Genomic DNA, 72,089 nt, shown 5'->3' on the forward strand with positions numbered 1-72,089 from the left:
TTCAGGTCATTTGGAGCTTTGTAGAATAGGTATCTCCAATGTAGCTCTTTTAGGTCCAGAATTTCAGCTATCTGTAATCTCCCTCTCCATGTAAATTGATACGTCTCCAACGTATCTATAATTTTTTATTGTTCCATGCTATATTATATTCTGTTTTGGATGATTAATGGGCTTTATTATACACTTATATATTATTTTTGGGACTAACCTATTAACCGGAGGCCCAGCCCAAATTGTTTTTTTGCCTATTTCAGTGTTTCGCAGAAAAAGAATATCAAACGGAGTCCAAACGGAATGAAACCTTCGGGAACGTGATTTTCAGAAAAAACATGATCCAGAGGACTTGGAGTGGACGTCAAGCAATAGACGAGGAAGCCACGAGGTAGGGGGGTGCGCCTACCCCCTGGGCGCGCCCTCCACCCTCGTGGGCCCCTCATGGCTCCACCTATATATACCTACGTACCCCAAACCATCAGAAGCGACCATGAAAACCTAATTCCACGGCCGCAACCTTCTGTACCCGTGAGATCCCATCTTGGGGCCTTTTCCGGCGTCCTGCCGGAAGGGGCATTGATCACGGAGGGCTTCTACATCAACACCATAGCCTCTCCAATGATGTGTGAGTAGTTTACCTGAGACCTTCGGGTCCATAGTTATTATCTAGATGGCTTCTTCTCTCTCTTTGGATCTCAATACAAAGTTCTCCTCGATTCTCTTGGAGATCTATTTTAAGTAACTCTTCTTTTTGCGGCGTGTTTGTCGAGATCCGATGAATTGTGGGTTTATGATCAAGATTTTCTATGAACAATATTTGAATCTCCTCTGAATTCTTTTATGTATGATTGGTTATCTTTGCAAGTCTCTTCGAATTATCAGTTTGATTTGTCCTACTAGATTAATCTTTCTTGCAATGGGAGAAGTGCTTAGCTTTGGGTTCAATCATGCGGTGTCCTTTCCTAGTGACAGCAGGGGCAGCAAGGCACGTATTGTATTGTTGCCATCGAGGATAAAAAGATGGGGTTTATATCATATTGCATGAGTTTATCCCTCTACATCATGTCACCTTGCTTAAAGTGTTACTCAGTTCTTATGAACTTAATACTCTAGATGCATGCTGGATAGCGGTCGATGTGTGGAGTAATAGTAGTAGATGCAGAATCGTTTCGGTCTACTTGTCACAGACATGATGCCTATATACATGATCATACCTAGATATTCTCATAACAATGCTCAATTCTATCAATTGCTCGACAGTAATTCGTTTACCCACCGTAATACTTATGCTATCTTGAGAGAAGCCACTAGTGAAACCTATGGCCCCCGGGTCTATTTTCCATCATATTAATCTCCCGTCAACAAGCTATTTCTATTACCGTTTATTTTGCTTTCTTTACTTTTAGTCTTTATCATAAAAATACCAATAATATTATCTTGTCATCTCTATCAGATCTCACTCTCGTAAGTGACCGTGAAGGGATTGACGACCCCTTTATCGCGTTGGTTGCGAGGTTCTTATTTGTTTGTGTAGGTGTGTGGGACTTGAGTGTGGCCTCCTACTGGATTGATACCTTGGTTCTCAAAAACTAAGGGAAATACTTACGCTACTTTACTGCATCACCCTTTCCTCTTCAAGGGAAAACCAACGCCGTGCTCAAGAGGTAGCAAGAAGGATTTCTGGCGCCGTTGCCGGGGAGTCTACGCACAAGTCAAGACATACCAAGTACCCATCACAAACTCTTATCCCTCGCATTACATTATTTGCCATTTGCCTCTCGTTTTCCTCTCCCCCACTTCACCCTTGCCATTTATTCGCCCTCCCTTTCCCTTCGCCTCTTTTTCGCTTGCCTCTTGTTTGCTCGTGCGTTGGATTGCTTGCTTGTCACGATGGCTCTACCTAGATTTGGTGATCTTCACCTTAAAAGGTTAGAAGAGATTGAAAGCAACGTCAGAAGTTTCATGACTTTACAATTGAGCATAACAATTTCTTTAGAAACGAGCTTAAGGAACAAAAAAGCTTTATGGGTTACATGAATAAAGAGCTCGACGATATGTCTAAGGAATTTTATGGTCTGAAATCTCAGATTGCTCATCTCGAAAAATTAACTTCTGAAATTTCGGATAAGCAAGCCACCTTAGTTAATAAGATGGCCGCTAAACCGGAATTTTTTTATGAGAATAAAAGATGAAGATCTAAAAGTTATTGATGTGTCCCCTATTAAATCTTTGTTTTGCAATATGAATCTTGATAGTGATGGGACTGGAGATGAGTCAACTTTAGTTAGAAGGCGTCCCAAAAATTTGGAGTTTTTAGATCTTGGTGCAAAAGTTGGTAAAAGTGGGATTGAAGAGGTCAAAACTTTAGATATCAATGAAACCACTATCTTTTATTTCAAGGAATTTAATTATGATAATTTCTCTTTGATAGATTGTATTTCCTTGTTGCAATCCGTGCTAAATTCTCCTCATGCTTATAGTCAAAATAAAGCTTTTACTAAACATATCGTTGATGCTTTGATGCAATCTTATGAAGAAAAACTTGAGTTGGAAGTTTCTATCCCTAGAAAACTTTATGATGAGTGGGAACCTACTATTAAAATTAAAATTAAAGATCATGAATGCTATGCTTTGTGTGATTTGGGTGCTAGTGTTTCCACGATTCCAAAAACTTTATGTGATTTGTTAGGTTTCCGTGAATTTGATGATTGTTCTCTAAACTTGCACCTTGCGGATTCCACTATCAAGAAACCTATGGGAAGAATCAATGATGTTCTTATTGTTGCAAATAGGAACTATGTGCCCGTAGATTTCATTGTTCTTGGTATAGATTGCAATCCTTCATGTCCTATTATTCTTGGTAGACCTTTCCTTAGAACGATTGGTGCAATTATTGATATGAAGGAAGGGAATATTAGATTCCAATTTCCGTTAAGGAAAGGCATGGAACACTTCCCTAGAAAGAAAGTTAAATTACCATATGAATCTATTATGAGAGCCACTTATGGATTGCCTACCAAAGATGGCAATACGTAGATCTATCCTTGCTTTTATGCCTAGCTAGGGGCGTTAAACGATAGCGCTTGTTGGAAGGCAACCCAATTTTATTTTTAGTTTTTTTGCTTTTTGCTTCTGCTTAGGAATAAATCTTTGATCTAGCCTCTAGTTAGATTTGTTTTTATGTTTTAATTAGTGTTTGTGCCAAGTTAAACCTATAGGATCTTCTCGAATGATAGTTATTTGATCTTGCTGAAAATTCCAGAAACTTTCTGTTCACGAAAACAATTGTTAAAAATCACCAGAACGTCATAAAATACTGATTCCAATTGCAGTAGATCAATAAACAAATTATCTAGGTCGTCCTATTTTGGTAGATTTTTCTGAGTTCCAGAGGCTTGCGTTAGTTACAGATTACTACAGACTGTTCTGTTTTTGACAGATTCTGTTTTTCGTGTGTTGTTTGCTTATTTTGATGAATCTATGGCTAGTAAAATAATTTATAAACCATAGAGAAGTTGGAATACAGTAGGTTTAATAGCAATATAAATAATAAAATGAGTTCAATACAGTACCTTGAAGTGGTGTTTTGTCTTCTTTCGCTAACGGAGCTCACGAGATTTTCTCTTAAGTTTTGTGTTGTGAAGTTTTCAAGTTTTGGGTAAATATTTGATGGATTATGGAACAAGGAGTGGAAAGAGCCTCAGCTTGGGGATGCCCAAGGCACCCCAAGGTAAATCTAAGGACACCAAAGAGCCAAAGCTTGGGGATGCCCCGGAAGGCATCCCCTCTTTCGTCTTCGTCCATCGGTAACTTTACTTGGAGCTATATTTTTATTCACCACACGATAAGTGTTTTGCTTGGAGTGTCATGTATGATTTGAGTCTTTGATTTTTAGTTTACCACAATCATCCTTGCTGTACACACATTTTGAGAGAGACACACATGATTCGGAATTTATTAGAATACTCTATGTGCTTCACTTATATCTTTTGAGCTATATAGTTTTTGCTCTAGTGCTTCACTTATATCTTTTAGAGCACGGTGGTGGTTTTGTTTTATAGAAACTATTGTTCTCTCATGCTTCACTTATATCATTTTGAGAGCACTACAAAACAGCATGGTAATTTGCTTAAATTGAGAAATTAGTCCTTATATGATAGGCATCCAAGATTAGTAAAAACTTTCTTATAAGTGCGTTGAATACTAAGAAAAGTTTGATGCTTGATGATTGTTTTGAGATATGGAGGTAATGATATTAAAGTTGTGCTAGTTGAGTAGTTGTGAATTTGAGAAATACTTGTGTTGAAGTTTGCAAGTCCCGTAGCATGCACGTATGGTAAACATTGTGTAACAAATTTGAAACATGAGGTGTTCTTTGATTGTCCTCCTTATGAGTGGCGGTCGGGGACGAGCGATGATCTTTTCCTACCAATCTATCCCCCTAGGAGCATGCGCGTAGTGCTTGGTTTTTGATGACTTGTAGATTTTTGCAATAAGTATGTGAGTACTTTATGACTAATGTTGAGTCCATGGATTATACGCACTCTCACCCTTCCATCATTGCTAGCCTCTTCGGTACCGTGCATTGCCCTTTCTCACCTTGAGAGTTGGTGCAAACTTCGCTGGTGCATCCAAACCCCGTGATACGATACGCTCTATCACACATAAACCTCCTTATATCTTCCTCAAAACAGCCACCATACCTACCTATTATGGCATTTCCATAGCCATTCCGAGATATATTGCCATGCAACTTTCCACCGTTCCGTTTATCATGACATGTTTCATCATTGTCATATTGCCTTGCATGCTCATGTAGTTGACATCGTATTTGTGGCAAAGCCACCATGCATATTTTTCATACGTGTCACTCTTGATTCATTGCCCATCCCGGTACACCACCGGAGGCATTCATTTAGAGTCATACTTTGTTCTAGTATCGAGTTGTAATCATTGAGTTGTAAATAAATAGAATTGTGATGATCATCATTCATAGAGCATTGTCCCAAAAAAAAGAGAAAGGCCAAATAAAAAAAGAAAGGCCACAAAAAAAAGAATAAAAAGGGGCAATGTTACTATCCTTTTTCCATACTTGTGCTTCAAAGTAGCACCATGATCCTTATGATAGAAAGTCTCTTGTTTTGTCACTATCATATACTAGTGGGAATTTTTCATTATAGAACTTGGCTTGTATATTCCAACAATGGGCTTCCTCAAATGCCCTAGATCTTCGTGAGCAAGCAAGTTGGATGCACACCCACTTAGTTTCTTTTGTTGAGCTTTCATGCATTTATAGCTCTAGTGCATCCGTTGCATGGCAATCCCGACTCCTTGCATTAACATCAATCGATGGGCATCTCCCTAGCTCGTTGATTAGCCGCGTCAATGTGAGACTTTCTCCTTTTTTGTCTTCTCCACATAACCCCCATCATCATATTCTATTCCACCCATAGTGCTATATCCATGGCTCACACTCATATATTGCGTGAAAGTTGAATAAAGTTTGAGATTACTAAAGTATGAAACAATTGCTTGGCTTGTCATCGGGGTTGTGCATGATGAGAACATTCTTGTGTGACGAAAATGGAGCATGACCAAACTATATGATTTTGTAGGGATGAACTTTCTTTGGCCATGTTATTTTGAGAAGACATAATTGCTTAGTTAGTATGCTTGAAGTATTATTACTTTTATGTCAATATTAAACTTTTATCTTGAATCTTTCGGATCTGAATATTCATACCACAAATAAGAGAATTACACTGAAAATTATGCTAAATAGCATTCCACATCAAAAATTCTGTTTTTATCATTTACCTACTCGAGGACGAGCAGGAATTAAGCTTGGGGATGCTTGATACGTCTCCAACGTATCTATAATTTTTTATTGTTCCATGCTATATTATATTCTGTTTTGGATGATTAATGGGCTTTATTATACATTTTTATATTATTTTTGTGACTAACCTATTAACCGGAGGCCCAGCCCAAATTGCTGTTTTTTTGCCTATTTTAGTGTTTCACAGAAAAAGAATATCAAACGGAGTCCAAACGGAATGAAACCTTCGGGAACGTGATTTTCGGAACAAACGTGATCCAGAGGACTTGGAGTGGACATCAAGCAACAGACGAGGAAGCCACGAGGTAGGAGGCGCGCCTACCCCCCTGAGCGCGCCCTCCACCCTCGTGGCTCCACCAACCTACTTCTTCCTCCTATATATACCTACGTACCCCCAAACCATCAGAAGCGACCACGAAAACCTAATTCCACCGCGCAACCTTCTGTACCTGTGAGATCCCATCTTGGGGCCTTTTTCGGCGTCCTGCCGGAGGGGGCATTGATCATGGAGGGCTTCTACATCAACACCATAGCCTCTCCGATGATGTGTGAGTAGTTTACCTCAGACCTTCGGGTCCATAGTTATTAGCTAGATGGCTTCTTCTCTCTCTTTGGATCTCAATACAAAGTTCTCCTCGATTCTCTTGGAGATCTATTTGATGTAACTCTTCTTTTTGCGGTGTGTTTGTCGAGATCCGATGAATTGTGAGTTTATGATCAAGATTATCTATGAACAATATTTGAATCTCCTCTGCATTCTTTTATGTATGATTGGTTATCTTTGCAAGTCTCTTCGAATTATCAGTTTGGTTTGGCCTGCTAGATTGATCTTTCTTGCAATGGGAGAAGTGCTTAGCTTTGGGTTCAATCTTGCGGTGTCCTTTCCCAGTGACAGCAGGGGCAGCAAGGCACATATTGTATTGTTGCCATCGAGGATAAAAAGATGGGGTTTATATCATATTGCATGAGTTTATCCCTCTACATCATGTCATCTTGCTTAAAGCATTACTCTGTTCTTATGAACTTAATACTCTAGATGCATGCTGGATAGCGGTCGATGTGTGGAGTAATAGTAGTAGATGCAGAATCGTTTTGGTCTACTTGTCACGGACGTGATGCCTATATACATGATCATACCTAGATATTCTCATAACTATGCTCAATTCTATCAATTGCTCGATAGTAATTCGTTTACCCACCGTAATACTTATGCTATCTTGAGAGAAGCCACTAGTGAAACCTATGGCCCCCGGGTCTATTTTCCATCATATTAATCTCCTGTCAATAAGCCATTTCTATTACCATTTATTTTGCTGTCTTTACTTTTAGTCTTTATCATAAAAATAACAAAAATATTATCTTATCATCTCTATCAGATCTCACTCTCGTAAGTGACCGTGAAGGGATTGACAACCCCTTTATCGCGTTGGTTGTGAGGTTCTTATTTGTTTGTGTAGGTGCGTGGAACTTGAGTGTGGCCTCCTACTGGATTGATACCTTGGTTCTCAAAAACCGAGGGAAATACTTACGCTACTTTACTGCATCACCCTTTCCTCTTCAAGGGAAAACCAACGCAGTGCTCAAGAGGTAGCATAAATCTTGCAAACTAAGAGAGAAAAGGCATTAGAATTGCATCATACAGTGGAATAATGACCAAAACCAAAATATATAACAGTAGGAAAACATGATGCAAAATGGACATGTCAGGGGAATAGGATCGATGTCCCGCCTCCGTCCAGAGGTATGAAACATGACTTGGCAGTTCAGAGAGTGTCGACCGCTCTAGATGTACCGCGAGCGTGTCGACTGCTTGGACGAACACCTGCACGAGTTCAGGCAGAGCCAAGAGCTACCGTAGGCAAGGGCTGCTGGTCATGGTCTCATGGACGCGTTTTATTTTGTTGAGTCGTTTTGACGTGGATAGCTATGTATTCACAGCAATCATAGTATTGCTCCGTTTATTGGTCTGTTTCAATGTGTGTACTCTGTTTTCCGTTCTTATATGTTCTGTTTCAATGTGTGTATATACACTTTCCATTCTGTATATGTGGATGATAACAGCTAGATTCAAATTAGTATACAAAAATACATAGAAAATGGAATTCATAATATATATGTATATATATATATATTAATTGTTCGTTAGTTCATCACAGAATATATATAATATCATCACATATACGTAATGATACTTAACTACTAGGTACAATGCGTAAAATTGAAAACGAACAATACTAAAACTAATAATCCCTTCTGGGGTTGATGTCGATGAGAATGCAGGTGGGACGACGTGAGCAAGATAGTATTTTTTGGCGGCCTGGATCTAGATTGACGGGAACAGTACACACGCCGGTCGCCGGAATTTACGAGTACTGTAGTTTGAATTACACACGATTCCCGCTGCAAAATCCGTGTGTGAACTTAATAACTGACGGTTTCCGATACAGAACCGTGACTGGTTAATAACCCCCGCCACTCACTTACCAAACCTCGAGCCGTGAAATAGAGTGCCAATCGTGTGGGGGCCGGTTGTCTTGACAGATCTTTACATTTTCTTTTTTAACACGAGATATTTACATCGTCTGATGATTTTTTTAACTCGCACACAAGTACACAAAAATATGATTTTCCAAACTGTTATGGTTAGCCGTTGCATGTAGATGTAGTTCAAATTTGAATTACGGTCATTAAATGGCTAGAAAATCACTTAAATGTCATTAAAAGGTCAAATGACCCCTAGAATTTTCCAACTTTTCACATAACAGTTGTAGTAGTGCACGTTAAAGGTAGAAAAATTTTAAAAACCATAAGAGGAAGCTATCTCCCGTTCTTCATCGAACATGCATTGTTCCCTCACGGAACCACGAGCCTTCTAGTGAGTTGCTCCGGTTAGTGAGGGGTGTGTGTCCAAACTTTCGTCAAACAGGCCAATTTTTTTACCACATCATCTTGGTGGCATGACATTACATCAAGCAAGGTTTTATGTTTTTCTGATCATTTTTTAATTTTTTGGAATTAAAATGCCATGGCACTCCATGCATGTGTCCATGCCGTGAGACCAATATGTTTGAAAATTACTTCTAATTTACTGCACATTGAATTAACTCGCACGCAAGCACATGAATATGATTTTTCAAACCGTTATGGTTAGCTGTTGCATGTAGATGTAGTTCAAATATGAATTATGGTCATTCAATGGCTAGAAAATCACTTAAATGTCTTTAAAAGGTCAAATGACCCCTGAAAATTTCCAAATTTTCACATGAAAATTGTATTAGTGCACGTTAAACGTAGAAAAACATTTGAAGGCCGTAAGAGGAAGCTATCTCCCGTTTGTTAAGAGGAAGCTATCTCCCCTTCGTATTAGGAAAATTGTATTACTGCACATTGGATGCAATTAATAATGGGATCACATCATTAGGAGAATGATGTGATGGACAAGACCCAATCCTAAGCATAGCACAAGATTGTGTAGTTCGTTTGCTAGAGCTTTTCCAAATGTCAAGTATCATTTCCTTAGACCATGAGATTGTGCAACTCCCGGATACCATAGGAGTGCTTTGGGTGTGCCAAATGTCACAACGTAACTGGGTGGCTATAAAGGTGCACTACGGGTATCTCCGAAAGTGTCTGTTGGGTTGGCACGAATCGAGACTGGGATTTGTCACTCCGTATGACGGAGAGGTATCTTTGGGCCCACTCGGTAATGCATCATCATAATGAGCTCAATGTGACCAAGTGTTTGGTCACGGGATCATGCATTACGGTACGAGTAAAGTGACTTGCCGGTAACGAGATTGAACAAGGTATTGGGATACCGACGATCGAATCTCGGGCAAGTAACGTACCGATTGACAAAGGGAATTGTATACGGGATTGATTGAATCCTCGACATCGTGGTTCATCCGATGAAATCATCGTGGAACATGTGGGAGCCAACATGGGTATCCAGATCCCGCTCTTGGTTATTGACCGGAGAGTCATCTCGGTCATGTCTGCATGTCTCCCGAACCCGTAGGGTCTACACACTTAAGGTTCGGTGATGCTAGGGTTGTAGAGATACTAGTATGCGGTATCCCGAAAGTTGTTCGGAGTCCCGGATGAGACCCCGGACGTCACGAGGAGTTCCGGAATGGTCTGGAGGTGAAGAATTATAAATAGGAAGTCCAGTTTCGGCCACCGGGAAAGTTTCGGGGGTCACCGGTATTGTACTGGGACCACCGGAAGGCTCCCGGGGGTCCATCGGGTGGGGCCACCTATCCCGGAGGGCCCCATGGGCTGAAGTGGGGAAGGGAACCAGCCCCTGGTGAGCTGGTGCGCCCCCCTTCGGCCTCCCCTGCGCCTAGGGTTGGAAACCCTAGGGGTGGGGGGGCGCCCCACTTGACTTGGGGGGCAAGTCCCCCCTTTGGCCGCCGCCCCCCTTGAGATGGGATCTCTGGGGGCCAGCGCCCCCCTGGACCCCTATATAAAGAGGGGGGAGGGAGGGCAGCCGCACCCAAGCCCCTGGCGCCTCCCTCTCCCTCCCGTGACACCTCTCCCTCTCGCTGAGCTTGGCGAAGCCCTGCCGAGATCCCCGTTACTTCCACCACCACGCCGTCGTGCTGCTGGATCTCCATCAACCTCTCCCTCCCCCTTGCTGGATCAAGAAGGAGGAGACGTCTTCCCAACCGTACGTGTGTTGAACGCGGAGGTGCCGTCCGTTCGGCGCTCGGTCATCGGTGATTTGGATCACGACGAGTACGACTCCATCAACCCCGTTCACTTGAACGCTTCCGCTCGCGATCTACAAGGGTATGTAGATGCACTCCTCTCTCTCGTTGCTAGATGACTCCATAGATTGATCTTGGTGATGCGTAGAAAAATTTTAATTTCTGCTACGATCCCCAACAGTGGCATCATGAGCTAGGTCTACGCGTAGTTTCTATGCACGAGTAGAACACAAACTTGTTGTGGGCGTAGATGTTGTCAATTTTCTTGCCACTACTAGTCTTATCTTCTTTCGGCAGCATCGTGGGATGAAGCGGCCCGGACCGACCTTACACGTACGCTTACGTGAGACAGGTTCCACCGACTGACATGCACTAGTTGCATAAGGTGGCTAGCGGGTGTCTGTCTCTCCCACTTTAGTCGAATCGGATTCGATGAAAAGGGTCCTTATGAAGGGTAAATAGAAGTTGGCATATCACGTTATGGTTTTATGTAGGTAAGAAACGTTCTTGCTAGAAACCTATAGAAGCCACGTAAAAACATGCAACAACAATTAGAGGATGTCTAACTTGTTTTTGCAGCATATGCCTTGTGATGTGATATGGCCAAAAGGATGTGATGAATGAAATATATGTGATGTATGAGATTGATCATGTTCTTGTAATAGGAATCACGACTTGCATGTCGATGAGTATGACAACCGGCAGGAGCTATAGGAGTTGTCTTTATTTTTTGTATGACCTGCGTGTCATTGAATAACGCCATGTAAATTACTTTACTTTATTGCTAAACACGTTAGCCATAGAAGTAGAAGTAATCGTTGGCGTGACAACTTCATGAAGACACGATGATGGAGATCATGGTGTCATGCCGGTGACGAAGATGATCATGGCGCCCTGAAGATGGAGATCAAAAGGAGCAAAATGATATTGGCCATATCATGTCACTATTTGATTGCATGTGATGTTTATCATGTTTTACATCTTATTTGCTTAGAACGACGGTAGCTTAAATAAGATGATCCCTCGCAATAATTTCAAGAAAGTGTTCCCCCTAACTGTGCACCGTTGTGAAGGTTCGTTGTTTCGAAGCACCACGTGATGATCGGGTGTGATAGATTCTAACGTTCGAATACAACGGGTGTAAGCCAGATTTACACACGCAATACACTTAGGTTGACTTGACGAGCCTAGCATGTACAGACATGGCTTCGGAACACGGAAGACCGAAAGGTCGAGCATGAGTCGTATAGAAGATACGATCAACATGAAGATGTTCACCGATGTTGACTAGTCTGTCTCACGTGATGATCGGACACGGCCTAGTTGACTCGGATCATGTTTCACTTAGATAACTAGAGGGATGCCTATCTGAGTGGGAGTTCATTGAATAATTTGATTAGATGAACTTAATTATCATGAACTTAGTCTAAAATCTTTACAATATGTCTTGTAGATCAAATGGCCCACGCTAATGTTGCCCTCAACTTCAACGCGTTCCTAGAGAAAACCAAGCTGAAAGATGATGGCACCAACTATACGGACTGGGTCCGGAACCTGAGGATCATCCTCATAGCTGCCAAGAAAGATTATGTCCTAGAAGCACCGCTAGGTGACGCACCCATCCCAGAGAACCAAGACGTTATGAACGCTTGGCAGCAGCATGCTGATGATTACTTCCTCGTTCAGTGCGGCATGCATTACAGCTTAGAACCGGGGCTCCAAAAGCGTTTTGAGCAACACGGAGCATATGAGATGTTCAAAGAGCTGAAAATGGTTTTCCAAGCTCATGCCCGGGTCGAGAGATATGAAGTCTCCGACACGTTCTTCAGTTGTAAGATGGAGGAAAATAGTTCTGTCAGTGAGCACATACTCAAAATGTCTGGGTTACACAACCGCTTGGCTCAGCTGGTAGTTAATCTCCCGGATGACGCGGTCATTGACAGAATCCTTCAGTCGCTTCCACCGAGCTACAAGAGCTTTGTGATGAACTTCAATATGCAGGGGATGGAAAAGACCATTCTTGAGGTATATTCAATGCTGAAATCAGCGGCGGTGGAGATCAAAAAGGGACATCAAGTGTTGATGGTGAATAAAACCACTAAGTTCAAGAAAGGCAAGGGTAAGAAGAACTTCAAGAAGGACGGCAAGGGAGTTGCCGCGCCCGGTAAGCCAGTTGCCGGGAAGAAGCCAAAGAATGGACCCAAGCCTGAGACTGAGTGCTTTTATTGCAAGGGAAGTGGTCACTGGAAGCGGAACTGCCCCAAGTACTTAGCGGACAAGAAGGCCGGCAACACCAAAGGTATATGTGATATACATGTTATTGATGTGTACCTTACCAGCACTCGTAGTAGCTCCTGGGTATTTGATACCGGTGCGGTTGCTCATATTTGTAAGTCAAAGCAGGAGCTGCGGAATAAACGGAGACTGGCAAAGGACGAGGTGACGATGCGCGTCGGGAATGGTTCCAAGGTCAATGTGATCGCCGTCGGCACGCTACCTCTACATTTACCTACGGGATTAGTTTTAAACCTCAATAATTGTTATTTAGTGCCAGCTTTGAGCATGAACATTGTATCTGGATCTCGTTTAATGCGAGATGGCTACTCATTTAAATCTGAGAATAATGGTTGTTCTATTTATATGAGAGATATGTTTTATGGTCATGCCCCGCTGGTCAATGGTTTATTCTTAATGAATCTCGAACGTGATGTTACACATATTCATTGTGTGAATACCAAAAGATGTAAAGTTGATAACGATAGTCCCACATACTTGTGGCACTGCCGCCTTGGTCACATTGGTGTCAAACGCATGAAGAAGCTCCATGCAGATGGACTTTTGGAGTCTCTTGATTACGAATCATTTGACATGTGCGAACCATGCCTCATGGGTAAGATGACCAAGACTCCGTTCTCCGGAACAATGGAGCGAGCAACCAACTTATTGGAAATCATACATACTGATGTGTGCGGTCCAATGAGTGTTGAGGCTCGCGGTGGCTATCGTTATGTTCTCACTCTCACTGATGACTTGAGTAGATATGGGTATGTCTACCTAATGAAACACAAGTCTGAGACCTTTGAAAAGTTCAAGGAATTTCAGAGTGAGGTTGAGAATCAACGTGACAGGAAAATAAAATTCTTACGATCAGATCGTGGAGGGGAATATTTGAGTCACGAATTTGGCACACACTTAAGGAAATGTGGAATAGTTTCACAACTCACGCCGCCTGGAACACCTCAGCCAAATGGTGTGTCCGAACGTCGTAATCGCACTCTATTGGATATGGTGCGATCTATGATGTCTCTTACCGATCTACCGCTCTCATTTTGGGGCTATGCTTTAGAGACTGCCGCATTCACTTTAAATAGGGCTCCGTCGAAATCCGTTGAGATGACACCGTATGAATTATGGTTTGGGAAGAAACCTAAGCTGTCGTTTCTGAAAGTTTGGGGATGCGATGCTTATGTCAAGAAACTTCAACCTGAAAAGCTCGAACCCAAGTCGGAAAAATGCGTCTTCATAGGATACCCTAAGGAAACCATTGGGTATACCTTCTACCTCAGATCCGAAGGCAAGATCTTTGTTGCCAAGAACGGGTCCTTTCTGGAGAAAGAGGTTCTCTCGAAAGAAGTAAGTGGGAGGAAAGTGGAACTTGATGAAGTACTACCTCTTGAACCAGAAAGTAGCGCAGCTCAGGAAGATGTTCCTGTGGTGCCTGCACTAACTAGAGAGGAAGCTAATGATGATGATCAAGGTACTTCGGATCAAGTTACTACTGAACTTCGTAGGTCCACGAGGACACATTCCACACCAGAGTGGTATGGCAACCCTGTCCTGGAAATCATGTTGTTAGACAACGGTGAACCTTCGAACTATGAAGAAGCAATGGCGGGCCCAGATTCCGACAAATGGCTAGAAGCCATGAAATCCGAGATAGGATCCATGCATGAAAACGAAGTATGGACTTTGACTGACTTGCCCGATGATCGGCGAGCCATAGAAAATAAATGGATCTTTAAGAAGAAGACAGACGCGGATGGTAATGTGACCATCTATAAGGCTTGACTTGTCGCTAAGGGTTATCGACAAGTTCAAGGGGTTGACTACGATGAGACTTTCTCACCCGTAGCGAAGCTGAAGTCCGTCCGAATCATGTTAGCAATTGCCGCATTCTATGATTATGAGATATGGCAAATGGACGTCAAAACGGCATTCCTTAACGGCTTTCTTAAGGAAGAATTGTATATGATGCAGCCGGAAGGTTTTGTCGATCCTAAGAATGCTAACAAGGTATGCAAGCTCCAGCGCTCCATCTATGGGCTGGTGCAAGCATCTCGGAGTTGGAACATTCGATTTGATGAGATGATCAAAGCGTTTGGGTTTACACAGACTTATGGAGAAGCCTGTGTTTACAAGAAAGTGAGTGGGAGCTCTGTAGCATTTCTCATATTATATGTGGATGACATACTGTTGATGGGAAATGATATAGAATTCTTGGGAAGCATAAAGGCCTACTTGAACAAGTGTTTTTCAATGAAGGACCTTGGAGAAGCTGCTTATATATTAGGCATCAAGATCTATAGAGATAGATCAAGACACTTCATTGGTCTTTCACAAAGTACGTACCTTGACAAGATATTGAAGAAGTTCAATATGGATCAGTCCAAGAAGGGGTTCTTGCCTGTATTGCAAGGTGTGCAATTGAGCATGGCTCAATGCCCGACCACGGCAGAAGATAGAGAAAAGATGAGTGTCGTCCCCTATGCCTCGGCCATAGGGTCTATTATGTATGCCATGTTGTGTACCAGACTTGATGTAAACCTTACCGTAAGTTTGGTAGGAAGGTACCAAAGTAATCCCGGCATGGAACACTGGACAGCGGTCAAGAATATCCTGAAGTACCTGAAGAGGACTAAGTATATGTTTCTCGTTTATGGAGGTGACGAAGAGCTCATCGTAAAGGGTTACGTCGATGCTAGCTTCGACACAGATCTGGATGACTCTAAGTCACAAACCGGATACGTGTATATTTTGAATGGTGGGCAGTAAGCTGGTGCTGTTGCAAGCAAAGTGTTGTGGCGGGATCTACATGTGAAGCAGAATACATGGCGGCCTCAGAGGCAGCACAAGAAGCAATCTGGGTGAAGGAGTTCATTACCGACCTAGGAGTTATTCCCAATGCGTCGGGCCCGATGACACTCTTCTGTGACAACACTGGAGCTATTGCCCTTGCCAAGGAGCCTAGGTTTCACAGGAAGACCAGGCATATCAAGCGTCGCTTCAACTCCATTCGTGAAAATGTTCAAAATGGAGACATAGATATTTGTAAAGTACATACGGACCTGAATGTAGCAGATCCGTTGACTAAACCTCTCCCTAGAGCAAAACATGATCAACACCAGAACTCTATGGGTGTTCGATTCATCACAATGTCACTAGATTATTGACTCTAGTGCAAGTGGGAGACTGTTGGAAATATGCCCTAGAGGCAATAATAAAATGGTTATTGTTATATTTCCTTGTTCATGATAATTGTCTATTGTTCATGCTATAATTGTGTTATCCGGAAATTGTAATACATGTGTGAATTCATAGACCACAACATGTCCCTAGTGAGCCTCTAGTTGACTAGCTCGTTGATCAACAGATAGTCATGGTTTCCTGACTATGGACATTGGATGTCATTGATAACGGGATCACATCATTAGGAGAATGATGTGATGGACAAGACCCAATCCTAAGCATAGCACAAGATCGTGTAGTTCGTTTGCTAGAGCTTTTCCAAATGTCAAGTATCATTTCCTTAGACCATGAGATTGTGCAACTCCTAGATACCATAGGAGTGCTTTGGGTGTGCCAAACGTCACAACGTAACTGGGTGGCTATAAAGGTGCACTACGGGTATCTCCGAAAGTGTCTGTTGGGTTGGCACGAATCGAGACTGGGATTTGTCACTCCGTATGACGGAGAGGTATCTCTGGGCCCACTCGGTAATGCATCATCATAATGAGCTCAATGTGACCAAGTGTTTGGTCACGGGATCATGCATTACGGTACGAGTAAAGTGACTTGCCGGTAACAAGATTGAATAAGGTATTGGGATACCGACGATCGAATCTCGGGCAAGTAACGTGCCGATTGACAAAGGGAATTGTATACGGGATTGATTGAATCCTCGACATCGTGGTTCATCCGATGAGATCATCGTGGAACATGTGGGAGCCAACATGGGTATCCAGATCCCGCTGTTGGTTATTGACCGGAGAGTCGTCTCGGTCATGTCTGCATGCCTCCCGAACCCGTAGGGTCTACACACTTAAGGTTCGGTGACGCTAGGGTTGTAGAGATACTAGTATGCGGTAACCCAAAAGTTGTTCGGAGTCCCGGATGAGATCCCGGACGTCATGAGGAGTTCCAGAATGGTCCGGAGGTGAAGAATTATATATAGGAAGTCCAGTTTCGGCCACCGGGAAAGTTTCGGGGGTCACCGGTATTGTACCGGGACCACCGAAAGGGTCCCGGGGGTCCACCGGGTGGGGCCACCTATCCCAGAGGGCCCCTTCGGCTGAAGTGGGGAAGGGAACCAGCTCCTGGTGGGCTGGTGCGCCAGCCTTGGGCCTCCCCTGCGCCTAGGGTTGGAAACCCTAGGGGTGGGGGCGCCCCACTTGACTTGGGGGGCAAGTCCCCCCTTTGGCCGCCGTCCCCCCCTTGAGATGGGATCTCTGGGGGCCGGCGCCCCCCTGGACTCCTATATAAAGAGGGAGGAGGGAGGGCAGCCGCACCCAAGCCCCTGGCGCCTCCCTCTCCCTCCCGTGACACCTCTCCCTCTCGCTGAGCTTGGCGAAGCCCTGCCGAGATCCCCGCTACTTCCACCACCACGCCGTCGTGCTGCTGGATCTCCATCAACCTCTCCCTCCCCCTTGCTGGATCAAGAAGGAGGAGACGTCTTCCCAACCGTACGTGTGTTGAACGCGGAGGTGCCGTCCGTTCGGCGCTCGGTCATCGGTGATTTGGATCACGACGAGTACGACTCCATCAACCCCGTTCACTTGAATGCTTCCGCTCGCGATCTACAAGGGTATGTAGATGCACTCCTCTCTCTCGTTGCTAGATGACTCCATAGATTGATCTTGGTGATGCGTAGAAATTTTTTAATTTCTGCTACGATCCCCAAAAAAAAGCTCATAGGCATTGGATCAGTGATGGATAATTATGTCGGATGCGATTCCTCATGCAACAGTTATAACATAGGGTGACCCAAAATTAGCTCCAGTTCATCAATGTAATGTAGGCATGTATTCCGAATATAGTCATAGGTGCTTATGGAAAAGAACTTGCATTACATCTTTTGTCCTACCCTCCCGTGGCAGCGGGGTCTTATTGGAAACTAAGGGATATTAAGGCCTCCTTTTAATAGAGTACCGGACCAAAGCATTAGCACTTAGTGAATACATGAACTCCTTAAACTACGGCCATCACCGGGAGTGGTCCCGATTATTGTCACTTCGGGGTTACCGGATTATAACACATAGTAGGTGACTATTGACTTGCAAGATAGGATCAAGAACTCACATATATTCATGAAAACATAATAGGTTCAGATCTGAAATCATGGCACTCAGGCCCTTGTGACAAAAATTAAACATAGCAAAGTCATAGCAACATCAATCTCAGAACATAATGGATACTAGGGATCAAACCCTAACAAAACTAACTCGAGTACATCATAAATCTCATCCAACCCATCACCGTCTAGCAAGCCTACAATGAGATTACTCACGCACGGCGGTGAGCATCATGAAATTGGTGATTGAGGAAGGTTGATGATGACGATGGTGACGGATTCCCCTCTCCGGAGCCCCGAACGGACTCCAGATCAGCCCTCCCGAGAGAGATTAGGGCTTGGCGGCGGCTCCGTATCGTAAAACGCGATGAATCCTTCTCTTTGATTTTTTTCTCCCCGAACGTGAATATATAGAGTTGGAGTTGACGTAGGTGGAGCCTCAGGGGGCCCACGAGGCAGGGGGCGCGCCCAGGGGGGTGGGCGCACCCTCCACCCTCGTGGACAGGGTGTGGGCCCCTTGGTGTTGATTCTTTCGCCATTATTTTTTATTTATTCCAAAAATATTCTCTGTGAAGTTTCACGTCATTCTGAGAACTCTTATTTCTACACAAAAATAACACCATGGTAATTCTGCTGAAAACAGCATCAGTCCGGGTTAGTTTAATTCAAATCATGCAAGTTAGAGTCAAAACAAGGGCAAAAGTGTTTGGAAAAGTAGATACGTTGGAGACGTATCACACATCATCTTGGTGGCATGACATTACATCAAGCAATTTCATGTTTTTCTGATCATTTTTTAATTTTTTGGAATTAAAATGCCATGGCACTCCATGCATGTGTCCATGCCGTGAGACCAATATGTTTGAAAATTCCTTCTAATTTACTGCACATGGAATTAACCCGCACACAACTACACAAATATGATTTTTCAAACCGTTACGGTTAGCTGTTGCATGTACATTTAGTTCAAATTTGAATTACGGTCATTAAATGGCAATAAAATCACTTAAATGTCTTTAAAATGTAAAATGACCCCTGAGATTTTCCAATTTTTCACATGAAAGTTGTATTAGTGCACGTTAAATGTTGAAAAAAATTGAAGGCCATAAGGGGAAGCTATCTCCCGTTCGTCATCAAACATGCATTGTTCCCTCTCGGAACCACGAGCCTTCTAGTGAGTTGTTTCTTCGGTTTTTGAGGGGTGTGTGTCCAAACTTTCGTTAACCATGCCAAAAAATTTACAACATCATCTTGGTGGCATGACGTTACATCAAGCAAGGTTTCATGTGTTTCTGATCTTTTTTTAATTTTTTGGAATTTAAATGCCATGGCACTCCATGCTTAATTGTGGCATAGCCGTTAGACCTATATGTTTGAAAATTCCTTCCAATTTATTGCACATGGAATTAAATCACACACAAGTACACAAAATATTACTTTTCAAACCGTTATGGTTAGCTGTTGCATGTACATGTAGTTGAAATTTGAATTACGGTCATTAAATGGCTACAAAATCACTTAAATGTCTTAAAAGGTCAAATGACCCTTGAAATTTTCCAAAATTTGACATGACAGTTCTATTAGTACTAAAACAATTCTCGTGCATTTAAAATACCATCCGTTGCCACTTTACTCCAAATTCGTCTTTCGCAGCTAATAAATATCCACAACATCACACACAGTTTTTTTGTAGGAACCGTTTGCTATGTTCTGGGTGTATTTAAGTCTTCCTCCTTAAGCTTCGCCGGCTCGTCTGCTCCAGTGCCGGCAAACCCCGAATCCATGAATCCCGATCCCCATTCCCGCACCCCCTTCTTGCAAAGTTGATGTCGTGGAAACGCTTCGTGAAGGCCCGTACGATGGTCGTGTCCTCCCCAAGCGCCGCCACCCGCGCCGAGAGCGCGGCCGCCTACGCCGAGAGTGCCGCCGCATCCGCATTGAGCGTGGTCGCATCCGCCGAGAGGGCGTCTACGGCCGCCAACAGGGCAAGTTGTTGTAGCCGAGACGGCTGCAGCTGCTGCTGCGACGGCGGCTGCAAACGCCGAGAGCGCTCGAGCTGCAGTCCGTGCAGCCGGTGTCGCCCTGGCCCGGGTCGAGGCCATCCATGCCAAGATCGAGGACGCACACGCCAAGATATTCCAGGCCACCTCGGAATCCAGCATGCAAGCCACGTCCGAAAAGGCGGCGGTGGCCATGGAGCACCTGCTTCCTCATGAGATCACCAAGTGGGGGCTGGAGATGCAGGAGGCAGCGGAGACCGGGGAGCGCCGGGAGGAGGAGTTGCGCGTGGCCGAGGTCGAGGTAGAGAAGAGTCTGTCTGTCGAGGAATCGGCGGTGGAGTACCAACACGAGCTCTGGCGCAGCCACTACTATGAGTACTACAACCGTGAGGGCGGCGCCAAGGACGGCGCCGAGGACGAGGAAGAGGACGCGGTCGACTTCAGCAGGGGGGACGTGGAGTCCACCAACGGCGACATTTTGCCAGGACAAGTCATCGACGTCTCATCTCACATCGGCGATGCATAGGCCGGCGCGGCGGCGGAATTGTTAACATTATGCGTACTTAGGCTTTGCTTTTAATGTTGGTCTTTTGTTAGAGCAATGTTTAGGTCAACTGGCTCTGTTTAATTACTAAAATTGCTCGATTCAGTAAGTGTGGTATGTGTGTTGTACGCTCTTTTGTGTGCCCAAATTAGCGAGCGATGTTAAATTATGCAATGACGTACCCGGGGAAATTTCCACCAAAATTTGAATTATCAAACTCATCCCATGCGCGTAAAGCAGAAGAATAGTTTGCGATGCACACAATCGTTCAAAGTGAATGGTGTCCAGTGGCACCGCGCGCAAAGTTTCCCTCCACATTTCAAAATTTTGGCCTACCGCCGAAATATCTACCCCCGCCCCCCTCCCCCCTTCCCCACCCCCTTTTCTCCCCGACCACAAGTCACATTTCCCCTATTTCCTCCTTCTTTCCTTCCTTCCGTCCTAAGCTATAGCCGCTTCCTCTCTTGCTTCCTCGCTCTTGCCGTGTCGCATCCTACCGCCGGGGTCGCCATGGTCTTCTTCTGTGACCTCTCCAGCGGTTCCTCCGACGATGACGACTCCTTCACCCGGGTATGCCTCTCTTCTCTCTCTCGGGCTATGACTTGGAATGAAGGATTTTAACTCGGCGGTCTACTTGAGTCATGTCTTCCTCTTGTAGCTCCCTAGGACCATCAGTTGCAACGAATGGAGCGGGGTGGCTGAAGATCTGTCTGCTCATTGTCACCATCAACACTACAAAAAAAGACACATCCGTGACATTTTGGGCTGAATGAATTTTTTTCTGTCATGCTTATGACACTTCTATGACGATAATTGTGACAAAACCCGGTATCATCATAGATGTGGTGGGCTCCTACTTCTATGACAAAAAATCATGATAGAAAATGGGCTTTTCGTCCTGGGCGGGCCGGAGATGTAGCTGCATGACATTCTTTGGGCCGTCCATGACAAAAAAACCGTGGTAGAAGAAAGGGCGAGGAAAATATCGGGGAGTTCCCGGTTACGGTGGGTGGTCGGGGGCCGAGCGATGCGCGTTTCTCTCGTACACGTACGCGCGTGTGCGAGGCATTGCGCTCTAACTGAACCCGAGCGAGGTGTTGGGCTCTAACCGAACCCGAGGGATCGATCGATGGCTGTTAACTGAACCCGATCAAGCGATTCCTTCGCTACTGCTGCTAACTGAAGTCGATCGAACCTGCTGCCTCTTGATGAACAGTGAGCGTTGTTGGGGGGATGGTTGGATGAACAGTTCCCGGTGGGGGGTTGGATGAACAGGAACCCGTGGTAGTAGAGGCCGTTGCCGCTGGATGAACAGGACCCCGATGGATCGAGCCGGTGGAGGGCTGGATGAATAGGACCCCGTGGAGGGATGGATGAACAGGACGACCCCGTGGAGGGCTGGTTGAACAGTAGCCGGTGGAGGGCTGGATGAACAGTAGCCCGTGGAGGGGTGGTTGAACAGGACCGCGTGGAGAGGGCTGGTTGAACAGTAGCTGGTGGAGGAGTGTGCGGTGGAGGCTAGATGAACAGGAGCCCGTGGATGAACAGTCACAGGTGGAGGCTGGAGGAGGTCGACGGTGGAGATGAACAATATCCCGTGGAGTCCCGTTTTGCGGTACGCCACACCCCTCCCGATGAACAGGACCCCCTTTTCGACCGTAGCGCTCCAACACAAGTCCGTTTCCTCCGTTTTGCGGTACGCCACACCCCTCCCGATCAACAGGACCCCTTTTCGACCGTAGGAGGTCCAAGAAAAGTCCGTTTCCTCCGTTTTGCAGTACGCCAGACCCCTCCCGATGAACAGGATCCCGTTTCGACCGTGGCCGGTCGAACACAAGGCCGTTTCCTCCGTTTTGCGGTACGCCAGGCCTCGTTTCCATCGGCTGTTCCATCCAGGCCTGTTGGCTCCCGATGAACACGACGACGCATTCCGTTCCGACCCAGCCGGTTTCCTACCCATGAACACGACGACGACGCAGTTTCTCCGTTCTGACCCAGCCATGTACACGAGCCCTGGACGTACGTATGCGCGACTAGGCGTTCGAGACCCCGCCCATATGTACGTATGTGGCCGTATTTACTTTCTTGCACCCTGGTTGTACGTACGTGTACATGCTACGTGCGCGCCTCTACTACGACACGTGCGCGCCTCTACTACGACACGTGCGCCCCTCTACATCGACCAGTATGTACGTACACGTTCGCGACCAAAATGACAACGCTACGTACGCTTCGACCAGGTGGGTCCCGACTATCAGGCACTTCCTTGCGTGCGAAGATGTAGCTGGTGGGTCCCATCAGTCAGGAGGGCGAATCATTTTTTTGCCCGTAATATGGACGCAGTTCCTTGCGTGCGAAGATGTAGCTGGTGGGTCCCAGCAGTTAGGGGGGAATCATTTTTTTGCCCTTAATATGGACGCACTTCCTTGCGTGCAAAGATGTAGCTGGTGGGTCCCAGCAGTGGGGGGGGGGACTTTTTTTCGCGAAATACGGTGGCCCGTCCGATGGGTCCCTGCTGTCAGGTGGAGGAATCATTATTTTCTGCGTAATAAGGAGGCACTTCCTTGTTGCGGCCGTGGACCCAGCTGTCAGCCTCTCCACGTACAGTACTCTTCCGATGGAAGTCGTTCCTTGACCACGTTGACCATGCCGCGGCGAGAGCAATAGGGCGGTGGACGACGGCGAGGCCTAGGAAGGGGACGACGCGGAGCCGGGGAAGACGCGGCAGTGGAAGCCCACGCGGATACGAGGGTTCACTGGTTCGGCTACGGTGTGAGCCTACCGTCGCCGCAGGGCCTGGCCAGCGGTGGGAGTAGTAGGGGGCGGTGAGGCCTCAACGGCAGCATAGCCGGCCACTGGAGGCAGGAGCAGGCGGTCTCGCCAGCGCTGGTTTGGGCGGCTGGTGCAAGAAGAGCAACTGTTGAAGAAGCAGCAGGACCGTTCGATTCAAATCCAACGGTCACTGCTGCTAGAATCGTTTGTTGACTAAGATGACAAAGCCCTGCGTACGCGCCAACTTAGTAGGCCCACAGGTCAGCCTCCGAACTGGTGCGCCCCAGATGTCAGTGGTAGGAATCATTTCTTCGCGTAATAAGGAGGCAGTTGATTGCGTGCGGCCAGGCCAGCGAGGGAGTAGAGTGGGCCGGTGAAGCCTGCGCGGCATGACACCGGGCCACAAGAGGAGGGAGCAGGCAGTCGCGCCGGTGCTGGTTTAGGCGGCTGGAGCAGGAAGATCAGAGATTAAAGAAGCACGTCGGCCGTTGGATGGACATCCAACAGTCACTGCTGCTAGAATCGTGTGTTGACTGATAAAGCCTTGCGTAAACAAGTCAGCCTCGGAATCTGTGGCGTGTACAACCCATTTGCTATTATTTCTATAATTTTTACTCATTTTCTAATTCATATGGAATTTATTGCAGCCATTTTTAGAATTTCTGCCCATTTTCTCGTCAGTACCAGGGTTAAAAAATTGAACTAAAAATGTGCGAAATTTTGAAAATTCACAAATTTTTGCTGGGGAACAAAATATTCTTAATCCAAAAATTAGTACATACTAAAACAAATTTAAAAATAAATTAGTACTATGTCATGTTAAAATCCAATGAAATATAAAATATTAGTGAAGCACAAAAACAAAAAGATAAACTAATTTTCCCATTTACTTTTAACAGATACTGACCATACTCTTCAGCCAGGCCGGAATGCATCCCTCCTCGCTTGAAAGATTTGCAGCCCAGTAAGTCAGAGAAAACAAATAGGCCTAGCTTGGGTATTCTTGAAAAAGAAATAGTGGCCTACCTATTTTCCCAAAGAAAAAACTGCTGGGCTGGTCATGTTGTTAGACGGGCCACAGAGACCGCACAACCCAGTTTATAGCCTGCTCCTCCGAACAAATCCTCAAAAAAAAAGTTGTGCAATTCTGTCGTTAATTGACTATACGTTGAAAATAATGTGGGTCCCAGATATCAGCAGGGTGGATTAGAGTAAAAAACGAGGGGTGCATCTGAGTAGTAAAAGAGGCGCTTGCTTGTGTTCGGGAGTGGACCTAGTGGGTCCGTACTGTCATACTCACAACTACAGTCCTGTCCCGATTCACTATGTTGACAGGGCCAGACGGCGGCGCCGCGGCGAGCGCACCAAGGCGGAGGATAAAGTGTTGTCGTCAATTTGCTGGGCTGGGTTGGACATTCTTATTGAAAAATAAAAATGGACCGGAACTATTTACGATGTTGACTACGATTTGCATGGGTCCGCTGGTTGCAGGAAGAAAATGGTGGGAGAAAGAAGACTGGTCGCTATCTTTGCCTAAGAAATATATCGACTGAATGTAACGACACTATCATAGGAAATAATATCCTCCTGTTCAATCGTGAATTTAAAGAACTGGTGCATGAGCATTTACTTTTATTTATTTATTTACGTATTTATGTTTAGGGGACCATGAGCATGTATCTCGGCCAGATTCATGTGAGAGCCTCCCTTCCAGTTAATTATGGGCTCCTCTATTGGGCCTTCATCAGTGGGCTGCATGTTATCAATAAGTGGAAAATGTGTTCCATATAAAAATAGTATGCTACGTACGGTACGGAGCACTAAAGGATCGGACCGTGCAACGACTTCCAAAACATTGTGTTTGTCGTTCTAACAACACATTTATTCAACCAACAGACGAAATATACTACTGATTGTACATTGAAAACAGCAGCAGCAGCAACTAGGGCTGGGGGTCACTAGTACGCATGGGTCCTAAACAAACGGTTTTTAACCCCTTTTCGCAACGGCATTTGGAACCGTCGCCAAGTGAGTGTGGGCGATAGGGGGGTCCTTCCCACACGACCCAGAAACCGTCGGGGATAGGGCCCCTACAGTACTCCTACTCGTTTCTGCTCGCATTGCCATCGCAGTCGGTATTCTGTGGTGCTACGTTTACGATGCGGGGCCCATCACAAATGGTTCACTATTATAGAACGTGTATGATGCACGGCCCATCACAAACGGTTCACCATTAAGAAGATTAGCTAATCATCGTACGAGTGTCGGACAGGATTACGAAACGTCGGACCGTCGTAACATCGTCGTACATGACAACTATCGCACACGCTATTCTGTGGTGCAACGTTTACGATGCATACTTCATCATAAACAGTTTATGGTTGCGAATCGTGTACGATAAGGCAACTAACGCAAACATTTAGTTTGCCCGCACCGTTTGTGATATTGTCTGACATCGCACACGCTTTGCAAACGGCAACTGTGTGCATGCTTGCACACGTTTCCTCTCTGTGAACCATCTCGGATTATGGTGCATATCGCAAATGTTTGTGTTTTACCAACTGTGTGTGCTGTAACAACCCCGAGAGCGTAATTTCACCGTAATTTAATTGCTGCTTTTCCAAATTTTACCGGATTTGGATTTGAATTTGAAGTTGAATCTATGCTACAGCTTTATTCATATCCATCAGGTTCAAACAACCAATGCATTATTTGATTCATAGGTACATATGTTCAAGAATTACATAAGAACCAAATAAAGAATGATGAACCACAGTTGTATACTTGTACTACTAAAGACGGTAAAGAAAGAGGCGAAATATATTCTGGTTGCTGAACAAGGTGAAGCGGAATGCCCATATTGTGCCCTCCTCCATGCAGAAGGCACGCACGACTCTAGTCCAACCCCTTGTGATGGCCGACCGCCCATCCTTCACGATCTTCATGAAAACATCTAGATAATCATCGTGTTTTGGTAGAAATACTTTAACCTTTGCATGCCCACCAATCATGTAGTCTGAGAGGTAATCTTGAGTAAACGCTTTGGCAACCACTCCAAAGGAAAAAGATTCAGACATTGTCATCTAACACAACTCATTATGGGCAGTAAAAAGAAGGCTGCAGAGTTCTTACTTACCGTCCTGCAGTTTGCTATTGTCTTGGATAAAGTGTAAACAAATAGTTTAATTGCCATCTTTGGACTCGTTTTACTAACAATCTTTATCAGCTTCCTCACTTGATGCTGGTTCATCGATATCTCATTGCCCCATACGCAGAAAGGGTCGAAACGCATATCTTTACCAATGACATATGTACCTAAAAGCACCAAGTTAATATTAGAAGCTAAACAGCAATTGCACAATGATATAGTAAAACACTCTTTTATAATATGTCTATATACATCCGTATGTGGTAGTCCATTTGAAATCTCTAAAAAGACAAATATTTAGGAACGGAGGGAGTATCTTATAACATCCAATATACTCACATATTAGATGAATTAACATCTTATATTATGGGCCGGAAGGAGTTTAGTTGATTCTTACAAATTATCAGCTGATTAACTATTGCTGTATCCATGGGTTACAGTCAGTTTGAGCTTGTTCAGGCTCAAATGGCCCTAAAGTATATCTAAACATGAGGGCTAGTTTGAGCTAGTTGCATCTATAACCCACCCAAAAAAACTATCCAACCCAAGATGTGCTAATTGGAGCTAGTTCTCCTAGTGCATTTATTGTCAATCTAACCCTGCCATCCAAACAACTCTTTGGATGGAGTTAGTTCAGGGTTAGTAATGAGCTAGAAACTAACTCTAACATCTAGCAAAGTTGAGTATCCAAACATGGCTGTGTTGTTGCTGTTGCTGCTCTTCTACGTATATCTAGACATCATTAGAACATTAATGTAACACTCTTCCTTGTTGCTATGTAGCCTAGGATTGCATATTTAGACATTAAGTACAGTGCATGTTGCTATGTAGCCTCAGATATATTACATATGGCCCTAGTTAACCTAACGAAAAATGGGTTGCAGATATATTCAGTTAAAAGTCCGATTCACCGATTAGTCCCTTATTAGCCGCCGGCCTATATGGTACCAGCTACCGATATCCTGAACAGTGAGCACGTATAAGCCATGGGATGAAACTAACCTCGATGGAAAACAGCAGTCGTTCACAAAATTTTCCTGTGTAGGTACATCGAGAAGCATGTTAAGCACAACAGGCTAAACATCAACCAAAACTATACATGGCAGACAAAATAATCTCCAAAAGATAGCTTCAGTGTGCAGGTTTAAGCACGCTAGTAAAGCAAAACAAGTGGAAAGGTGTGCTAACTGCAACATGCCTAACATTTAACAACAAGCAAATAGTCATTCAAACTGCTATTGTGCCGGTCTAAGTACACTGGTTATGGTTAAATACAAATGGAAAGGCGTGTTAACTACAAGATGCAGCAACCAAATGTAGTCATTCATAGTGGTATTGTTGAAACTGGTACTGATGAAATTCAACTGCACAGTTCATACTTGCACATATAGAACATCACATTGTGAATAACTGGAATAAACAAGGCATACTACGAACAACCAAAGATAGCATTTGAAACTGAACATATGCTAACTACAAACAACCGAACAATCACAAAAACTTTAAAAGAGGCATATGCTAGCTATAACAGGCTTAACAGCAAGCAAATATATGCATTCCTATCGGTATGTTTAAAACTGGATTGATGAAATGTACTGCACAATAAATAATTGCACATATATGTGCTCCATGTTGTCACAGATGGGCTCCTTCCCCTTGGAAGAGCACAGCTGCAGGGTGCCCTCCCTGATGGCGCAAACGGGCGCTTTCCCCTTGGAAGAGCAGATGGGCTCTTTCCCCTTGGAAGAGCCGGAGAGGGTGCCCTCCTCGTGGTCGCCGTCGATGAGGTCTGACTTGGAAGCTGTGGATCCCAAGCCAGCGTCGCAGAACGTGTCCTTCAGAAAAGACAAAAGGGGCTCGATGGCGATGTAGAATGGCAAATTGTTGACAGCAAGCCAGAGGAGATCAGCGGCGGGGCCATGGATGAGATCGACGGTGGTTGAACCCAAGGGGTTGGGGGTGGGCCACTTAACCTGTGACACAGCCCGCCTCAGGCCGTCATTGTCGATGACCTCCATGTCGTAGCCGGCGGTCGAGACATGCCCGCATACTCTAGCCCGCTGCTTGAGCGCCTGCCACCAGTAATGGTCGTCAGCTTCCTCGGCGACGTCGGGCGAAGAGACCGCTATACACCTCTTTTGGGTCAGTCGCTCCTCGAGCTCCACGGGAAGCGTAGCCGGGCTTAGGCTGCGACGCTCTGGAGTGGGGTATGGGGATGGGAATGGGGATATGTGGGAAAGGGGGCGTTTGGCAGGCGTCATCTAAGAAACTCAGGGTGGCCTGGGTATGCAGATCGGTGGGTAAGCTGCACGGGCAAACCGGCAGATGTTGACAATGGAGGCCTTGCGGGGGCGGGGACCTTGCTAGGGTTTCGAGCAAGGGAGGGTGTGTGTGTGTGCGCGCGCGCACGCCCGAGGAGGTTTTGGTGCGTGTGTGTGTGTGTGTGTGTGTGTGTGGAGGGGGGCGCGGGGTGTTTGAGGAAATGACGCGGGTACTGAAAATTTTACTACGCGGGAGTCAAACGTGGGAGTGAAATGCCGGGCTATTGAAAATTTTGATGATAGTGCATCGCACACGGTCCGGAGATAACAACCGTGTGTTATGAAACAGAAAAACCCTCGAGGCGGGCAGATATTTTCTAGGGATGCAGGCGGGATTGGGAACAAGAAACATCGCGCACGGTCCGGAGATAACAACCGTGTGTTATGAAACAGAAAAACCCTCGAGGCGGGTAGATATTTTCTAGGGATGCAGGCAGGATTGGGAACAAGAAACATCGCACACGGTCCGGAGATAACAACTGTGTGTTATGAAACAGAAAAACCCTCGAGGCGGGCAGATATTTTTGAGAGGGGGAGCCTCGTGGAGCCCAATGTACTGTGTGGATGTGTGCGTGACAGGTGCACGGGTGTGGCACACTGTTAGTTTGAGTGAACCGTGTCTGTTGCGTCATCCGACTTGTCTAATGTTCATAAATTTGGCGAAAAATGACGCGGGAGAAGGTCAGAACACGAACACACTTGCATGTGGACCAAATTTATGTATCAAAAGGGTGGTTTGATTTTCAAATACCAAATGCAACTTCGATGTGGCACCTCTCTCGCAAAGCGCACGGTATTGCTTGCCCCCACCCTCCCTCGTGTTGGCACGAATGGAATCCTAAGCTATGAATGCATGCCCCCTCCCTCCACCCAAGGTTCACCTAGCAAAGTGCGAAGTAGCTAGCAGCCCCCTCCTCCCTTGTGTCAGCACAAAGGGAATCCTAAGCTATGAATGCATGCCCCCCAACTGAGATTCATTCACCTAGCAAAGTGCGAAGTAGCTAGCAGCCCCCTCCCTCGTGTCGACATGAAGGGAATCCTAAGCTATGAATGCATGCCCCCCCAACAAAGGTTCACCATAGCAAAGTGCGAAGTAGCTAGCAGCCCCCCTCCCTCGTGTCGGCACGAAGGGAATCCTAAGCTATGAATGCATGCCCCCCCCCCAACTGAGGTTCACCCTAGCAAAGTGCAAAGTAGCTAGCAGCCCCCCTCCTTGTGTCGGCATGTAGGGAATCCTAAGCTATGAATGCAATGCCCCCCCAACTGAGGTTCACCTAGCAAAGTGCGAAGTAGCTAGCAGCCCCCCTCCCTCGTGTCAGCACGAAGGGATTCCTAAGCTATGAATGCATGCCCCCCCCCAACAAAGGTTCACCATAGCAAAGTGCGAAGTAGCTAGCAGCCCCCCTCCCTCGTGTCGGCACGAAGGGAATCCTAAGCTATGAATGCATGCCCTCCCCCCCAACCAAGGTTCACCCTAGCAAAGTGCGAAGTAGCCAGCAGCCACCCCTCCCTCGTGTCGGCACGAAGGGAATCCTAAGCTACGAATGCATGCCCCCAACCGAGGTTCGCCTAGCAAAGTGCGAAGTAGCTAGCAGCCCCCCTTATGTCGGCACGAAGGGAATCCTAAGCTATGAATGCATGCCCCTCCCCCCCAACCGAGGTTCACCCAGCAAAGTGCGAAGTAGCTAGCAGCCCCCCCTTGTGTCGCCATGAAGGGAATCCTAAGCTATGAATGCATGCCCCCCCAACCGAGGTTTACCTAGCAAAGTGCGAAGTAGCAACCCCCCCCCCCCCACACACACACACACTTTCAGTTGGCGGGCCAGAGAGGCATATATCTCACCAAGATGGATCGTAAAATGGACCAAGAATAATCCACCTTGGTCGTACAACCTCTCTCTTGTTGTTGGTCAAAGTGATGGCCGTCCATGCGACCCTGGAGATGGGCTAGCTCGCCAATAATCATGCAAGTAGCTAGTCCCCGAAGACAACCACTGCATGCGACAATGGAACAACTTTGATGTGGCACCGTGATTTCGAACTAGAAATCCCCACACTGAGTGAGGGTTAGGTTGACGATGCATATGTATGTTACACCACACTTCAAGCCAACGACGGGGATTCATGCATGCATGCGTGCATAGTATATGCGCTCAAACTTAATTAGGTCTGAATCTCACCATGACCTATACTATGATAACACGAACCAAATGAATAATCCGCCATGGTAACCTATCTTGTTGTTGGTCAAGGTGATCATGGATGTCCACGCGGGCCCACGAATATATAGGCTTGTCACCGATAACCACGCGAGAGAGTGTATCGTTCGAAGGCAACCACTACATGCATATGTATGGAGGTGATGCGTGCATGCATGTTTGAATACACAACATTGATGTGGCGCGTGTGTCAAAAATCGTACACTAGCTCCCCACACAGAGCGAGATCGGTTCATGATGTGTCATTGTACTAGCCACTCCGACTCGATGGGAGGGATTCATGCGTACACATGCATGTGTGTGTGCTCAAATTGTATCATGCATGTCATCCCAGAGCAACAATAATAATCCCCTCCTAAGTCAAATTAACCTCTCTTGTTGTCAGGAAAAAAGTAGTGATGGACCAAGCGGGCCCACAGATGGAAAGCATCGATATCACTGATAACCGCTTAAGTGGGTGCGAGAGGACAACCACCACCGCTTTGCATGTGGGCCAAACATATATATGTTGAATACCCAAAATGCACAACTTTGATGTGCCACATGCCTCAAAAACCGTAAACCATGCACCCACACAGAGTGAGGTTCATATCAAGCGTACTACATATGATGGTCCCCTTCCCCCCTCTTCGCCGCATACTATATGCTCCCGCCGTAATATATGTACAACCCAAAAGAATCCTCATCGATGGTGAAATTAATTAACCTCTCCCGATGTAGATCAAAGTGATGCATGCATGCATCGGTGATGGCCTCGTGGGCCCACAGATGGAAGCGTCACACGTGAGTGTCCTAGCTAGGATATGCATGTGGCCCAAAAAGGTGTTGTGTGATGTTTGAATAACCAATTTCACAATTTTGATGTGGCACGTGCCTCGGTAACCAAAAAGTCCCGACACTGAGTGAGGTGTACTTGTTCACGGACGCGTACGTATAGTATATATGCTAGTCCCCTCCCACCTCTTCGACGCGTACTATATACCATGATAACACAAACAAAAAAGATTCTACCTTGCTGGTCAAATTAACCTCACTGCTGGCTGTTTGTAAAAGTGATGGATGATGACCTCGCTGGCCCACAGAAAGCGTCACACGCGAGTATCGAGTGTCGTTTAGGACAACCATCGACTGCATGTGGCCAAAACATTTATGTATGAAAGGGTTGTGTAATGTTTTAAATAACGATTTCACGACTCTGATGTGGCACCGGCCTACCTAACAAAACGGCCAACCCACACGGTGGCTCACAACTCGTAGTGTACTACGAGCCACCCGCCACCCCCAAACGCACACACCCACACACACACCGCGAATCCACCGCAACTATGATGCATGTTAAATTAATTATCCCGCGGTGAAAATACATGTTACCAAAGGAGGGACGTTTTAATTTCAAAAAAATCACAGAGATCATTAAGACGTTTTAGTACATTGATTGATTGATTTTCTACGGGTATAATGTGCAAAAATCAAATTTGAGCTACATGCACACGTGACAATGCACCTAAATGGATTGCAAAGACACATGTGTCTCACTGGGTGCATGTTTACTCCCCGTGCAACAAATTTCAAACATTCAGAATCTTGATTTTTAAATTCTAGTACATCCAAAACTTATTTGAAGTTCATGAAACTTATCGTGTTGTCATATGGACACCAATACAAAGTGGCATTGTACTTTTTTTGTCAAATTTGAGACCAGTTTTGATGTAATCTTTATCTAATTACAAACGGGAGATTATTAATAATTGGGAACCAATATCCCAAATGGATTATTTATTCAAACCGTGAGCGTTAGACCAACAATGGATACGTGCCATGCTTTGGTTAAGCAATAAAGCGACAGCATTAATCATCCAAATAGAAAAACAATATACGTGCCGCCGCGCGACCCGTGTGGCGTGCAAGCAGGCATGAGTTGACGGGACACATGCGAGCAGTCCGCCGCGCAGGCAGACGGGGAGGCGTGCGTGCAGGTGTGGGAATTGACGGAGGCGTGCTCGCTGCGCAGTGACATCGGGAGGCGTGCGAGTAGCTGTGTGAAACTTTGGTAGGCATGCCAGCAGTCCGGTGCGCAGGCTCACCGGGAGGCGAGCCATCGGTTTGACCGCCGCCCGCCTCTCTCCCACAACTCCCACTACTCCATATTAATGGTGCGCCCGAGCGGCCGCACCCCCCATCCTTGCTACGCACACACAATCCTCTCTCTCTCTCTCTCCACTTGCATCCTCGACGCCGCTCTCAGTCCTCAAAGCCGTCAGTGTATGAGGATGCTGCCGAAGAGCCCCATCGGAGGGAGTGGCGATGCCGGGCTGCTAAAGCACGGGGAGCACGGCGTGGACATGGAGACAGAGGTTGCCGTCACCGCCGGCGAGTTATCGCTGCACCATGACGTCATCGACGACGTCGAGCTTCCACAGCCGGAGGCGGAGTTCCACACCTACTCCGACGACCACTCCGGCGATGATTCCGACGACCACTCCAGCGATGACTCCGACGACGACTCCGACGATGACGGACAACTGGTTAGTCATCTATACCCAGTTATGTGTCAAATAGATCATAGGGTTTCTCTGGTTACTCCTGCCTCCCCCTTTTTGGAATAGAAATCCTGTGGTTATGTTCTCCCAATCCATGAAATCAGACGAGTGTGCTTAAAAATCGGACCATAATCTCTGGATATGTATAAATAAATAGCCATAAATTCCTAATCCTGCTTCACGGCATGTAATCATTGATTTGATGCCAAATTTGTTTTACTATTTGTATAGGTGTTGTCTGACGATGTGGACAGCGAGGATGAAGATGGCCAGAGGAGGTACAAGAGGCAAATCCTGCGGGAGCTTTATGCGGGAATGCATAACAGGCGTATTTGGACCTGGACCGGCAGCTATGGATGCCCATTTTGCAACCAGAAGCTTCATGACGTGTATCTAAGTGTTCTGGCGCATGCAAAAGGACAGGCCGTTGGATCCTTCAAGCATAAGTATTCTCGCAGGGCGGTGCACGGCGCGTACACCGAGTACCTGGAGAAGCTTCAGGATCGTGCCGGCCGCATGTGAGATGAGATGTGGATGGATCAAACTATGTACGCTTGAGTATGCTTAATGACGGTTGAACTATGCTTATGTACGTGTACGCTTATTATCTATGTTTGAGTATGTTAAATATTTCGCCAAATTTTGGTAAAAATTACAATGGGGGACCAATAAACCAGGATGGAGGTAGTACGTCAATCACACACGGTTCCGAAAATTGGAACCGTATGCAATGACTTTCATTTTGCCTGCTACGTCAATCACACACGGTTCGCTCTAGCAAACCGTCGCCCCCAAAATTCTTTGTGGGACAGAAAACCCTCACCACCCAATTCAAAAAAGAAAACCCTCACCATCCCCACATCATAAAAACCCTCACCTCGCCCGCTACCCCCTCGGCCCCTCCGGTACGTTCCCCATTCACACCTGCACAAGCTCCTCCGCGTATATGCCATGGCACCGCCTATCGCGGCGGTAAATACTTAGCTCGACGCTTGCCGCCAGGCTGCCGGCGAAGCCCACCGGATTTTGCCACTTCCGCTTGCCGCCGCCTATCGCCATCGACTTTCTCGACGCTGCTCGCGGTCGACCCAGCTCCGCTCTATTGGGAAATCTGCCGTACTGAGGGTTCTTTCTCATGGACGACAAGGTAACTAATTTAACGAGATATTATCTCATCTCTTATCCCAGTTCATCGGCCTCCTTTAATCGCCCGGCGGAACGCCGTGAATTCATTTTCATTCGAGCTGATTTGAGGGTTTTCTTTCATTCATAGAATGTACAGTGCACCGACACTTCAGGACTTTGCTACCGCCGCCAGAGATTCCATCTCACCGTACCAGATAACTTGAGGACGCGCGCGGTATGTTCAATCTCACCCGAAATCGGTTGGCATGGCCTACTTTCCTGAACATATTCTAAATATTGCTACATTTGGATAAAAGGTGCCACATGCACCATATACGTCAAAGGGGATTTTTTCCCCTCTTCTTTCTATATTAGGCAAATTAATGATGTATTGTTCTTTCGATTACTCTCATTTTTCCATGACATCATGTTTACCCTATCTGTTTAATTATAAATTTTTGTCCTTCGATTTCAACTGTTGTACGGTTCTTTCAATTTGGGCCCATATTTTGCTTAACAATCCTACCATTTTTTGCAGAACATCCCTCGCTATGCAACCGATTATGTAGTGCACAATTTTTCCCTTTACATAGATCAAGGCTCCACGGATGTCATACTGCACACAAACCATGGATTTACAATCATTGCTACTGTAAGACTTGATGAAAGTGGTGACTCCTATTTTGGCACTGGCTTTTGGAATGAAATTGCAAAGTTTTATGTACTGAAAGCTGGCACTAAAATTGCACTGCACATAAAAGGGCCTAGTCATGAGATATATGCTAACTTCCCCGACAAAATCATCCGTCCAGACTTTGTTCGAAGTAAGTTTTCTTTTCAACTATCTGCATATGTTGACTTACCCAGCAATGTCAAATGAATTGTGTAGTATTTAAGCAACCAATTGTTATTCCCTTTTCTTACTATATTCCTACCTAATAACTTCTAGTTACCAATACACTTTTCTATTGCCCTGTTTTAACTAAATATTCCCTGTACTCCCATTTCGATCAGAAAGCGCCGCTGATAAGGAGACTCCGGAGGTGGAGAACGGGGCTGCCAACAAGCGGAGGCGGGGCGAAGGTTCCTGAAGATGGAGTCCAGACTCTAGAAACCACTACAAAAACTATTCCACCGCCTCTATCTTGGTAAGAGTAGGTGAAAATTTTGAATCGAGCCCTTTAAACTAGAAGGGAGGTAGTAGTACTCTAATAGCTAACCTTGTTGTGATGACTAGATAGGACATGGCACGCACCTGGACGGAGGAACTAGTCTGCATTGTGCATTTAAGTTTTGTCTGAAGTCAATGTACCTCTACTTTGACCAAACTTACAAAAATGTACATCAACATTCACAATGTCAAATCAATATTTTTATACTCATTATAAAACGTAGTTTTTATACTCATTATAATCAGTATTGTAGATATTGATATTTTTAGTATAAATTTGGTCAAAAACTTTGCAAACGGTTGACAGAAGTAAAAAGGATCAGAGGGAGTATCATGCATGCGGAGTAGGCAAAAAAATTGCTCATTTATAGCCGGTCGAAGTCTCAAAGGGCGCGACCGCGCGAGGGAGCCGAAGGTCGTGGGAGGCGCGAGGGTTGAGGGAATTAAGTGAAGTTACATCCACGCACCGGCATGGCGTGCGAACAGGCAGAAGCTATACCGTCAGGCCTACGATATGGGTCTAGTAGACATGACATCTAGTGGGTCCCGCATAATACTCAAGAACTCTTTGGGGGCTTGCAGCCGTTTATCCATCGGGCAAGCCAACAACCCCACGCCGTTCGCATGCCCTACTCGTCCCCGTCTTCTACCTTACAATAGTTCACTCCCAGTCGTCCCGTGCTTTCACATTACACCAGTTCAACTTCTCCTAACCCTCCTCCAAATCCATGGCCTCCCAAATCTCCATGGTCGCTGCTTAGTACCAGGTTAGAGCCATCACCGGCATGAGTTCATCGTCATCTACACCCGTGGTTCTGCGATGGTGAAAGCATGCCTTGCTCGCTTCCCATGCATGGTCAACAGTTCAAAGGATGAGTGGGTCGCTGGGCTAGATGTTGAGTACACCATAGTCCCGGAAAGCGAGAAGATTCTAAAGGAGGCAGAGAAGAAGAAGCCCGCCGTGATCCAGGTTTGCGTACATAACGTGTGCTTGGTCTACCACATATGCCATGCCGACGTTGAGTGCCAGGATTTTAAGAACTTCCTCAAGGACGAAAGAGTGAAATTCGTTACTTTAGACTTTAGGAATGATAGGGATATCCTGGGTCAGATAGGCCTCGTTGTAGGCCAGCCCTTCAATCTCCAGAAGGCAAGCCTAGTGTCCTCCTCTTAGCCTTCAATGCTGACCCTGGCAGCAGCCATGATTGATCCTTCGTACGCTAAACTGAAGAAACCTCACCACAAGTTTCATTATGCATGAGAGTCGAAGATAATAGATGAAGATCACATCCTGTACGCAGCAATGGATGCCTACCTTTGTTTAAATATCTACAAGGGTTGCATGAAGAAGCAGAGCCCAGTGTCCGGTTCAAGCAAAGAAGCAGCAGCGAAGAGGAAGAGGGACGAGGACGAAGTCGAGGATGTGGACTCGGACTCCGAGTAAGGTGGCAGTGCCATCGCTCATGCTGGTTCTACTACAGTGTCAAGCAGACTAGTTGCTTAGTTTTATTTTAGGGGTGTGTTGTGCTGAGCCCCCAGCAGAACTATGTTTATGTTCTTTCTCGTTATTTGAACTTTATGTTCTTTCTCGTTATTTGAACTCTTTAGTACATACAGTAGTACTAGTACTATGTCTTACTACTGTTCTTCTTGCAGTTGGTACTACTGCTAATATCTTTGTGTTCCTACTGTACTTAATACGTTCGTACTAGTAGTATAATTAGGGTCAGTCGATTTGTGAAAGAATTTCGGCGGAACGAAGGAAGAAGACGGCAGAGAAGCTACCCCGGTATCTATATTAGGGTGGTAGGGTGCCCATGATCTATCTTATGAGTGTTGGGTGTGGAATGCAGTTCGCCGAAAAAAAGGATCGTGCCTGGGGTTAAACGGATGGCGGGGGTGGGGGAGCATGGCGGTGCCAGGCGGTTCAGGGGAGGGCGGGGCGGCGGCGGCAGGCGGTTAGGCGTGTGGCGGGCTGAGAAAATGAACAGTGCATCAATTTCAGAGGTTGAAGAAGCCCTTCTAGCCATCCATGTTGCATCCAACGGCTCACAAGAGTCGACTGATCCAAATTGCTCCTTTAGATTGCAGGATCCACGTGGCATTCAAGGTCTCAAAGGTAGATTCCGGGTCCGCACCCGGTTTGCGGGCTCGGCGCGGGCGCAACCGGCTTGCACCGTGACAGCCACCATGCGCGCCTTCTCCGCGCGGGTGGAGACGACAATGACATGCTAGTTCCTCCTCGCCGGCGTGCTGGAGCACGCGCTCGTCCTCCTCTTCGTATGCTGCGTGCATAGACGCGGCTCCACCAGCTGCTCGCGTGCTTGGCAGCGCGGCAACTCGCGAGGAGGGACTGCAGACAATGTGAGTGGGCGAGCCTTTGGCTTCATGGTACAGGGATGGCGGCGACACGACGGTAATGGGCGAGAAATGGTTGGCCGGAGCAGGCGGGCACTGGCATGCGCAACGGCGGCGACGGCATATTGATGAGTGCGCGCATGGGAGCTTAGTTTTGTTTTATATAGGGTTGGTCAAACTTAAAAGAAAACTGTACTAGTACACGTAAACATTAGACTGGGGCAATCCTCAAAATAAAAACATTCGACTGAGGCAGCGCTTGTAACATCCCAAATTTTCAATTTGGAATGTTATACATAGGTCATCATATGCATATCATATTTTATTTGCATTTCGTTTGTGATCCTAGAAATCCTAAGCAACTCAAGGACCCACGGAGAGAGTTGGGGATTTCACTATTTTCATATTTGAATTTTTCTCAAATTTGAAAAGAGGATCACTTTGGTTTTAATTTTTTCCTCTCCAAAATATTTCCAATATAAAAATAAAAGAGAGGAGATAAAAGGACTTCTCCAAAATAAAAGAAATATTGGAGGAAAAATGTTAAAATCCAATAAATATTTTATTTGGATTTTTATTGCTATTTTATTTGAATTAGAAAAATATGCATTTTTCAAAATCGCATCTTTTAGGCCACAGAAATGTTCACTTTGTTCTAAATATTTTATTTAGACGGCGAAAATTGTTTTTGCCATTTTTAGAATTTTTATTTATTTATTTAGGATTTTCTTCGGCGGAATTATTTAAAAAAAATCTCCAGACCGAACTGGGCCGAAGCCCAGCCGGCCCGCTCGCGCCACCGCCTCCCGCTCTGACTCGGGACCGGAGTCACGAGCGACCGCGCCGCAGCCGCCGAGTCCCGTCAGGACACGCCTCCCGAGGTCATGCCCCCTCGCCCAGGCCGCCGCTCCCCCCGAGGCCTTTATAAGCGCCGCCCCCGCCGCCTCTTCCGCCACCCTGCCACCGCAGCCACCGCCGCCTCCCAAGCCGCGCCGCCGTCGCCGCCGCCGGCGGAGCCCTGCCGCCTCGCCGTTGCATGACCTCTTTCAGTGGTGGGCTAGCAGATGTAGGGGAAAGTAGGTGTAACTGTCCACCCAGAGTAAAGAGTAAATGCTTCTGAAAGACTATGTCTCGGTCATCCGTTTCTCAAACACCATGTAGTGCGAGAAATCCAACGGAGGAGATCAAGTCTTGTGGGGAAAAGTGTGCAAACCTCTGTAGAGTGTACAAACTAATCATGGTTAGTCATGTCCCCGGTTATGGACATCTTGAGTATCTGGTTCTTGAATTATCATGTTGATCTCATCACTCTAAATTAATTTGTTGGGTTATTAATACTGCTTAATCGGGATTGAGTTGGAGGAACCTTCTCAATGTTTATCAACTACCATGATAGTTAAACAAAATATATTCCTTTGTTGTAGGAAAAAACTGGCTTTTCGCAAAAACATGATAACCGTAGAGCCTCCACCAGCCTTATGCATGTAGTGATAGCATTTACCTGTTCATTGCTCTACTGTGTTATTTTGCCAGCATATTCCATGTTCTGACCCGTTTCGAGCTGCAACGTATTATGTTGCAGAGTTTCCAAACGAAGAGTAAGGTGCGCTAGGTCATTGTCGTGCACTCAGCTATGCCGTTGGAGTTGATGGACTCATTTACCTTCGATGCTTCCGCAGTTATCTTATTTAGTTGGCCTTAGGCCATATTATTGTAATAAGTTCTCTTTTGAGACATTCGATGTAATAAGTGTGTGATTGCACTCTGTTATAAATCCTTCGAGTAATGTGTGTGTCAGCATTACCGATCCAGGGATGACACGTATGGATAGAATTTTGACCGTGTGAGGTCGGATCGCTACAGCACTTATATTAGTTACCACAGCCACGATACAGAATCATGTGCAAGCGCGTGAACCGCGGCCGCGCGTTCGATCGAATGGTGCGTCACCGTGTCGCGTTCGAAGGACATCCACCGAACATTTTTGTGTGTGTGAAAACAATCCCCGAATATTACTCAACTCTTTTTTCCTGGAAAAGTTCTTGATGCTACAATATTTCCATATATTTGAATTTAGCTCCAGTTCGTGTTTATTTGGATTTGGACGTTTTAGGTGCGCCCTAGTTTTTTAATACTGATTTTGTGTGTGTGACTGAGAGAGAATGTGTGTATGTGTCCATATGTGTGTTGTGGCGGAAGGGCAATGTGGAGACGGTGTGCGTGTGATAGAGACATAGAGAGGTGTGAATGTGCAAATGATCATGCATGAGTGAGACATAGACAGATGCCGATACGTTGTGTATACATGAGAGAACTGTCTTCTATTTGTACTTGTGTGTGTGTGTGAGAGAGAGAGAGAGGAGCATCCATAACACAACAACCATCTCTCTCGATTCGTCCGTCCCTCGCACGATCGCATGTAACACATGCATCAACGCACACATTTTAACACCCTCACCCGGCCCCTGCCCACCTCAAGGCCCGCCCATCGCTCTCTATCTCGCACGCACAATCTCTTCGTGAACCCTATTTAGCATCTAGCTTTCCGTCACATACACACACATTTCTCTCCATAGGTTTGATTTCTCTCAATACCTCACACACACACACACCCACACCGCACACACACTCCCCCTCCCCCGAGCACACAATTCATCCCCTTCCAAGGCTATATGGCGACCACTCTCGCTTGTGCTTCTCTGCACCCCAGCATGCACAACACCTCAATCTTCAAAGAGGGCATCAAGGAGATCGAAGACGGCGACCACACTACACTAGAGAATACGGGCCCATTTGGAAGCAGGATCATGTCACGACGGTTGACTGACTCCTCCCCCCTCTCTCTCGCACAAAATTACCAATCCCTCTCTCTCCCGCACAAAATTATCAATCCCTCAACCCACGAGATCCTTCCCCTCTCGTCCATGTTTTTCCAGCTCTCTCATCAAACATGTTGTCTCTTCTCCTTCCACGTCTACAGAATTCGGATGCACACACATCTCAGGTATATTACATGACTCCATCTTTCTCACAGACCTAACTTCTTCCTCTCTCTCTTTCTCTCTCTATCTCTCTCTCTCGTTAGGTTTGTCTCCTACTCTCTTGTCCACATACACACAATCTTTACCGCCCTATCTGCTCCATCTTCGCAAGCTCTCTCTACACGTTTCATTCACACACTGGGATGTGTTCAAAATGTTGCTTTTATAATGGATGATGTAGAGTTATGGTTGGTTTTGTTGCATCCTACAAAGTAATAACTATGAATTGCATTTAGATTCTCATTTGATTGGGATTATGTGAGTTTGAGCATATTGTGAAGTACTATAAACCTCGTATACATCTTGGAATTCAACAATGATTGTAACTATTGAATTGTATAGACCATTACATTTGAAGTCAGTAGCGTAATATATTTATTTCACAATTACAACAAATGATTAATTCACTACAAACTAAGAAAACAAATGTGTACTCCCTCTGTTTTTATTTAAGTCCGCGTATTAGCATTGGTCAAAGTCAAGTTTTGTAAACTCTCAGAAAGTTTATAACAAAAAATATTAACATATACAATAACAAATAAATACCATTAGATTCATTATTGAATGTACTTTCACATCATACATATTTGGTATGGTAAATGTTTATATTTTTCTATAAACTTGGTCAAACTTTAGGAAGTTTGACTTCGGTCAAACCTAATATGCATAGTTAATAAAATCAGAGGGAGTACTAGTAGTTACTAGTACTACTCGCTAGTTGCTTAGCCCAATCACCCAACAAGCCACACGGCGAGTTCAGTGTCACAAAATTTTGAGGTCGGCGGGAAAATCTCCCACGACCCTGATTCGAGCAGTGCGAAGTTACCACCATAGCCTTCGGAACAGGCCTACGGATAACGCTTGGTAGGGGGCTGTTTTCATAACTTCAAGTTCACCCTACCCAGCCAACCCCACTCCGGCAGCCAGAGTAGTACACCTAAATACTCCAAATTTTCTATCCCCACAGCAAAATAGACTTCTCCACGGCACCGCAACCTTCGTGCTCCTCCCCTTCTCCATCCGCGCACTCGTCCATCGCAGCGCATCTGCCTCATTGACGACTGATACGTCTCCAACGTATCTATAATTTTTGATTGTTCCATGCTATTATATTATCTGTTTTGGATGTTTAATGGGCTTTATTATGCACTTTTATATTATTTTTGGGACTAACCTACTAACCAAAGGCCCAGTGCAGATTGCTGTTTTTTGCCTATTTCAGTGTTTCGCAGAAAAGGAATATCAAACGGAATGAAACCTTCGGGAGAGTTATTTTTGGAACAAACGCAATCCAGGAGACTTGGAGTGGACGTCAAGGAAGCAACGAGGCGGCCACGAGGTAGGGAGGCACGCCCAGGGGGGTAGGCGCGCCCCTCACCCTCGTGGGCCCCTCGTGGCTCCACCGACCTACTTCTTTCGCCTATATATACTCATATACCCCGAAAACATCCGGGAGCACCACGAAACCCTATTTCCACCGCCGCAACCTTCTGTACCCGTGAGATCCCATCTTGGGGCCTTTTCTGGCGCTCCGTCAGAGGGGGAATCGATCACGGAGGGCTTCTACATCAACACCATAGCCTCTCCGATGATGTGTGAGTAGTTTACCACAGACCTTCGGGTCCATAGTTATTAGCTAGATGGCTTCTTCTCTCTCTTTGGATCTCAATACAAAGTTCTCCTCGATTCACTTGGAGATCTATTCGATGTAATTCTTTTTGCGGTGTGTTTGTCGAGATCCGATGAATTGTGGGTTTATGATCAATATTGTAACGCCCGGATAATCAAGCTACAGTTATCCCCTACTAATGATGCCAAGTCATCACTGTTACTATTGCTAATCTCACTTTGATTCAAAACCAATTCAAATTCAATTTTAAAATAAAGTCAAATAAATCATTTCTCCAAACAGTAAAACAAAAATGTTCGCTGGGTTGAAAATATTCACTAACTAAATGTCATGAGTGATTCAACATCATTTGGGATAGCTAATTTCCCCTGGGAATTAAAGCAGTTCCAAATCAGCATTTTTAAATGCTTTTCCATTTGTGAAAAATCCAATCAATTCAAAATCCTCCCAAAAATTTTGTGGCAGGTGCCAAATATTGTAATGTATTTATTTGGCCAAGTCCCACATTTTACAGAACTCCTTTTGGCAGCTCAAATATTGCATAACATTTTTTGTAAAAAGAAAAGAGCAAAAGAAAGGGAAAAGGGAAAAGAGAAAGGCCCCCTACCCCTCCCCTGGGCCTTGGCCCAGCTGGCCAAGCCAGGCCAGCCCAACCCACACCCCCACTCATTTCCCTCCTCACGCTACAGGAGCAGGGGAGCCGTGGTGGGCATCCATGGCGTCCGGCCAGGTGCCGGCCATCCCGCGGCTCCCCCTGTTGGTTAAGAGCGCCCCCAGCAGCCTCCCTCCCCCTCTGGAACCCTAGCCCTCTCTTTCTTCCCCCACCCCGCGTCGCTTCGTCCTACCACGACATGGCCGACCCCGTCCGTCGAGCTCGACTTGCTGCCCGCGTAGCCACCGGCCACCGTTCGTCGCACCGACTAGTCCAGGAGAACCGCCACCGTCGACCTCATCCATTCAGAGCTTCAAATCGAGCAGAGCTGCCCTGTGCGCTCGCCAACGAGTGCATCTCCGTCGCGTATCGCCGTCATCCGACGCCGTTTTCCGTGGCTCCGGTCCACCTCCGGCCTCCTCGTCGCCTCCGTTGGAACCATTGTGAGCCCATCTTCCTAATCCCCACTTTTTCCCCTTCGATTCGTAGCCGTAGTCGCCGTGCTCGCCGCCCCCCCTCTGCCCGCGTCTGGCCGCACTCCCCGCGGCCCCACGCCCTTCTGCGTGCGCGTCCGCCATGCCCGTCGCTGGCCATCGCTTGCCTTGGCCGCGTCCAAGGCGCGCCCCCGTAGCCACCCGCGGCCCCTGCTCTGCTTACTGCCGTTGCTGCTGCACTGCTTGTGCTTGCCGCTGCAGCTCCTCCTATTGCTATTGTGCCGCTGCAGCTACTCTGCTTTTACTGTTGTACTGCGCTGCTGCCGCGCCCAGCTACACTCGCCGCTGCGCTGCCTTGCGCCGCTCGTCCTGGCCGCTTCGCCGCGCCGCCGGCGCCTGGCCACTCCGGCCAGGCCGCTTCTGCTCGGGGCCTCGCCCTGCGCGCCCCCTGCACCATGTGCTGGGATGGCCGCCGACGCTCCTTTGGGAGCGGCCGTGCGTGCCCCAGCTGTGGCTTCGGGCCACCGCAAGGTTGGGCCGGCCTAGGTAGTTGGGGGATTAGCCCCCTGTTAGTTTCTTTTTGATTTATTTCATTAGTTAGATTGCCCTATGACTACTGGGCCCCCACCTACTAATTAGGATTTTTAGTTTAAGATAAAAACCCCTGTTAAATATTACACCCAATGACAGGTGGCCCCCGCTGCCCAGATTTGACTAGTCAACAGTCAAAGTGTTGACTGCTGAGTCAGCACCCCTGGTCCCACCTGTCATGCTCACTATGTAAAATGTTCGGTACACTTCTATGTACCCATAGCATTTTCACCTTTGTTCTCTATTTAACTAATTCCAGATAATGTTTAAATCTTTAGAAATTCATAGAAAATAAACCGTAGCTCGGATCGAAAAACTTTGTACATGAAAGTTGCTCAGAACGATGAGACGAATCCAGATACGCAGCCCGTTCGTCCGCCACACATCCCTAGCATAGCAAACACACAACTTTCCCCTCCGGTTCATCTGTCCGAAAACGCGAAACACCGAGATACCTTCCCGGATGTTTCCCCCTTTCACCAGTATCGCTTACTACCGCGTTAGGTCACCCCTAGCATCGCGTATTGCCATGTTACGCTTTGTGATGCTTTGATTGCTCTGTTATTTATTGTGTTCCCCCTTCATTACTTTTTTTCGGTAGACCCCGAGACTGTCGGCGAAACCCAGTACGACTACGGTGTTGACGACCCCTCCTTGCCAGAGCAACCAGGCAAGCCCCCCCTTTGGTCATCCCAATATCGCCAATTCCATTCTCTCATGCTTGCATTAGATTTTGCTACTGTAATTGATTGCTCCTATTCTGATGCATAGCCTGCTTTTGTATCTGCTGTTGTACCTTACCTGATTATCCTAAACTGCTTAGTATAGGTTGGTTAGTGATCCATCAGTGACCCCCACCTTGTCCTTGTTGCCCCTGCTTCATCATCGAAGACCTGATCAACGGGATCGAAGACCAGGCCCCTGCACCGCACATCACTTTCCCCTTAGTTGCTTGACACTACTGGGTTACTATCGAGTGCCGAGGGTGAGACCTTTACAGCACTTCTGATGTTAACCCTGTAGTGTAGCTATTCAGTCGTGGTCATCGAGGGTGATTCCGCCTTAACCACTTCCGATACGACTCTGTCGTGCAACCCCTCAAGTGTGAACCTCGGGGGTGGTTCCTCTTACGTTCACCTTGATGATTACATCGAGTGGAATTCACCGGGGGTGATTCCTCGGGTTTTCCCCTTGATGTTTGGACACAAAGTTACTATGGTTACTATGACTTTACACTGAACCATGTTACTAAAGACGGCCGGCCCTGAGGGGTACCCACGCGAGCTTAATTGCGAGTGATGTGGAGACGGGTTGACCTGGAGGGTGCCCGCGAGATAATTACGAGGCGTGGCCGGGCATTCCTAGCCCTTGCTGCAAGTCCTCGAGACGGGGAAACGGGGTTACATCTTTCGTGAGTCTCTGCTTGTTACCACGTGCTCCCAATCCACTACGATTTGGATATTTGATCTGAGGGGCCTCTGGCTTGATAGCACTAACCATCACGTGGGCATAGTATGGGTGTTCTGCGTCGTATGCATCAGCCAAAGTTTAATAGACGTCAGTGACTGAGCGGCGCGCGCCGGGTTGGACTGGTAAGCACCTGCCTTTTTAAAGGAGGTAGCTAGGTCTGCTCACCGGCCGCGTACGCAACGTGCACGAGTTCCCGATGAGATGGCCCATGACCCCTGGGGGCATAGGTTTAGTCCGGCGTGCTGACCTCTCTATTAAGCCTAGGTCGGGTTACGGCTTATTGTTTGGCCGAGGTCGGGCATGACCCAGGAAAGTGTGTCCGGCCGGAGTTAATCGAGCATGGTGGGTAAGTTGGTGCACCCCTGCAGGGAAGAAAACATCTATCGATAGCATGTCCTACGGTAACGGACACTTGGAGTTGTATCCCGATCGATACAACTAGAACTGGATACTTGTGATGAGAATTGGTTTGTGATGATAACTGGATAGTATGGCTCTGGGATTGCTTTCTCGCAGGGAGTCGAGAAAGGATCTCTGGCCAAGGTTGATAACACTTCTACTACTTTAGTTTATGATACTCTACTCCCTCCTGTTGCTGCAAGATGGTGGTTTCCAGAAGATGCTAGTCTTCGATAGGCTAGGCTTTCCCCTTCTCTTCTGGCATTCTGCAGTCCAGTCCACAGATACAACCCTTTTCATTGATACCGAAGCATATGTAGTGTAGATCCTTGCTTGCGAGTACTTTGGATGAATACTCACGGTTGCTTTGCTCCCCCCCTTTCCCCCTTTCTTCTTCTTTCCGGTTGATGCAACCAGATGTCGGAGCCCAGGAGCCAGATGCCACCGCCGATGCCTGCTACTACGTGGAGACCGCCGACGACCAGGTGTAGTTAGGAGGCTCCCAGGCAGGAGGCCTTGCCTTTTCGATCGTTGTTGCTTTTGTGCTAGCCTTCTTAAGGCAAACTTGTCTAACTCATGTCTGTACTCAGATATTGTTGCTTCCGCTGACTCTTGTGTATTCGAGCCCTCGAGGCCCCTGGCTTGTAATATAAAGCTTGTATTATTTTTATTTGTGTCTAGAGTTGTGTTGTGATATCTTCCCGTGAGTCCTTGATCTTGATCGTACACATTTGCGTGTATGATTAGTGTACGATTGAATCGAGGGCGTGACAAGTTGGTATCAGAGCCGACTGCCTGTAGGTAGCCCCCTTTCAACTCCTTGGCCGAAGTCGAGTCTAGTCACTACAAAAACCGTTTTACTAACTTGGCTGTGTGGCTTACGGGCCCACGTCGCCAATTGGGTGGTATTAGGATCTTTTATTCCTCGTCTATACTCTGGGACTCCGATCTCTTTTCCATTCGGGTTAAACGATTTTGCTAACTCTAACATTAGGATCTCGTAACTACTTCCTCCCGGAGAGCCCCTTATTACAGATGATCGCCTGCTGCACCAGAAGATTCCGAAGATACTCTCCGATGTTATCCCGATAACTTGTGCTCATCGCGTTTGCAATTCCCTACCACCGATAAGCCCCTATGACTAACTGCATGTCCTTGTCGCTCATACCTTCATCCCCAGTTGCTCTTGTTATTACAAGATGCCCCGAAATACTCTCCGTTGCCCCGAGAATCCTTTGAGCTTACTGCCTTGCAGTTCTTTACCACATGAATACCCCTACGGATAATTCCTCGCACTTATCAAGTATTCGCTCATCCATAGCTGTTCTTGTGTTTCACAAAAGTATTTGAAATACTATTTGATCTTTCGATAATCCTCAACAGCCTGTTGTTCTTAAAATTCTTACTTGCTTGCATTATGGAAAATCCCATAAGTCTAGTAATCTCCGTTAACCTCTCTTGTCATTACCATTTTGAGCTCCTTGATTCATTGTGTTGCGAATTCTCGCAATCATCAGTCGAACCCTGAAAATTTGACCTTCCTGCTCAGACGTCATTCTGGACATGAGTTGGATCTCGGCCAATCATGTTGAAATTGATTGACCACCTAGTTCCCTACAACTTGAACGCCGAATTATTTAGTTGATTCTATAATCTGATGCCTTTGCATTCTTTCCTTCTTCTGATTGAGTACTGATACTCACATCAGATCCTTTGAGGATCGCCGGACCCATTATTGGATTATCATCCGACAATGTCCTTCATATTCAAAGAACCTCATGAAGTTCTTTCCCAAATACATAATGCCTTTGGTAATTGTATCCTCTCCTTTTGTGAACCATGCTTTGCTTTCGAGCTTGTGTTGTCTACTTCTAAAGTTTGTGGAATAGGTTCCTAAGATGCCCCGATGGGTTGAACCTATGCCTCCCATAATCCGTTTGAACCCGAGAGTTTTAACGAGTCTTACTCTTCTGGTGTTTTGCCAGATATAATTTCAACACTACAACTTCATCGAAAGCGATAAGTAAATGAAATGATATGCATTGAAGAAGTGGGAGTCGACCTTGAACTTTGTGTTCATGTCCGTGGACACGATGTAGATCTTATCATGGAAGCTTCTTGTGATAATAATAATCCCCTTGTTATAAGTTCATTTGGTAACTATGTTTGTTCCTTTGCAACCGTGGTTCTGACCATGATTGTTCCCCTTTGATTCCATTTCTCAGGACAAGTTAAAGCACTTGTGTTCTGCAGATCAATGCATCTTTGCAACCTCTATCTTGACCTTCCTTCGAGTATTACCCTCCGGTACCTCGAGAATATCAAAGAACTGTGTTGCTTCATATGAGTCTTCATCTAGTATTGCTTCTCACCGATTTCAGATTTCCTCGGGATCTGAGTTATTAATCACTCGAGGACACCGATAAGTGAATCGGTTGAATCGATTCTGCACTCCGATTCTATAACTCTAAGTAATTTTCATTGCTTACGAGTTTAATAATCATTCAAGTCATTCCTAGCATTATCGGCTATATCATTATCATGCTAAATTTTAACTGTGCTACCTGGTCCTTCCTCCCGGAGCACAATTTTCAGAGATGAGCTAAACTTACGTCGATCTTCCTCGTCATATCATTTTTCCTTGAACAACAAGCTTGATTTCGAGTTTGTGTTGTACCCGTGGTTCCAATAACCTTTCGCTTCATCATTCCTTTGACTTGATGTCATCATCGATCGATTACATCTTCATGAAACTCGACAAATGTGTCGTGATCGTCACCAACATTCTGAGCTCTTCCAGGATATTAATTAAATTCATGATGAGAAATACCATCCTTGCCCCTCGATGATTTGTGTTATCATCGACAACATTTATGCCTTCGCCCCAACACAAACTTGTTCATATAATTTTGGAAATACATCCTTTGTGACATGTCGATGGATTGGTGCTGAACCCATCGGCCACCTCCTCGTCTTTTCCCTGATAAAATTGCATGAGCTGTTCTAGAAATTCCCGATGGATCCTTTGTGTTCCCAAGGTCCGACCTTTACCTGATGACCATGTCAATGCTATCCCAAACCATGATTGTGGTATGCCGAACCTCTTTAAAAACATTTGGGGGCGCAATGCTAAATGTTTCTTGATCACTTATCCAAACACTGTTGTATGGGTAACGTCATGAATTTCCTCTCCCCTTTACCTAAAAGGTAAGCTACTACCTTGTCATGGATGTCAACCTCTACTTGTCCTTGGGAATAATATACTCCTGATATTTGTGTTTAAACACATTTTCCTTCCCTTGTTTTGTTTAAACCCTTCTTGTGATCTATATGATATAATAAGTAATAATTCCTTGCTTATGTAAACACCTCGGTGTACAACTCTATCAGTAAGACCCTGTTACTATTGTTGATGACATTCCGGTAACCACCGATGGACGAGAACCTTGCCTATTGGTCCGCCTCGTTTAACGAGCAGGAAAATGGTTCTCTTCGTCCCTCGCCCTTGGTACCAACGTTGATGCCAACATAACTGACAGGCTATCCTATGACATGCCTTTCCATCATATCCGTGCAAGATGTCGCCGCTTTTCCTACTCTGAACACACAAGCTGGGCCCATAACCCACAGTTCCACATGATCGGAACCTGACTCTCCTGTACAACCTTGATTCTGAAATATTCTTGGCACTCGGCTTCGTATGTAATACACGAGCTAACTTTCTCACCATGTTTCATTTTGGTACCAGAGGCAACATTATTCTTCTTTGCTCTGAACCCCTTCATCACCTATTTTAGGCATCAGCTGGATGCCTACCTGGTTAAAACTTGTTGAATCTCCGTATAGCACTCTCGATTCGTCCTGGTGCTTCTAAAATCTCCTTCCTTGAGATAACTACCGGATGCTGATCCTTTCAGACATTCGTCCTTATAGCTTCCCCCTTACTCCACCTCTTAAATCTCGGGACGAGATTTCTTGTAGTGGAGGACATTTGTAACGCCCGGATAATCAAGCTACAGTAATCCCCTACTAATGATGCCAAGTCATCACTGTTACTGTTGCTAATCTCACTTTGATTCAAAACCAATTCAAATTCAATTTTAAAATAAAGTCAAATAAATCATTTCTCCAAACAGTAAAACAAAAATGTTCGCTGGGTTGAAAATATTCACTACTAAATGTCATGAGTGATTCAACATCATTTGGGATAGCTAATTTCCCCTGGGAATTAAAGCAAATCCAAATCAGCATTTTTAAATGCTTTTCCATTTGTGAAAAATCCAATCAATTCAAAATCCTCCCAAAAATTTTGTGGCAGGTGCCAAATATTGTAATGTATTTATTTGGCCAAGTCCCACATTTTACAGAACTCCTTTTGGCAGCTCAAATATTGCATAGCATTTTTTTGTAAAAAGAAAAGAGCAAAAGAAAGGGAAAAGGGAAAAAGAGAAAGGCCCCCTAGCCCTCCCTTGGGCCTTGGCCCAGCTGGCCAAGCCAGGCCAGCCCAACCCACACCCCCACTCATTTCCCTCCTCACGCTACAGGAGCAGGGGAGCCGTGGTGGGCATCCATGGCGTCCGGCCAGGTGCCGGCCATCCCGCGGCTCCCCCTGTTGGTTAAGAGCGCCCCCAGCAGCCTCCCTCCCCCTCTGGAACCCTAGCCCTCTCTTCCTTCCCCCACCCCGCGCCGCTTCGTCCTACCACGACATGGCCGACCCCGTCCGTTGAGCTCGACTTGCTGCCCACGTAGCCACCGGCCACCGTTCGCCACACCGACTAGTCCAGGAGAACCGCCACCGTCGACCTCATCCATTCAGAGCTTCAAATCGAGCAAAGCCGCCCTATGTGCTTGCCATCGAGCGCATCTCCGTCGCGTACATCGCCGTCGTCCGACGTCGTTTTCCGTGGCTCCGGTCCACCTCCGGTCTCCTCGTCGCCTCTGTTGGAACCATTGTGAGCCCATCTTCCTAATCCCCACTTTTTCCCCTTCGATTCGTCGCCGTAGTTGCCGTGCTCGCCGCCCCCCCTCTGCCCGCGTCTGGCCGCACTCCCCGCGGCCCCACGCCCTTCTGCGTGCGTGTCCGCCGCGCCCGTCGCTGGCCATCGCTTGCCTTGGCCGCGTCCAAGGCGCACCCCCGTAGCCACCCGTGGCCCCTGCTCTGCTTACTGCCGTTGCTGCTGCACTGCTTCTGCTTGCCGCTGCAGCTCCTCCTATTGTTGTTGTGCCACTGCAGCTGCTCTGCTTTTACTGCTGTACTGCGCTGCTGCCGCGCCCAGCTACACTCGCCGCTGCGCTGCCTTGCGCCGCCCGTCCTGGCCGCTTCGCCACGCTGCCGGCGCCTGGCCACTCCGGCCAGGCCGCTTCTGCTCGGGGCCTCGCCCTGCGCGCCCCCCTGCACCATGTGCTGGGATGGCCGCCGGCGCTTCTTTGGGAGCGGCCGTGCGTGCCCCAGCTGTGGCTTCGGGCCACCGCAAGGTTGGGCCGGCCTAGGTAGTTGGGGGAATAGCCCCATGTTAGTTTAGTTTTGATTTATTTCATTAGTTAGATTGCCCTATGACTACTGGGCCCCCACCTACTAATTAGGATTTTTAGTTTAAGATAAAACCCCAGTCAAATATTACACCCAATGACAGGTGGCCCCCGCTGTCCAGATTTGACTAGTCAATAGTCAAAGTGTTGACTGCTGAGTCAGCACCCCTGGTCCCACCTATCATGCTCACTATGTAAAATGTTCGGTACACTTCTGTGTACCCATAGCATTTTCACCTTTGTTCTTTATTTAAATAATTCCAAATAATGTTTACATCTTTAGAAATTCATAGAAAATAAATCGTAGCTCGGATCGAAAAACTTTGTACATGAAAGTTGCTCAGAACGACGAGACGAATCCAGATACGTGGCCCGTTCGTCTGCCGCACATCCCTAGCATAGCAAACACGCAACTTTCCCCTCCGGTTCATCTGTCCGAAAACACGAAACATCGGGGATACCTTCCCGGATGTTTCCCCCTTTCACCAGTATCGCTTACTACCGCGTTAGGTCACCCCTAGCATCGCGTATTGCCATGTTATGCTTTGTGATGCTTTGATTGCTCTGTTATTTATTGTGTTCCCCCTCCATTACTTCTTTCTGGTAGACCCCGAGACTGCCGGCGAAACCCAGTACGACTACGGTGTTGACGACCCCTCCTTGCCAGAGCAACCAGGCAAGCCCCCTCATTGATCATCCCGATATCGCCCATTCCATTATCTCATGCTTGCATTAGATTTTGCTACTTTAATTGATTGCTCCTATTCTGATGCATAGCCTGCTTTTGTATCTGTTGTTGTACCTTACCTGATTATCCTAAACTGCTTAGTATAGGTTGGTTAGTGATCCATCAGTGACCCCCACCTTGTCCTTGTTGCCCCTGCTTCATCATCGAAGACCCGATCAACGGGATCGAAGACCAGGCCCCGACACCGCACGTCACTTTCCCCTTAGTTGCTCGACACTACTGGGTTACTATCGAGTGCCGAGGGTGAGACCTCTACAGCACTTCTGATGTTAACCCTGTTGTGTAGCTATTCGGTCGTGGTCATCGAGGGTGATTCCACCTTAACCACTTCCGATACGACTCTGTCGTGCAACCCCTCAAGTGTGAACCTCAGGGGTGGTTCCTCTTACGTTCACCTTGATGATTACATCGAGTGGAATTCACTGGGGGTGATTCCTCGGGTTTTCCCCTTGATATTTGGACACACAGTTACTATGGTTACTATGACTTTACACTGAACCATGTTACAAAAGACGGGTCGGCCCTGAGGGGTACCCGCACGAGCTTAATTGCGAGTGATGTGGAGAAGGGTTGACCTGGAGGGTGCCCGCGAGATAATTACGAGGCGTGGCCGGGCATTCCTAGCCCTTGCTGCAAGTCCTCGAGACGGGGCAACGGGGTCACATCTTTCGTGAGTCTCTGCTTGTTACCGCGTGCTCCCAATCCACTACGATTTGGATATTTGATCCGAGGGGCCTCTGGCCTGATAGCACTAACCATCACGTGGGCATAGTATGGGCGTTCTGCGTCGTATACATCAGCCGAAATTTAATAGACGTCGGCAACTGAGCGGCGCGCGCTGGGTTGGACTGGTAAGCACCTGCCTTTTTAAAGGAGGTAGCTAGGTCTGCTCACCGGCCGCGTACGCAACATGCAGGAGTTCCCGGGGAGATGGCCCATGACCCCTGGGGGCATAGGTTTAGTCCGGCGTGCTGACCTCTCTATTAAGCCTAGGTCGGATTACGACGTATTGTTTGGCCAAGGCCGGGCATGACCCAGGAAAGTGTGTCCGGCCGGAGTTAATCGAGCGTGGTGGGTAAGTTGGTGCACCCCTACAGGGAAGAAAACATCTATCGATAGCCTGTCCTACGGTAACGGACACTTGGAGTTGTATCCCGATCGATACAACTAGAACTAGATACTTGTGATGAGAATTGGTTTGTGATGATAACTTGATAGTATGGCTCTGGGATTGCTTTCTCGCAGGGAGTCGAGAAAGGATCTCTGGCCGAGATTGATAACACTTCTACTACTTTACTTTATGCTACTCTACTCCCTCCTGTTGCTGCAAGATGGTGGTTTCCAGAAGATGCTAGTCTTTGATAGGCTAGGCTTTCCCCTTCTCTTCTGGCATTCTGCAGTCCAGTCCACAGATACAACCCTTTTCATTGATACCGAAGCATATGTAGTGTAGATCCTTGCTTGCGAGTACTTTGGATGAGTACTCACGGTTGCTTTGCTCCCCCTTTCCCCCTTTCTTCTTCTTTCCGGTTGATGCAACCAGATGTCGGAGCCCAGGAGCCAGATGCCACCGCCGATGCCTGCTACTACGTGGAGACCGCCGACGACCAGGAGTAGTTAGGAGGCTCCCAGGCAGGAGGCCTTGCCTTTTCGATCGTTGTTGCTTTTGTGCTAGCCTTCTTAAGGCAAACTTGTCTAACTCATGTCTGTACTCAGATATTGTTGCTTCTGCTGACTCTTGTGTATTCGAGCTTATGTATTCGAGCCCTCGAGGCCCCTGGCTTGTAATATAAAGCTTGTATTATTTTTATTTGTGTCTAGAGTTGTGTTGTGATATCTTCCCGTGAGTCCTTGATCTTGATCGTACACATTTGCGTGTATGATTAGTGTATGATTGAATCGAGGGTGTCACAAAGATTATCTATGAACAATATTTGGTTCTTCTCTGAATTCTTATATGTATGATTTGATATCTTTGCAAGTCTCTTCGAATTATCAGTTTGGTTTGGCCTACTAGATTGATCTTTCTTGCAATGGGAGAAGTGCTTAGCATTGGGTTCAATCTTGCGGTGTCCTTTCCCAGTGACAGCAGGGGCAGCAAGGCACGTATTGTATTGTTGTCATCGAGGATAAAAAGATGGGGTTTATATCATATTCCTTGAGTTTATCCCTCTACATCATGTCATCTTGCCTAATGTGTTACTCTGTTCTTATGAACTTAATACTCTAGATGCATGCTGGATAGCGGTCGATGTGTGGAGTAATAGTAGTAGATGCAGAATCGTTTCGGTCTGCTTGTCGCGGACGTGATGCCTATATACATGATCATGCCTAGATATTCTCATAACTATGCGCTTTTCTATCAATTGCTCGACAGTAATTTCTTCACCCACCGTAGATTATGCTATCTTGAGAGAAGCCACTAGTGAAACCTATGGCCCCCGGGTCTATTCTCCATCATATAAGTTTCCGATCTATTTTATTTTGCAATCTTTACTTTCCAATCTATATCATAAAAATACCAAAAATATTTATCTTATTATCTCTATCAGATCTCACTTTTGCAAGTCGCCGTGAATGGATTGACAACCCCTTTATCGTGTTGGTTGCAAGGTTCTTATTTGTTTGTGCAGGTACAAGGCGACTTGCGTGTAACCTCCTACTGGATTGATACCTTGGTTCTCAAAAACTGAGGGAAATACTTACGCTACTTTGCTGCATCACCCTTTACTCTTCAAGGGAAAACCAACACATGCTCAAGAGGTAGCAACGACCTCGTACGCCGCACTAGAGCCGGCCCACCGTTGTCGTCGTACACGGAGCCTCTTCCCCGGCACCGTCTTCCATGGTCTCGGATCTGCTTCTCGGAGGCCGACGCCAAGCGCAGAAGCACCACCGTCGTGGACAATGAACTGACTCCCGTTGCCGACCATGATGCACAGAGGCCGCCGCGACCATCGTTCTCCTCCTCGATTGGTAATGTGTGTATTGAATCACTTAGCAGTACATGTGCAGTTCCAATTTTGTTCATACCTACCCTTCAAATTTCCTGGTTGCTATTGTTCCTGTAAAAGTAATTGGTTATAGCCTCCATTGTGCAACCGAATATCAGCTTGTAATTGTGCGTCGCTCCTATATCGCGCTGTGCTTGGGTAGGTTCTTCATCTGCAACCAGTAGTGTGGCAAATGATGGAAAGTATTTTAGAACTAGCAAGATGCCCATGCATTGCACGGAACATCAAGATGCATTTGTATGAGTAGTTTCTCTTGTAGGAGAAAAGGATGAACGAGGGAAGGCCTTATTTGCAAATCTGGAGAGGGGCGTGGGTATCTTTCTGCAAAATTGCCATAGTTTCCTTCCTATCCGTCGGATATAAATCGGACGGCCTATATTGCAGGATGGCAGGCACACCATCATCACCAACTCTGTTTTCTAAAAGAAAAAAAAAGAGTAGAGAGTAGAGAAGTAGAGATAAATATAAAATATAAAATAAATATAATAGTAGAGAAGAGAGTAGAGACAAATATTAAATATGAAATAAATATAACAGTAGAGAAGAGAGTAGAGATAGCAGGGACGTCGGGAAAGGATCGCGCGCGCGGGGGAAAAAGCGGCCGCGCGCGCTAGTTTTGGCGCGCGGCATCCGGCGCGCTTTATAAAATCCAACGCCCTCCCACCGCTCTTTGCCTTGCCACCACTCTCTCCCCGCTCTATGCCTCGCCACCGCTCTCTCTCCCCGCTCTTTCTCGCCTCGCCACCACGTCGCCGGGAAAGTTGGGGATACCGCGGCGTCCGTGCGCGCCCCTCCGGCGGCTTCTCTGCCGAGATCCGGTTCCGCGGGATGCGCCTCGGCCTCGGCAATTTCGAAAGCGCCAACAAGGCCGCCCGCGCGTACGACGCGGCGGCGTGGCGCCTCCGGTGGCCTCATACAACATTGAACTTCCCCAACGTGCCGACGCGGGAGCGGGCGCAGGAGCTCGCACCTCTGCCGCGGCTTATCACCGACGAGGATCGTCGCGACAACCGGAGGCGGGAGCACAGTCTCGGCATCGCCGAGATGGACGAGGAAGCCATGGCGCTGTGGCGCCAACGCTTCCCGCGGGACATCATCAACGAGCGCAAGTTCTACGCGCAAAGGAGGGCGGAGAGGGAGAAGAGGGCGGCGGAGCGAGCCGCCTATCGCGAGGACAAGCGTACGCGAAAAGCAGACGCTCAATTCAACATGAGGCTAGGAGCAGCGTCGCCCTGGGAATCCGACGACAATCGGTATCTTCACGCCTACATTGAGACATGGAGGAGGACATCACCGAGGAGGAGTCGGACGACGAGGAGTAGTTGAACTATCTATTTTTTATCTATCTATGCTATATCCATGTTGAGAACTATCTATGTCTCTACTCTCTAGTCTCTACTCTCTATCTCTACTTCTCGATCTCAGCACTGTAAACGCTTTTTTAAAGCGCCGCGCGTCGCACTTCTGTTGGAGATGCTCTAACATGGCAGACGAGTGCTTTAATGTTGCCCACAAGATGCGTGAGTATTACTAGTATATTTTCTTGCCATGTTGAGATTTTAAAACCACAAGTGCGAACATGAAGAGGAGCAATGAAGACCAAACATGGGATATTGGGGACATCTTCAAAGAGCGTGGCAAGTTAAAGAGGAGCTGCACTGAACCTGTAAAACGAGCTTTGGTAAGTAACACCCTCTCAATTACTTTAGTTTAGCCTCGTGTTCTTCGATGTGTATATGTTGTAGTTTATGTTTCTCTTAGCCTCGTGTTCTTTGATGTGTAATAAGAAGAGTCTTAATCGTCCTAGTGCTTTCGTTTTTAGCTTGATGTAGGAAGTGGGTGTTCTCAACTTGTATTCTGTTTTTATATTTTTCCTTTTGAATTCACTTCTACGAGTCCTGTTTATCTGGCTTCTACTAAATGGATCTGGGTTACTCTGAGTATTGATCTAAAAAAAAGTAACTTCATGTCAGGATGCAGTTCCTGCGAGGAGGGAAGTATGGTCAACCTCCAGATCATGTTTCCAAAATGAGGTTGGATTACACACAAGGTGCCAGTTCCCTAATGATGCTAGATTAGACACAAGGTCCAAATTCCCAGATGATGTTGGATTACACACAAGCCAGGTGGAGTCGTCAACTGTTCGTGTCCTCGTGGCTCTAGTAAAGGCTGAAAGAAAGCGTGCAGCAGCCCTTGAGAATGTAGCTGAGTTCCTGAAGAAGCGAAAAGAGCAATCAGATGCTCTCTTCACCCAAGCCAAAGAAGAGATGGAAGAAGCCAGAAAGAAGCTAGCAGAGGCAGAGTAGGCTAGGCGTCTCTTGCTATCTAAAACTGTTGTCAATACAAATTTTCCTTCATAATAGCTATGTCAAATGTTTATCCAGTCAGCATGCCTGTTGTGATGTCCGTGCATCTACTGATGTGGCACAAAATAATTTTTTAGGGTCATGTAATAATAGCAATTATTTTCCAAACAATAACAGACGAAGCATTGGACATGGTATAGTTCACACGCAAGCCCAACATTCCAAGTTCAACTACCACATCAAACTCATGCTCACAGATATCTGCACATTCATAGATAATGTCCACAACCATGATTCACTTCAAAGCCAAAAAAATGTGAGGAGAGTTATAAATAAAGAAAAACCTCTAGTTCCGGCTACCAGTGCGAGCACAACAAGTCAAGACCATGCGTAATTAATTATATTTTGATCATTTTTTGTGTTCTAAAATGCCGGCTGGCTCGCGGAAGGACGTGTTGCCGGCACACGCGCGGATTCAATGGAGGCAGGCGGGGCAGTCTGAAGCCGGTTGCATGTGGCAAGGAGGCGTGTTCAGCCGGGCCTACAGCGAGTGGGGCCCTCTTGGCTGGCGCGCCGGTTCAATGCCTGCGCTATGAGAGGTCGCGTCCGTGTCAGAGCAATCACTCCCTCCAGTCCTTTTTTTGTTTGGGTATAACAAAATCTCGTTTCCCATTCACATTTCTCTACTCTTATAAAAAACAGAGTTGGTGTTGATGGTGTGCCTGCCATCCTGCAATATAGGCCGTCCGATTTATATCTGACGGATAGGAAGGAAACTATGGCAATTTTGCAACAAGATACCCACACCCCTGTCCACATTTCCAAATAAGGCCTTCCCTCGTTCATCCTTTTCTCTCACAAGATAAACTACTCATATAAATGCATCTTGATGTTTCATGCAATGCATGGGCATCTAGCTAGTTACAAGTAAAATTCGTGTGACACCCAAGTTTTTATTTGGATTTTTTCAAATGATTTTATTTGACTTGAGGGGAGTAATTTAAATTTTTCTTCAAGAGAACTCTCACTCTCAAATATTTTTCTTTATGGCAAAAGTTTTATTTGGATTCAACCAAGATCTGTCTTTGGTCTTGGAGGTTCTTGCTTTTCACTTGGACTCAAGACAAAATATTTTCACTTGGGAAATGACTTTTGAAAATCTCCTTGAAATTTGCACTATGGCTTTTGGAAAATCCTTTGCCACTTTCAACAATTCCTTCTTGCCATAGCCTTAGTGCAAATCCCCTCTCCTAACCCTTTCCTCACCTTTGGATCATGATTTGCATCAAATCCAGCAAGTTGAACCTCCCCATGTGATTATTTCCATTTATATTCTATTCAAACAAATTTCTGCCTTCTTTTCTAGCACTTGGAGATTTACAAAGGAACTCCACTTTCTGTCTTGATTTTTGCCCCCAAACCTTTTTCCCCTCCTAGTCCTTTGAACCCTCAACCAAGAACCATGAAGATCCACTGGTCTTCAGTTCAAAATTTTCAAACTACACCAGCTGCAAGTTTGGACCAGATTTGTCAAATTTGGTGAAATTCATTCAAAACCTTCTCCAAAAATTCCAAGTAAAATCAGGCAGCCTCTGGGTGCATTGAGTGGTCATCTCACCAAGTTAAAGCTCCAGAAAAATTCATCTCATTGCAAAATCTTTCTGTCGAACACCTGCAGTGCACTGTCTATGTCAAGTTCAGAAAATTCAGAGATTCAGTCAGTGGCTTGCTGTCGTTTTCTTCAGAGAAGGACGTCGATCTCGCCAGTGCCACCGCGTCGCCTTGCTCCTCGTCCCCGCCCTCTTGTCCCTGCAGCGCACGAACGCCTGGCGCCTTGCGGGCATCGGCGACGAGCAGCAGAAGGTGCGCCGCCCCGTGACCGACGCCGACGGCGGCTTTGCGGACGCCAGCGGGAGACACGGCGCCGACGACGCCACCCAGCGCCGCCCAAACCACCGGAGCTCGCCGCGTGGCCTTCCACTCCCCCGAACGCGCTGCCGCTCTCGTCATGAACCGCAGGGCGCGGAGCGCGCTCTCTGCCACCGTTGAGCCCGTGCGGTCACCTCACCGTGGACCGACGCCATTACGCCAAGACCGACCCCGTTTAGCTGTGAAACGACTCTAGTAACCTCCACTGATGCTGCCTGGCCACTCAAACCACCTGCCAATCCACTGCTCCGCCGTAATCGCTCGCCGGAGATTCTCCGTTCACGGCCACCCCATCGATCTGCCTATAAATAGAGGCCCCGAGATTCAACTCGAGCACCCCCCCCATCCCTGCACTCCCCCTAGAGCAAGCCTAGCCACTGGTAGAGCCCCGAGGAGGTCTCCTTCCTCGACTCCGGCCGCCGCGACCCGCCACGGGATCCAGCCCGATTTGCCCCCGTGTGCGCTCCTCCGCCTCCATTCTCTTGCTAGTAGCTTCACCTTGCATCCCTCGTTCTCACCCGCGCCTCAATTCGTAGTTTGCAGCCCTCCACCGGAGTTCCCCATCCTCACCCGAGCCGCCGTCCGCCGGAGATAGTGTCGCTGTCGACGTGGTGCTCCCCGTTGGACGAGTCCACCACCCACCGACGCGGAAGAAGACGCTGAAGCTCTTGGTACCCTCCGTTTCTCCTAACTCGCCGTGGTTCGACGCCGGCGTCCACCGCAGTCTTCGGGCGCCGGCGAGCTTTTTAAACCTGACAGGTGGACCCCGCCTGTCAGCCTCTATTCTATTCTCCTCCGAACCGTTCTCTGTTGGCGCCTTCGGGCAAATACGTTTTCTCCTTTGCGCTTGCGCATTCCCAACCGAAGCCTTTTTTGTTTTCTCAGTTAAAACCCTGGAACTTTTCTGTTTCATTACAGATAAGTCCCTGGACAGAAACCTTTATAACTTTTTAATAAAAAGGAATTTTTGAGTGATTCTTTTTCTGACAATCTTCAAATTTTGTCTAGTTTTTTATGGGATTTATTTGAAAAATTATTTGGAAAAGTTTCTGTGCAAGTGTTGGTTTTCACGTTAGTACCCGTTTCGTGATTGCCGTAGGTTCCGGAAGAGGTGAAGGAGCCGCGAACTTCGCCGAACTAGACTCCGACTTCTCCGAACCAGGCAAGCATGTTTTGAACATTTGATATGATAGGTGTTTTACATGTTCACGTGAGAGTTTGTGCATGGCATATGAGTGTCGGTAAATACCTCGTTGCTTGTAAGGCAACGACCCGGTTGTTCCAAAGTCGCGATGATCTCTGATGAGAGATGGCCTAATCATGTGGTGACATGAAGGGCAGCAAGGTGGTACTGTTGTAGCATACCAGCCTTGCGTCATCCGACTTTCTCCGACGTTAACGTGGTTGGAGCCACGTTATCGTTCTTTTCCCACATGTTCCAAAGTTGCGATGATCTCTGATGAGAGATGGCCAAATCATGTGGTGACATGAAGGGCAGCAAGGTGGTACTGTTGTAGCATACCAGCCTTGCGTCATCCGACTTCCTCCGACGTTAACGTGGTTGGAGCCACGTTACCGTTCTTTCCCCTTTCCGTGCTACCACATGTCTCATTGCCAGGATGCGGTTTAGTAAGTTGGTAACCTCTTTCCGTGTACACACCAAATAGAGAGGCCGGGATGATGGTACCTTGGCCCAGGATTAAAGCCAGTCATCCGGTCAGGGGCATGGGTGTTTCCGGTTGGGACCGAGAGGGGGGGCACCCCCTTAGAGCGCGCGTATAGAAATTTGATCCCATGCTACGCGAGGTTGTAGCCTCCCCGTCTCATGGTTTTTCTTGAATGTTGCCGAGGGTGATCCCTGGCTTTGGATGGTTGAATTGGGTGTGTACTGGTTAGACGTGTTTCTTCCAAAACACCGTAGGCGGAACTAGTCCCCGTGACTACTGAAATCCGTTTGCTGTGGTTAAGTACAAACTCTGCAGAGTCAATTCTTTCCAAATCATCGTATCCATGATCAAGTAGTGTAAACATTATACCCATATCTATCCGTGTGAAAAACTTGTCCCCGGTGAACAAGCTCAAGTGGTAAATCCAGTTTTATTGTTATTCCTGTGGATGGACTAACTTTATATTTGTCGCATGCTTGTGATAATTTCTGTTCCCGAACGATTGTATTATTGAGCTGTGTTATAAGCCCTTTATGTGACGTCGCGCAGACGTCCGACTGTGGCGTGTAGTTGTTTCTTACTTTAAATATAAGCCCTTTATGTGATGTCGCACAGACGTCCGACTGTGGCATGCACTGTCTTTATTTTCTGTTGCAAGCCCTTTATGTGGTGTCGCCTCGACGCCCGACTGTGGCATTATTATTCTGCATTTTCCTCTCGAGGAGTCTTTCAGACACTCGTTTGGCACCCGCATTATTATTCCGCATTTTCCTCTCGAGGAGTCTTTCAGACACTCGTTTGGCACCCGCATTATTACTCCGCATTTTCCGCTCGAGGAGTCTTTCAGACACTCGTTTGGCACCAGCATTATTATTCCGCATTTTCCGCTCGAGGAGTCTTTCAGACACTCGTTTGGCACCAGTATTACTATTCTGCAGTTTCCGCTCGAGGCGTCATTCAGACCCTCGCTTGGCACCCAGTATTTATTATCTCTATGTCTGATCGCACTGGTTAACTTGTTCATGTGCTTCATGTTTACATTTGTTATGCCTTATGTCCGAACTATCTTGCGAGTACTTTCATAGTACTCACCTGGCTTGTTGATTTGGCCAGATGTTAACGAAGGCGATCTCTTGGATGAAGAGTTTGATAGCGCGTCCGACGCCTAGAGGAGTCCCAGTCAGTCCTGCGCGATCCCGGATTTTGGTCACTTGTATTATATACGCTTCCGCCACCCGCAATAAGTCTTCTCGAGCCTCACTCCGACGCTCGAAGAGTTGTAGTCTCCTGGAATCATATCACTCGCTTCGCGATGATATTTCCACCACCGTTATTATCGTGAGTTAGTAGTTTGCCACCCTATCCGCCGTCTTGTTTTAGCGGCGTGCATGTAATAAATTGTTGGGCAGTCTCTGCTCAACCTTGTATTATATTTAGTACTCCTGGTATTTTTCTTCTGTGACCAAGATATTGTCTACCAGTGAGAAGGAATTCTTCCTCGCTGGTCCGTAAAAGGGATTGGTCTCTTAATAATTATTTTATTGAAAAACCGGTCGTGACAAGCTTGGTATCAGAGCCAGGCTGACTGTAGGAAGCCACTAGGTGCGATCGCTAATCGGTTATTAGCGTCTTTTGTGCTTTTTCAGCATTTTGCAATTGTAGCTATTTTCTGTTGGTCATCATAAATTTATGACATGACTACTCAGAATTTTCGCCTACTTTTGTAGATGGCTGGCAGCAGCTGTGAGAATCGAGTGTTCACCAACGTGCCCGAGGGGTTTGTCAAGCTCCTCGTCTCCATCACCAAGCTCGCGATCGGGCCAGCAGCTCGCCCGGAGTTCACACTCTATCAGCACAAGCTCAGTGACGACGTGTCTATGCACCAGGCTGTGGTGCAATTCAAGGTAGGACGTTCTGCTGCTCGCCACTTCCGTTTTGTGGGAAGGGCCATGCCTACGGAGAGGCATGCCATGCAGATGGCTGCCCGTGAGGCGATAGCTCGCCTTCGGGACATCCTTCCTACGATGAAGACTCGTCGCTACCGCTACCTCCCATGCCATGTGCCTTACACCAGCCACTATGCGTTTGCCTGCCATCGGGGAGAACGAGATGAAGCCATCGAGATGGTTGTGGAGTATCTCAAGGCTCTGGAGGAGTCTTTCGACAACCTCGTAGATGATCTTGTGGCTGCCCGCATGGACTTAGTCCGGGGCGGTCCTGCCAGCAGGAAGGAGCTTCTCAACACGGCGCCGCTCCTGACATTCGTCTCGTCTTCAGCCTCCTATGCACCGGCCATTTTGGCCACTGCTCGCCGTCTGCCTACCACTGAGGAGTTCGACCGAGTCATCGCTCCTGCTCCAGTCAGAGCCGCACCACCTGCCGCACACGCTCTACCACCAGTCGCCCCCGCACCATCACCGCAGCGCAGCGTCACGCGCCAGAAGCCAGCTAGAGAGGAGGTGGAGGTTGACTCTCCTGGACCGCTGAGCCTTGCCGTCGGCAAGGGGAAGGAGATCTTCACCATCTCCGACTGAGAGCACCGAGTAGCCGCGTGTTATGTCTGCCTGTATGATGTGCTGTTTGTTCCTGTATGATAGTTTGTATTGGTGTGTTTGCTGCCTTCCGGAGTAGTACGCTAGTTTTTAATAACATGTCAGGATGTGTACGCGCATCCTGAGTGCTGTATCTTGTGTTTGCTTTTCGCATGTAAGATTTATGTTAAGCACTTCTTCTCCATAAAAAAATCATTTGTGTTTCTTTGAAAACCTTGAAGCCTTTTGATTATTGCCTTTGCGAGATTTTTCTTGTGCTACACAGTTTTTCTCATGGGTTTTGCAAATAATACCCCAGACTGGAAAAATGTCTCGCCCGTGGACTCGCTCCATGCCCAATCAGCCAAAAGTGGTTTACGGGACACAGACCAGCAACAATTTCACTCAGGGTCAGTCCAGCCAACAGGACAGCGAAGCAGCACTGTCTCAAGTATGCCGTCTCTTCGAGCAAAGCCAGCAACAGAACCAAGAGATGATGAACCATGTCATCAATATGGGAAACCACCGTGAACCCTATCAACCCCATTCCAAGTTATCTGAGTTACAGAAGACGCGCCCCTCAACTTTTGCTCACACCGACAGACTACTGGAAGCCGACGATTGGCTTCGTGAGATTGAAAGGAAACTGATTATTGCTCAGTGCTCAGATCATGAGAAGGTGCTTTATGCACCACACTACCTTACTGGAGCAGCCGCAGCATGGTGGGAAAACTTCCTACACATGCATCCCAGGGAACACAACATCACCTGGGAAGAGTTCAAGGAAGGCTTCCGTGGGGCATACATCCCCAGGAGCATCCTAAAGATCAAGAAGAGAGAGTTTGATGACCTGAAGCAGAGAGGCATGTCAGTCACAGAATATAACGGTCAGTTCACCCAGCTGTCTCGTTATGCCTACGACGAGCACATGACAGAAAGCAAGAAGATGGAAAAATTCCTGGACGGCCTGGCACCAGCACTGAGATGCCAACTGATTGTGCACACCTTTCCGGATTTTAAGACGCTGGTGGACAAGGCCATCACCTTGGAGAATGAGCGCCGTAGTCTGGAAGATATCCGTAAGCGGAAGAGGGACAAGACGACTCTTGCCCGCAGCAACCGAGGCAAGACTGAGGTCCCAAGGACAGACGCAAGGAGATCCACGACTACTGAGCCAAGGCCCGTCGGACAGTTTCATGCCAGGGACAAGGAGTTCACATACCGTCCAGGGGTCACCTGCTATGCTTGTGGTCAACAAGGGCATTATGCTAAGCAGTGCCCGAAGCCAAGAGACTCGGCACCCAAGCCGAACAATGGTGGAAACAATCCAGCCCCCAAGCGCAACAACTTCAACCCCAGCAACAACCACAGGAAGGGTCACCTGAACCATGTGACCAGGGAAGAAGCGCAGAATGCCCCAGACATCGTGCTCGGTACGTTCCCTGTCAACACAGTACCTGCCACGGTTTTGTTTGATTCTGGAGCTTCCCATTCGTTCGTTTCGAAGAGTTTTGTTTCGCAACACGGCTTTCCGATACTTCCCTTGGAAAAATCTATGATCATCAAGTCCCCCGGAAATAAACAAATCGCTCAGGGTTACTGCCAAGGAGTGGTCATTGAGTTCGAAGGACTACAATTCCCCGCGAATCTCATCGTATTGGAAAGTAAAGGACTGGATGTCATTTTAGGGATGGACTGGTTGACCACCAACAAAGGATTCATCGACTGTTTCAATCGGACAGTGATTCTCACTCACCATCACGGCAAGACAATAAGAGTTTCCGCTCAAGAAAGGCCACGATCACAGCGGCCAAAGCTGAACAAAATGGACATTGCAGAACTGAGGAAGGTTCCAGTGGTATGCGAGTTTCCTGATGTGTTCCCTGAAGAACTACCAGGCATGCCACCAGACCGAGAGATCGAATTCAGCATCGAACTAGCACCTGGCACCGCTCCCATCTATAAGAAGCCGTATAGAATGGCACCCTCAGAATTGGTGGAGTTGAAGAAGCAGATAAAGGAATTGTTGGACAAAGGATTTATTCGAGCCAGCTCCTCACCTTGGGGTTCGCCTGTGTTGTTCGCCAAAAAGAAAGATGGGACACTGAGGCTGTGCATAGACTATCGAGCCCTCAATATGGTCACCATCAAAAACAAATATCCGATGCCACGGATAAATGATTTGTTTGACCAGCTCGCTCAAGCCAAGGTATTCTCAAAAATTGATTTGAGATCGGGATATCACTAACTGAAGGTACGGACGGAAGATATCCCCAAGACAGCTTTCACTTCCAGATATGGGTTATACGAGTTCACAGTGATGCCTTTTGGACTAACGAACGCCCCCGCATATTTCGTCCACCTCATGAACAAAGTGTTCATGAAATTCATGGACAAATTTGTGGTGGTATTCATTGACGACATTCTGGTTTACTCAAGGACACCAGAAGAGCATGCTGAGCACCTCAGAATTGTTTTGGGAGAATTGAGGAAACATCAGTTGTACGCCAAATTTAGCAAGTGCGAATTTTGGCTAAGACAAGTTGGCTTCTTGGGCCATATACTGAACCAAGAAGGCGTGACCGTAGACCCAGAAAAAGTCAAGGCCATACTGGACTGGAAGCCACCCGCCAATGTTACTGATGTGCGGAGTTTTCTGGGAATGGCCGGATATTACAGAAGATTTATTGAAGGTTTCTCCACTGTGGCAAAACCTATAACACAGTTACTCAAGAAGGACAAGAAATTTGTATGGACGGAAGCATGCGAGCATAGCTTCCAAGAACTCAAGAAGAGGCTGACAACTGCACCGGTCTTAACTGTGCCAGACATACACAAGAGCTTTGAGGTGTATTGTGACGCATCCCGAAAAGGACTCGGATGCGTACTAATGCAGGATGGCAAGGTTGTCGCATATGCCTCCAGGCAGCTGCGAAAACATGAGGAAAATTACCCAACACATGACTTGGAGCTAGCAGCAGTCATACATGCACTCAAGGAGTGGAGGCACTTTCTGTTGGGAAATCGCTGTGAAATATATACGGACCATAAGAGCCTCAAATATATTTTCACATAGCCAGAGCTGAATTTACGCCAACGACGCTGGTTGGAACTGGTCAAAGACTATGACGTCGGCATTCACTACCACCCAGGGAAAGCAAATGTAGTGGCCGATGCCCTTAGTCGAAACCCCAGCCCGGACAATGACGGTCCGCAAAACTTGAGGCCTGAGTTTCAGCGAGAGTTCGCTAGGCTCAAGATGATGTTAGTCTCTGAGGGCACCATATCGAACCTGGAGATACAACCCACCCTGGTGGAACAAATCAAGAAGGCTCAACAGGGACATCCCAGCATCGAAGGCATAAAGAAGAAAATGAATCTTCGTAAGACTTCCGAGTTCATCACCGACAGTGAAGGAACATTATGGTACCGAGACAGACTTTGCGTACCTAACATTGAGGAACTCAAGCAGCAGATCTTGACGGAGAGCCACACCGCTCCATACTCGATCCATCCTGGAGGAACCAAAATGTACAAGGACATTCAGGAAAGGTTTTGGTGGCACGGTATGAAAAGAGATATAGCCACATTCATTGCTTGTTGCGATTCATGTCAGCGCATCAAGGCCGAGCATCAAAAGCCAGCAGGGCTACTCCAGCCAAACAGGATACCGGAGTGGAAATGGGATGAAATAGGAATGGATTTCATCGTCGGATTACCCCGATCACAGCGTGGGAATGATGCCATATGGGTCATCACAGACCGACTAACCAAAGTTGCTCATTTCATTCCCGTGAAGACTACCTACTCCACACAAAGACTGGCGAAGCTTTATCTCTCCCGTATAGTTTGTTTGCACGGAGTTCCAAAGACTATAATATCAGACCGAGGCACCCAATTTGTCTCCAAATTTTGGGATCACCTACAACAAGCTCTGGGCACACAACTGGCTTTCAGTACAGCATACCACCCTCAGATTGATGGACAGACGGAACGTGTGAACCAAACCCTAGAGGATATGCTAAGAGCCTGTGTGCTCACCTATGGATCCAGTTGGGAAGAGAGTTTGCCGTATGCTGAATTTGCTTACAACAACAGTTACCAAGCCAGCTTGCAAATGGCACCCTTTGAAGCATTGTACGGACGGAGGTGTCGTACCCCACTGAATTGGTCAGAAACAGGTGACAGCCGTATCTTCGGCCCAGACATGCTTAAAGAGGCCGAGGAGAAAGTTAAACGAATCCGGGACAGACTCAAGACAGCACAGAGCCGCCAAAAGAGCTACTATGATCAGAAGCACCGTGAGGTCAGCTTTGAACCCGGTGATTCCGTATACCTTCGAGTATCTCCTATGAGGGGTCTACAACGGTTCAAAATTAAGGGGAAGCTAGCCCCAAGATTTATTGGACCATTTTGTGTAAAGGCACAAAGAGGCACGGTAGCCTACCAACTAGACCTACCCAAGGAGCTGTCAGACGTCCATGACGTGTTCCACGTCTCACAATTAAGAAAATGTGTGAGCAACCCAGAAAAGCATGTACCTCATGAGGACATTGATATGCAACCAGATCTCACCTACAGAGAAAGACCAGTAAAGATTTTAGAAGAGTCTGAACGGAGGACCCGTCAGAAAACGACAAAGTTTTTCAGGGTTCAGTGGAGCAACCACACTGAGGATGAAGCTACATGGGAAAGGGAAGATTTCCTTCGGGCAGAACATCCATATCTATTTGAGGATCAGCAGAAATCTCGAGGACGAGATTTTTCCTAAGGGGGTAGGTGTTGTGACACCCAAGTTTTTATTTGGATTTTTTCAAATGATTTTATTTGACTTGAGGGGAGTAATTTAAATTTTTCTTCAAGAGAACTCTCACTCTCAAATATTTTTCTTTATGACAAAAGTTTTATTTGGATTCAACCAAGATCTGTCTTTGGTCTTGGAGGTTCTTGCTTTTCACTTGGACTGAAGACAAAATATTTTCACTTGGGAAATGACTTTTGGAAATCTCCTTGAAATTTGCACTATGGCTTTTGGAAAATCCTTTGCCACTTTCAACAATTCCTTCTTGCCATAGCCTTAGTGCAAATCCCCTCTCCTAACCCTTTCCTCACCTTTGGATCATGATTTGCATCAAATCCAGCAAGTTGAACCTCCCCATGTGATTATTTCCATTTATATTCTATTCAAACAAATTTCTGCCTTCTTTTCTAGCACTTGGAGATTTACAAAGGAACTCCACTTTCTGTCTTGATTTTTGCCCCCAAACCTTTTTCCCCTCCTAGTCCTTTGAACCCTCAACCAAGAACCATGAAGATCCACTGGTCTTCAGTTCAAAATTTTCAAACTACACCAGCTGCAAGTTTGGACCAGATTTGTCAAATTTGGTGAAATTCATTCAAAACCTTCTCCAAAAATTCCAAGAAAAATCAGGCAGCCTCTGGGTGCATTGAGTGGTCATCTCACCAAGTTACAGCTCCAGAAAAATTCATCTCATTGCAAAATCTTTCTGTCGAACACCTGCAGTGCACTGTCTATGTCAAGTTCAGAAAATTCAGAGATTCAGTCAGTGGCTTGCTGTCGTTTTCTTCAGAGAAGGACGTCGATCTCGCCAGTGCCACCGCGTCGCCTTGCTCCTCGTCCCCGCCCTCTTGTCCCTGCAGCGCACGAACGCCTGGCGCCTTGCGGGCGTCGGCGACGAGCAGCAGAAGGTGCGCCGCCCCGTGACCGACGCCGGCGGCGGCTTTGCGGACGCCAGCGGGAGACACGGCGCCGACGACGCCACCCAGCGCCGCCCAAACCACCGGAGCTCGCCGCGTGGCCTTCCACTCCCCCGAACGCGCTGCCGCTCTCGTCGTGAACCGCAAGGCGCGGAGCGCGCTCTCTGCCGCCGTTGAGCCCGTGCGGTCACCTCACCGTGGACCGACGCCATTACGCCAAGACCGACCCCGTTTAGCTGTGAAACGACTCCAGTAACCTCCACTGATGCTGCCTGGCCACTCAAACCACCTGCCAGTCCACTGCTCCGCCGTAATCGCTCGCCGGAGATTCTCCGTTCACGGCCACCCCGTCGATCTGCCTATAAATAGAGGCCCCGAGCTTCAACTCGAGCACCCCCATCCCTGCACTCCCCCTAGAGCAAGCCTAGCCACTGGTAGAGCCCCGAGGAGGTCTCCTTCCTCGACTCCGGCCGCCGCGACCCGCCACGGGATCCAGCCCGATTCGCCCCCGTGTGCGCTCCTCCGCCTCCATTCTCTTGCCAGTAGCTTCACCTTGCATCCCTCGTTCTGACCCGCGCCTCAATTCGTAGTTTGCAGCCCTCCACCGGAGTTCCCCATCCTCACCCGAGCCGCCGTCCACCGGAGATAGTGTCGCCGTCGACATGGTGCTCCCCGTTGGACGAGTCCACCACCCACCGACGCGGAAGAAGACGCTGAAGCTCTTGGTACCCTCCGTTTCTCCTAACTCGCCGTGGTTCGACGCCGGCGTCCACCGCAGTCTTCGGGCGCCGGCGAGCTTTTTAAACCTGACAGGTGGACCCCGCCTGTCAGCCTCTATTCTATTCTCCTCCGGACCGTTTTCTGTTGGCGCCTTCGGGCAAATACGTTTTCTCCTTTGCGCTTGCGCATTCCCAACCGAAGCGTTTTCTATTTTCTCAGTTAAAACCCTGGAACTTTTCTGTTTCATTACAGATAAGTCCCTGGACAGAAACCTTTATAACTTTTTAATAAAAAGGAATTTTTGAGTGATTCTTTTTCTGAAAATCTTCAAATTTTGTCTAGTTTTTTATGGGATTTATTTGAAAAATTATTTGGAAACGTTTCTGTGCAAGTGTTGGTTTTCACGTTAGTACCCGTTTCGTGATTGCCGTAGGTTCCGGAAGAGGTGAAGGAGCCGCGAACTTCGCCGAACTAGACTCCGACTTCTCCGAACCACGCAAGCATGTTTTGAACATTTGATATGACAGGTGTTTTACATGTTCACGTGAGAGTTTGTGCGTGGCATATGAGTGTCGGTAAATACCTCGTTGCTTGTAAGGCAACGACCCGGTTGTTCCAAAGTCGCGATGATCTCTGATGAGAGATGGCCTAATCATGTGGTGACATGAAGGGCAGCAAGGTGGTACTGTTGTAGCATACCAGCCTTGCGTCATCCGACTTTCTCCGACGTTAACGTGGTTGGAGCCACGTTATCGTTCTTTTCCCGCATGTTCCAAAGTTGCGATGATCTCTGATGAGAGATGGCCAAATCATGTGGTGACATGAAGGGCAGCAAGGTGGTACTGTTGTAGCATACCAGCCTTGCGTCATCCGACTTCCTCCGACGTTAACGTGGTTGGAGCCACGTTACCGTTCTTTCCCCTTTCCGTGCTACCACATGTCTCATTGCCAGGATGCGGTTTAGTAAGTTGGTAACCTCTTTCCGTGTACACACAAAACAGAGAGGCCGGGATGATGGTACCTTGGCCCAGGATTAAAGCCAGTCATCCGGTCAGGGGGCATGGGTGTTTCCGGTTGGGACCGAGAGGGGGGGCACCCCCTTAGAGCGCGTGTATAGAAATTTGATCCCATGCTACGCGAGGTTGTAGCCTCCCCATCTCAAGGTTTTTCTTGAATGTTGCCGAGGGTGATCCCTGGCTTCGGATGGTTGAATTGGGTGTGTACTGGTTAGACGTGTTTCTTCCAAAACACCGTAGATGGAACTAGTCCCCGTAACTACTGAAATCCGTTGGCCGTGGTTAAGTACAAACTCTGCAAAGTCAATTCTTTCCAAATCATCGTATCCATGATCAAGTAGTGTAAACATTATACCCATATCTATGCGTGTGAAAAACTTGTCCCCG

At 47.0% G+C, this 72,089-nt stretch overlaps 1 protein-coding gene and 1 long non-coding RNA gene across 2 annotated transcripts; both read left to right on the forward strand.

Annotated features, from left to right (window-relative positions):
- Positions 1-43,714: 43,714 nt before the first annotated feature.
- On the forward strand, positions 43,715-47,220 carry LOC141042381 (uncharacterized). The gene is made up of 3 exons (XM_073510425.1): positions 43,715-44,073; positions 45,257-45,325; positions 46,942-47,220. Exons 1-3 carry the CDS (start codon positions 43,830-43,832, stop codon positions 47,013-47,015), a joined length of 387 nt encoding a protein of 128 aa, XP_073366526.1. The 5' UTR covers positions 43,715-43,829; the 3' UTR covers positions 47,016-47,220.
- Positions 47,221-52,638: 5,418 nt separating this feature from the next.
- LOC141020982 (uncharacterized) lies at positions 52,639-54,751 on the forward strand. Its single transcript, XR_012180976.1, has 2 exons — positions 52,639-52,729; positions 54,345-54,751. It is a non-coding gene; the product is annotated as an uncharacterized lncRNA (long non-coding RNA).
- The last annotated feature ends 17,338 nt before the right edge of the window (positions 54,752-72,089 follow it).

The sequence above is a fragment of the Aegilops tauschii genome, chromosome 3 (genome assembly GCF_002575655.3).
Source record: "Aegilops tauschii subsp. strangulata cultivar AL8/78 chromosome 3, Aet v6.0, whole genome shotgun sequence".
NCBI lineage: Eukaryota > Viridiplantae > Streptophyta > Magnoliopsida > Poales > Poaceae > Aegilops > Aegilops tauschii.

Coding starts and splice junctions, on each gene's coding strand:
- LOC141042381 (XM_073510425.1), top strand. CDS start 43,830: ATGGCCGACCCCGTCCGTCGAGCTCGACTTGCTGCCCGCGTAGCCACC. Junction 44,074..45,256: donor TCGCCTCCGTTGGAACCATT/GTGAGCCCATCT, acceptor TTTTTTCGGTAG/ACCCCGAGACTGTCGGCGAA. Junction 45,326..46,941: donor CTCCTTGCCAGAGCAACCAG/GCAAGCCCCCCC, acceptor TGATGCAACCAG/ATGTCGGAGCCCAGGAGCCA.